The 72,089-nt window shown below is 32.4% G+C and overlaps 3 protein-coding genes across 3 annotated transcripts; 1 reads left to right on the forward strand and 2 right to left on the reverse strand.

The window, feature by feature from the left end:
* Nucleotides 1-19,863: 19,863 nt before the first annotated feature.
* LOC110661316 (ethylene-responsive transcription factor ERF098-like) lies at nucleotides 19,864-20,557 on the reverse strand. Its single transcript, XM_021819904.2, has one exon. The coding sequence runs from the start codon at nucleotides 20,500-20,502 to the stop codon at nucleotides 20,047-20,049; it is 456 nt and encodes a 151-aa protein (XP_021675596.2). The 5' UTR covers nucleotides 20,503-20,557; the 3' UTR covers nucleotides 19,864-20,046.
* A 25,250-nt stretch (nucleotides 20,558-45,807) lies between these two features.
* On the forward strand, nucleotides 45,808-46,834 carry LOC110661327 (ethylene-responsive transcription factor 1B-like). Its single transcript, XM_021819914.2, has one exon. It carries the CDS (start codon nucleotides 45,808-45,810, stop codon nucleotides 46,552-46,554), a length of 747 nt encoding a protein of 248 aa, XP_021675606.2. The 3' UTR covers nucleotides 46,555-46,834.
* Nucleotides 46,835-53,123: 6,289 nt separating this feature from the next.
* Nucleotides 53,124-53,872, reverse strand: LOC110661326 (early nodulin-75). Its single transcript, XM_021819913.2, has one exon. The coding sequence runs from the start codon at nucleotides 53,844-53,846 to the stop codon at nucleotides 53,334-53,336; it is 513 nt and encodes a 170-aa protein (XP_021675605.1). The 5' UTR covers nucleotides 53,847-53,872; the 3' UTR covers nucleotides 53,124-53,333.
* Nucleotides 53,873-72,089: the final 18,217 nt, after the last annotated feature.

The raw sequence follows: 72,089 nt of genomic DNA on the forward strand, positions 1-72,089 counted from the left end.
CTGCCAATATTGCTGAATTCTCTACTTGGCATGCTCGCTTAGGACATGCCAATAACAGAATAGTTCATCGAGTTCTTTCTCATAACAAGTTGTCATTCAATAATAGTAATAAGACCTTTTCAATTCCATGCAATGTTAGCAAAATTCATAAGCTTCCATTTGCTGACTCTCATTCTACTGTATCTCAACCATTGTCTGGGGTCCTTCTCCTCCTGTTGAGTGAGTCTATAGATGGTTTTCGATATTATGTCATCTTTTATGATCATTTCAGCAAATATAGTTGGATATATTTTTTAAAACGTAAGTATGATGTTTTAAATATTTTTATCCAATTTCATCACATTGTAGAAGAATATTTTAGCTTGCCAATAAAAAGTTTCCAAGCAGATTGGGGTGATGAATTTTAGGCTCTCACTAAACATCTAAAAGAAAATGGAATCACATAAAGAATTTCTTGTCCACATGCCCTAGAACAAAATGGTTGTGCAGAACAAAAACATTTTCATGTTATTGAAACAGGACGAGCTTTGCTTCACCATGCCTCTGTCCCATTAAAATATTAGACCTATGCCTTTGATATAGTTTTTTACACCATCAATAGATTACCCTCCATTCATCACACTAATTCCACACCTTTTGAAATTTTATTTCATCAGAAACCAAATTATGAGGTTTTAAAGGTATTTGGTTCACTTTGTTATCCATGGTTGAAACCATACACTAAGCATAAATTGGAATCTAGATCAACACCATGTATTTTTTTGGGATATAGCAAATTACACAAGGGTTATTTTTGTTTGGATTCTTTTACTGGAAAAAATTATGTATCATTGATACACTTATATTATATAGATGTTTTTAAGTACGTTTGTATAATATTTCATAGCATTTAGATAAGTAATCTCATGAATAATCATTAATTTCATGTACTTTTGTAAATTCCATTGCCAAACTCTGAATTCTATGTTTTCTATATATTTCCAGGTGTTTTGAAGAGGTTCCAAGGGATAGGAGCAGAGTAGAGAGCTTGAAAAGGCCAAAGAATTGAGAAGTGTTATTGATACACCTTACACGGGTCGTGTAATCAAAGCCACAGACTCGTGTAACTTACTGCCAGGAGAAAGACAAAGAGTCAAGGAAGAATCAAAGTACACGGGCCGTGTACCAAGCCCCGTGTAAAATATGAAGACCCGTGTAAGTCTCTGCCGGGCCAAGCTTGAAAATTTTCCTAAAGTACAAAAGTACACAGGCTGTGTAATCAGGCCCGTGTAACTACTTTAGGCCTGTATAAAGTTCTGTCTCGATACAAGATGCAATAATTCAAGCTCTAGTAAGCTACACAGCCCTGGGCCGTGTAGTGACATAAGGGTCATGTATCACGTGACAATCAGTTTCCTGAATTGGTTTCAGCTCTAGCTTTGACAGAGAGAAGAAACTTCTAATGCCTTAAGGACTCTAAAAACCTAACCCTAGATCATTCAATATAAATAGAGGAGCCACAGAAAACAGAAGGGAGTTTTTAGTTTTGAAGTTTTAGGAGAGAAATCTTAATTCCAAACCTAATCTCACCTTCACATTCACATTCTTCACAGCCGTCTTGGAGAGTAGATCATCAGTGCAAGAGGGAAGCCTCCAGCCGAAGTTCCACAAGTTCAAGGCTACAAAAAATCCTCATCAATTTTTTTGTTCTATTTCTTTAAGACCGTTCATGTTCTTTTATGTTATTTCTATTATGTTTGTTAAACTCACCATGAGCTAGTAAATTCTTGATTCTGGAATTGGGAGAGTAACGCTTATAACTATTATTATGGACGAATACTGAGTTTTATTTATTGGATTTGAGTTTTGCCATTTGATTCAATTTCTTATGATCTTAAAGCATGCTATGTGTTGGTATCTACTTAGTATTGATTACAAATATTAATTGAATGACTAAAAGATGAAGATTAATATTAGAAAATCAGAATTTTGAACCTAGGAAATCTGACCTAAAGATAGGCTGATGACCTTTGTAGAGTTCCAAAATTAATCATAGATCTTAAAGGGTTTTATTAAGACTAATCACCAACGAAAGTAGGGTTTGGCTCTAATTGGAACACACCTTAGGTGCCTTGAGAGAGGACCTAAGATATCCTAGGATTAATTTCCATCAAAGTGACGATCCTCAATCAAATGAATAGAGGAGATTAAAATCCATAATAAGATTACAGTGTGAAATCTTAATTCTGGAATTGTTTCAATAGATAGTTTTATTCAAAGTTTATTTTCAGCATCCAAAATAAGTTTAATATACTCTTCATTCATATTCGGTAGCCTTAATAGTCAGAACTGCTGTGTAGTTTGATACTTACTAACTAAATTCCTCGTGGGACGATACTTCACTCACTATTTTGTTACTTATTAGCAATCCGTGCACTTGCGGGGTTGAAAAACTAACAACCACTCACGTTATGTTGTGTTTTTTGAGCAGGTTTTTCCCTTTAATGGCAGTGATGTGAATTCTTCCTTGGATCAATGTTCTCAGTTGCATAGTGATGGCCCTATGGCTTTACCACCACTTCATCAATTATCACCACCTTCCATTGAAGCCATGAAGACCATGCAGTTTTTTTTAACTCATGTCTTACCCAATCAGAACCAACAAAGTATTTTGGGCCCTTTACCTACATATTTGTCAACTCCTAGCCAAAGTGCCTTGCCTACTACACCATGTCAACTTTCCACCCAAAGTCCACGCCACTTAGCCATCCAAACTCCATGCCACCTAACCACCCAAAGTTCAAGCCATATGTTGATGCATGCATTTCATATCATTATTTAGGTATAATTTTGCAACTAATTTACCCTTGTTTATAGCTTTTATAATAGATATTGGCCCTTATTTAGTTCATTTTGTCTTTTTACACTTCTTAGTTTAATTTATAGAATTTATTTTTTTGTAGGGTAAAATTTGGAGAATTTTGGTGATATTTAGATCAGAGCAGCCATTTGGAAGAAATCAGAGCTGAAGTACAAAATTTTAAAGAGAAAAATTTGAAGTTGAATTTTAAAGAAACAGAAAGTTGCACAATATATGACACAACTTGTGCAGCTTATGTCGCAGCCTGTGTTGGTGCACCTAATGAGTCTTGAAAATTGTCCAGAAAGTTACACAACTTGCAACACAAGCGCAACACAACCCGATCGAGCTTGTGTCGTTTTAATAAAAATGCTGACGTGCTAATTTTTCTCCTCTGACCTAATACCTCATCTTTTCTCCAAAATCTTATTTCTTTTTAACCCATTTTAGGGCAAACCCATGAGGGATATAAAATCATCTTTTTCTCTCTCTCACCTTAAGGGGAAAACAAAAGATTCTTGTTAGAAGAGAGAAGAAGCGAGAGAAGCACCTTGGATCGGGTTTGCAGCAGCCAAGAGGATGTCTTCTCCAACATTCCAGCAGCAGTTTCTTCACCATTTTTACTGTGTTTTTCTTTTCCTTAGCTTAGATTTTCATTTCTTCTTCATTTCTTTACTTGGGTTTGTCTTGAAATCATAATTTGTGAGTAGAACTTTGAGATTCTAGGAATGGGTATCTAAATATTGCCTTGTATTGTGGTTTTTGAACTGATTTAGCTATTGTAATGAGATTTGCTGCATTTTTTATTTTTTGCTTGTGAGCTTATTGTCTTGCTTGATGAAAGGGCCCTCATTAAGTTAAGTTTTAATCCTTTACAGATGGACTGAAAAGTGAATGTTTAGGATAGATAATCTTGTAGTAAACTTAGTTTTCTTAGTGTTAGAAATAAGCTAAGAAGATTAAGAGGATTTTTATAATCAATTAGAGCTTTAAATGGGTTTTATCATGTTTGAAATACTGTGAAAATAGGGTTTAATTTGATGAAAACCAACTTTAAAATGCTTGAGAGAGATTTCAAGGAGCTAAGAATTGATTTCTTTTAAAAATTGTAAATCTCATGTGTTTAGCTAAATAAACCACATGCAAGTAATATTGAAAATCCCTATCTCTAGAATCACTTTAATTTTTATTGAAGTTAGATTTAATTCCTCCCAAATTTATAATTAGTAATTTCAATTTAAATTTTAGTCATTTGATTCAATTAGTTTAATTAATTGTTTGATTTAGCTTAAATTCTTCAAGTACCAATTTTAATTTTGAATTTTATTATTAGTATCTTTAAATTTTAGCATTCTAATTAGTTTATTTCTTTATTTCTAATTCAAACACAATTCCTTATAGGAACTATATTTTTAAAACTATACTACTGTGACTCATGCACTTACAGAAACTATTTCACAGTAACATCAAATGTCCACCCAAAGTCCTCCTCAAACACCAAGACAAGTTTGTAACTCACCTTCCTCACCCAACACGTCATCTCATGATAAACTTTCCCTATCCCAAGCCAACACGACACCTCATCCAATAAACCATGCTATCCCAAATAGTCCCATCTCTCTGTTACCTCACTAACTCAATCTTATCAGAAAAAGTCCACCTACAACCACACCTTTATCCACATCCAAAGGACTACAACTTGTAGTTGATTTTACCCAATTCCCTCTCTAAACACAACTAACTAGCAACCATCTTGTCCCTCTTCCCCATCACCACCAACCACTAAAATTCATCCAATGATAATGCGTGCTCAAACTAGACATCTCAAACCCAAGACCTTCTTGGCTATTCATGATTTGCCCTGGGCACTAACTTGCTTTACAACGGCAGCAGCAAATCCTAAATGGCGTGAGGCCATGGATGATGAAGTAACAACCTTAATTCAAAATAGAACATGGGAACTTGTTCCCTGAAGTGATGCTCACAATATAATTGGTGCAAGCGGGTGTATCAAATCAAACAAAAATCTGATGGCACTATTGATCGATATAAAGCCCGTTTAGTAGCAAAAGTTTTCCATCAACGAGCTGGCTTGGATTTTTATGAGACATTCTCACCAGTTATTAAACCCAATACTATTTGAGTGATTCTTTCTTTAGCTATGTCCCAGGGTTAGACAATTAAGCAGCTTGATGTATCAAATGCATTCTTACATGGAGATATTGATGCTGCAATCTTCATGGAACAACCGCCAGGTTTCATTGACAAAGATAGGTCGATTCATGTATGTGAGTTGAAATGGTCCCTTTATGGACTCAAACAGGCTCCTTCCCAATGGTATCACAAGACTCAAGCAAGCTTTGATCAAGCTCAACTTTTGACCTTCCAATGCTGATTCCTTTCTTTTCCAATTTAAAGATGGCCCAACTCAAGCATTTTGTCTAATATATGTGGACGATATACTCCTACCAGGTAATGACATCAACTTCCTGCATCGTATTATTTCCTTGTTGCAATAAGATTTCAAATTGAAGGACTTGGGATCACTTGATTATTTTCTTGGCATAGAAGCCACTTCTACTAATAGTGGCCTACTTTTTACTCAAACCAAATATATAACTGATTTGTTGATAAGAGCTAACATGGCTATGTGCAAGCCAGTTTCCACGCCTCTGTGTACCAATGCCAAACTTTATGCTAATGATGGTCCTCAATTTGATGATCCCTAGTTGTACAGAAGTATTGTGGGTGGCATCTAAACTTGTCTTTGACTCATTCGGATCTCTCTTTTGCCATCAATAAAGTCTCTTAATATCTTCACTCACCAAGGGAATCACATTGAGCAGCAGTCAAGCATATTTTATGCTATCTCAAAGGTACCCAAAATCATGGTATCTTTATTTCAAAGCCTCCTCATCAAAATATCAATGCCTATGCAGATGCCAATTGGGCAAGCAATCTAGATAACAGGAAATCAACCACTGGGTACACTATTTTTACGGAGTACAAACTTAGTTGCATGGAACACTAAGAAGCAGAATACGGTAGCCAAATCTTCCACAGAAGCTGACTACCATGCTGTTGGATCTGCTACCACTGAAATCATTTGGTTATAGTCTTTATTGCATGATATTCATTCTATATCATCGCCCACACTAAACCTATGGTATGATAATATTGGTGCCACTTTTTTATCTGCCAATCCTGTGTTCAATGCTTACACAAACACATACAGGTTAACTTCCACTTTGTTTGTGACATGGTTACCAAGAAACAATTATAGGTACGGTACATTTCATCCAAGGATCAAATCGCTGATCGTCTTACAAAAGTAGTCTCTCGATCACGCCTTGAGCTTTTATGTCCAAAGTTAACAAGTCGAACAATCTCCAGTTTGAATTGAGGGGGTGTGATAAGAATTATCCAACTGTATCATATGTCAGCTCAAACTGATAAGGATTATACAAGGATTATCCTACGGTATCATATGTGTGAAAGTGGGGGGTGGTATTAAGGTATGAGGCGAAATATCATTCACTAGAATTTTATAAATGCACCAGGCAATGCCCAGAAAAGATAGTGGAGTCACAATGATCTCGCTTAATTACCACCTCCTTAGACAACATTTCCTAGAAATGCACTTCATACAATCCTAATAAAATCAAACAATTGGTAAGTATCGTTTTTTCATAACACTACCACGATACTAAGAATTTATGCCACGAAGGCATAGATAGACAGGTGTCACCACTTGGGTGATAATCGGGACATATTCAGTATTTCTTCTGAGGGTCGTGGATGGCAACTTACTCTTTGTAGAATTTCCACAACTATCATTATCATAGCCCAATATCTAGGTTTGAGATAGTGAGTACATAAGGGAAAGGTGTTAGGCACCCCTTGCGCCTAGTCTAACCTCATTAATTCGAGTGCCAGTCCTCTACTAATGTTTCTAGAAGTCTTTTTTATTATTCCTCTATTAGACTTTATCCTAAAAATGCAATTCTAATCTTACACACGTAAGTAATTCACAAAAAGATTATTGTTTATAAATAATTTTCATGCACAAGTAATTCCTATCTATGGGGTTGCTAATTATTTAAATGATATTTACTGGATGACTAAAATTAATTTATTATTGAGAATTTAATTTACAAACAAATTCGATTTCAAACAACCCTAAGTTTCTATTTAACCTAATTAATTAATTTTTCACCAAGTTATCCTAAGGATAATTAAACTAAATTAATTATGTACATGTCTAATTTATTCTAATATCACATAGGGCCTAAACAATCACAACCTAATAAATATTTCTAACATGTAAATTTATTTTACAATTACCAAGTATTAAATTAAATTTATTTTGCATGCCAAGGTTAGTTTAATTTACAAACAAGATTAATTTTAATTTACTAAGTATTTATTTAAATTAATTACATGAAAAAGTCAGTTAAATTAAAAATAAAGTTAATTTTAATTTACCAAATAAAAATCCTATTATTACTACATTTTCATGCAACAATTATTTTAGGAATTTAAGGCTACTTGTTGATAATTACAGTTACCATTGGGGCAAGCTACTCTTAAAAAAGAGCATTCTCTTCTAGTATGGCAATGATATACCTAGCTTACTCCCGTTTAGCTCTATATAAATGCCCTCTTTGGTACTTACCTTAGAGCTACTTACCAATTTTATTTGTAATAAAAAAATAAAGAAAACTTAAAGAAAATAAAGGAAGTAAAGAAAATAGGAAAATATTAATAACAATTCATATTGGATTCTAACTCTAGTCTCCTAAAAGGTTAATATTCCTAATTAGTTACAACTACCTAAGGGTTCAGGTCTTCTAACATATTTCAAACACTTCATAACACTTCTTGAATTAAAAAAAAAAACACAGAAAAAAAGATCAAATATCAATTGGAATCCAAGAAAATACAAGAACATGCATAAACATACAATTTTCAAATTTTGGCAGATTGATAGTAGTAAGAAATCTGATTTTTTAAAAAATAGTTAGATATGTCTAAAAATCATGAAAAATTTACAGAAGATAGCCAACACATCAGACAAGATCATAAAATTTATAAACCAAACAAAATCCTAGCTAAATAGTCTACACAAATCGTAACTTTTCTCAGTGATAGAATCGCACTACTTTTTTGTAGAATTCATAACTCATCAACTACAATAGATATGAATGTGAAACTAATTGGAAAATATTCATAAGATTCCGAAATTAATTTTAGCCACCAGATTCACACAAAAATATTAAAAAACGAGGGAGATAAGGGCTTCAAAATATTGGGTATGCTGCAAATCGGGTTTTACAAGAAACCTAATTTCAAATAGCTATAACTTACAAAAAACAAAAGCTTTTTCAGTAATTCTTGAGCCTAAAATTAATAAAATTTTGTTTATAATATGAATGTAATTTTTTTAGAATTTTTACAAATTCGTAAGATAATAGAAAGTAATAAAAACCTAGGAGACAGAAAACTGAATATGTGCAGAGTTGTGTATCTCTTCAAATTAAACATGATTATATGATTCACATGAACATGCAAGATAAATTAAAAGACAAATAACATAGATTTAAATATTACGTGGCATAGATTTTGAAAAGAAAACAATTAAAACCAACCTTCAAGAAATCTTTCATGAAAATCTTCTTAAAAAAAAGAAAGAAAATAATAAAAAACTAAAAGAGTTTTTGAATATTTCTAAATTTCCTATAGCTCTAAAATATCTCTAAATAGCTCTAATTTTTTTCCTCTTTCTTTTTTTTCCTTTTTTTTTTCCTCTTTTCTTTTTTTTTTCTTTTCCTCTTTTTCTCTTTTTCTTTCCTTTTCCTTTTTTTTTTCTTCTTCTTTCGCAGTAGGGTATTTATAGGGTTTTTGGAGAGAGGTGTGATAGGGTTTAGAGTCCTAGGGTGATAAGGTTCAGATAAAGTAAACAACTAGAGTTGCATAATTTGGGTGAGACTGGGATATGAGTATAGTGTTCCAACCAATAGGAAGAGAGGGAAAGGGGACGACACCAATAGGGAGTGAGGAAGAGGTGTGGTAAGGTTTAAAGTCCTATTGTGATAAGATTCAGATAACTTAAACAATCGGGATTGAGGAATTTGGGTAAGACTGGGGTATGGGTAAAGTGTTCCAACCAATAGGAAGAGAGGGAAAGGGGCGGCACCAATAGGAAGTGAGGAAGAGAGTGGGACCAATGGGGAGAGAGAGTTTATATAGGAGAGGGATAGAGAAAAAGATATTTTCTTATTTTAATTTTCAGAAAATGAATTAAATGAGTCCTATTTAAAATTTCTAACTAAACTTTCTTAGGCCCATGATGTCCAATTAAACTTAATTAGGTTCATTTGAAAACTACCCATATTAAATTTAAACAAAATAAAATTTTATTTAAATTTAATTAAATTAATTTCTCAAAAAAAACATATTATTTTTTTTTGAAAGATCATGCCATAGAATTAATAATTCAGCTCCATGCCTCTAATTACATCTTACAGTCATATAATTTTCCATCATCAGATTTTCCACAACCTCAATGCACATACTCATTCACAAATAAGGGTTTACAGTTTGCCTCCTACTTTGGCAAAAGTTGAAATCAATGCAAAAGCATTGCTTAAGTTTCATCAAAGTGAAACTCAATCTTCTAATAACTATGAAACATTGGCTATAAGGATCAAGTACATCTTGCTTAGTCAACATACTCTATGTTATGAGAATAGCTATGGTCTCATAACTGTGATAACTGTGTCATGTGAAAATTGAGTGCATCTTGCTCTATCGATACACTCTGCGTCATGAGACTAGCTTCGGTCTCATGACAATGACAACTGTGTGATTTGAAATGTTGTGGATTCGTATTTAGGACCGTGGTCCTAAACTACCTGCATATCCCTCTCGCTATCTTGAGGAAGAATCTTACCCACTCGTAGTTTGACACTTGAAATTGTGGTGATACATGTTCTTCTATGCCTTACACACCTACAGGTGACATGTTGATGCGTATTCTTTTACGCCTTACATAACTATTCCATATGCCATAAACAACGTCTAAGGACTTACTAAAAAATATCTATCATGAAATGTTGTGGGTTTGTATTTAGGACCGCAATCCTAAACTACCTACGTATCCCCCTTGCTATCTTGAGGAAGAATCAGACCCCCTTATAGTTCAACACTTAAAACTGTGGTAAAGCATATTCTTCTACGCCTTACACACCTACAGGTGACATGTTAATGCATGTTCTTTTATGCTTTACACAACTATGTCGTGCGCCTTAAACAATGCCTAAGAACTTACCAAAAAATATCTAATTTATTATTTGAAAAAAAAAAATTGAGATGATTGAGTCTCAAAACTCTCTCTGTGATTTTAGTGTTTCCTATATGCTGCTTCCTATCATGGGCATGCTAATTTTACTGGAGATTCTAAAAAAAAACTTAGCTCTCTGAGAGATCTCTTTTTGCAAAAACTTTTTGATAACTTCAAAATTTTTGAGGAAAACTGTTCACCAAAATGACTTCCTTAAGGTCACAATACAATTTCTCTCTGATTTTTCTTTTTCTTCTCTCCCCATGGTTCATTATTCTAAAGCTATTTCAAAATCTTGTTTTGCCTTGACTCATTTCTCTTCCATGAACTCCATTCTTTGTGCCCTAACATTTACTTGAAATGCCCTTTTAGGTTTTCATCTCAGCGGGCTTGCTCTAACTTTTGCCTAAGTGGCCCTTTCGGGTTTTCCACCTAGTGAGCTCTCTTTTTTCCTTTTTTCTCTTTTTTTTTTTTTTTTTTTTTTTTTTGAAATTAGACAATTGCCAAAGCATTCATATTAAGTACCTATTCTGTCATGCTCACAAGACAGATCAAAATAATGCAGTTCAATTACTTAATCATTTGATATATCCCTCAAGATACAAACATTTGCAATTATAATTAAATAAAACTTATTCCCAGTTAATGCAATAAAAACTTCTTTATTTATTTAGGTACACCATTACTTCCTCTTACATTTAGTTTTGTCAAATTTCTAATATTTCAAAGTTAGAAATAAGCTTTATAACCTGCCGAATAGCCTTTTCAGATTTTTCATCCAGATCTTCTCTCATCTCTCCTTTTGCCTAGATCGCCTTTTGTAAGTTTTTAATCTAGCATTTTTTCTTTTCTTTTCTTTTCTTTTCTTTTTGTTTCTTTCTCTTTTTCCTTTGACCCTTACTTTTGCCTAGATCGCCTTTTATAGGTTTTCAATCTAGCAGGCCTATCTCACACAAAGTACTATTTGAGCCTGTCTAAATTGATTGGATCTTGAAATTCATTCCCATCCAGGTCTGATATTCTACAGTGACAAGATCTGTTTGACTATGTATAGACCATCCCAGTTTGGCTTAAACTTTCCTCTCTGATCAAAAGGGATGGGCTAGGATTATTTCAAAACCACGTCTCTCTCTTTGATCTTGATTGACTTCACCTTCTAATTAAAGGCCCTGGCTATCTTCCTTTGATAAGCCTGCATATGATACAAGCCTCGCATACTCTTCTCATCAATCAAAGCTAGTTCTTCATATCTTTTCTGGGCCCACTCATTTTCCAAGATCTTAGCTTCTAGCATCACTCTCAAGGATTTTATCTCCAGCTTAATGGGTAGCACTACTTTAGTCCCATATACTAAAGAGAATGGGGTTGCCCTCATGGATGTTATTGTAGTAGTGCGATAACCTTAAATACCATAAGGGAGTTTTTTTTGGGCCAATCCCTATATGTTTCGAATATTTTTATCAAAGCACCCACTACCCTGTAGGATTTAGTCTCAACCCATTTAGTGAAGTAGTCCCCACCATTATAAATCTATGGCCATTAGAATCTGTGGAAGAAATCTTCCCAATGATGTCTATGCCTCAAACCGAAAATGTCGGCGAAGTCATACCATAAAGTTCACTTAGAGGTAGATAATTTGGATTCCCATGGATTTGACATTCATAGCATTTCTTAACAAACTTAGCACAGTAAGTCTCCATGGTAAACCAGTAGTAACCCAACCTTAAAACTTTGCCTACTAACACCCTTTCATTCATGTGAAGATCACATATTCCTGCATGTACTTCCTCCATTATCTGCTCAGATTTCTTTTTTGTCACACACAAGAGCAATAGTCCTTCAAAGAACCTTTTGTAGAGTTATCCTCTAATCAAAGTGAACTGAGTGGCTAATCTACGAATTGTAGCTCTATCCCTACTATTGGCTGACTGTGGGTATTCTCCTACCTCTAAGTATCTTCTTATGTCCTCATACCATTTCCCCTCGTCTTCTAGATTCAAATGTGCTATTATTAACCCTTCATAGCATGGTATTCTACTCCTCATCAAGATAACTGGCTGGGTCAGCTTCTGATCGCCCTTCTCCCATAAGGATGCCAGCGAGGCTAAAGAATCAGCCATCTGGTTTTGAGTTTTGGGCATGTGCTTCATAGTCACTTCCTCAAAGCTAAATAATAGTTTTTTAGCATACTCCAGGTATGGCCTCAACTTTTCTTTTTTCAATTCCCATTCACCTTTAACATGGGAAACCACTAGCATTGAGTCTCTGAACACCTCTACTTTCTTAGCTCCAATAGCTATTAATGCCTCCAGGCCACAAATGCAGGCCTCATATTCAGATATGTAAGGATCTTGTGTTGTACTATGTCTTGATCAATTTCCAACATATCTTTATAAGACCAAGCAAATGTTTCTTGGTACTTTATTAATAAGGCTGTAAGTTTATCTTTTTCTTCTTGGGTTAAATCTTCAGCTAACTTAATGTCTTTAGGATTATCTGGTGTACCCAAATTAATAAAGACTAATTTTGATGCATTAATAAAAATATATTCTAAATGATTATGAATGCCATGCATATGCCCATTAAAATAAACATCAAACAAGTAAGCAAGAAGACTAGTCATGTTATTGATTTTTGCCTCAAAATCTTCATCAAGTACATCAAAAATAAAAATATCAGTATCACTACTGTGAGCATTACAAAAGACAAACTCAAACTTAGGAGTGTAGCTTTAGGTGCTTGGCTTCCATGTAGTCTTTATACCAATGGTGCTGATTTTCTGCTCTAGCTCTTTCACATGTGGTAACCCCTAATCATATGTCTAGGTAATTGCCCCCTCTTTCAAGAACTTAGGAGGCTTTAGCTCTTCTTCCTCTTCAGTTGGCTCATAGCCCCATAGCCCAAACCATAACTCGTGATCTACCCCTTCATTTTAAGAAAAGTCACCAGGCTATCTATACTTTTTGCTAAGCTTATGCTAGGAAAAAACTTCATCTCTTTCTTCACAGTAGCCACTTTTGGATCCATCTAGTTTTCATAGATCCCAGCAACTTGAGAACCAAACATTGTTGGAGTTGAACCATCTACTTTCAATGTAACTACCTCCTCATCAGAATCAGTCTAGACATCCAAAGGACCTTTATCATAACTTGAATTATCAGAAATGTCAATAACCATTAGAGACTGAGGTTCATTGGGCTTCTGGATGGATTAGATAAAGTCAATAATTCTGTTAGGGTTATTTGGGGTGGTGGAAATCATGTAGAGACCTGGTGGAGGTGAAAATTTTTGTTAGGCATGGGGCTGGTGCAGGTGTTTGGTCGATTTTCTGGGTCAGTTATCTTTTTGGCATCAATTAGGTTTTAGATATCATGCTTAAGTTGAAAGTATCAGTCAGTGTCTTGACCATGGGTTTGGTGAAACTGGCAATATTGTTTGATATCATAGCTAGGTGGGAGTGGATTTGGTGGTGGTTTGGGTGCTAAGAGCTGTAGGATGTCTTGGGCTTCGAGACTCTCGAAAGCTTTGGATAAGGGTTGGTTAAATTGGAAAAATCTCCTTGGTGTGCTAGACACAATTTGAACCTCAATAACTTTAATGCCACTTAATTGACTTACCTTATGGCCTCTTCCCAAAATTGACTACAATTTTCTCTTCCAACTCAAATATCTTAGCATTCAAGGTTTTATCAAGTATGGCCATAGTTTCTTCCATCTTAAGTAGTGCAGTTGAAATCCTTACTAGTCTCTTCCCTTCCCTAACCCAAGTAACCTAATCGGAAGTCTCTTTAGTGTGTTTCGAAGCTATGTTTGCTCCAAAAAATTAGGATTTAAGGGTTAAACTAGACATGCTATGTACATCAATGCAATGGATGAATGGACCTTTTTCTTTTTTACCTTTACCTTTACCTTTACAAAACCAAAACCGAATCATACCAATAGAGCTAAAATTAAACCATATAAATTGAACTAAAATCGGACCAAAGACTAAGTCAAAATCAAAAAGAACATCTCCAGAACTAAATCTTCGCCCCCTTATACCTTCAACTCTCATGTGTAGGGCACGGGAAAAAAAATTCTATTTTAGGCTATGATACACTGGACACACCAACAGGGGGTGGTCCAGGACAATCCTTCTCTCACAAGCAAAGAATTTGAATCCTTAAAGTTTAACCATAAGTAAGCATCCTCTTGCTTAACACGAATTTTGAAATGGAAGGCCTATACACACATTGGGTTTATGCATATGCCTAGGTTCATCTCAACTACCACTAGAACTTATGGTTTGAATAGTAAGGTTATAAATCCGACACAACAAAAATCTACAGGATACCTAGGGCTAAAATCTGTGGCTCATGGGCTTCATCGGGTAGGAAAAGGGTCACCCATGCGAGAGCTTGTCCATTAAGCACAACGGCCGGAGCTGTGGCTCTTTTATATACTCGAAGGTACAGGCATGGGGTGCTAGCATTCACCAATTTGTCATAGCTCGAGTGGAACGATGGTCTCTTTGGCTAGTACTAGCGGGGCTAAAAAGGGTAAGGGTAATCCGCGTGATAGTGTAGTGTAATGCAAAAAGTTTAACAAAGGAATAATATTAGACTAACAGAAACATGTTAGAGTAACTATCCATTTAATCCTCAGTGGAGTCACCAAAAAGTTAGAGTGGGGGGTCATAGTAAGGCGTGAAGTGAAATATCATCCACTAGAATTATATAAAATGCACCAGGTAATGCCTAGGAAAGATGGTAGAGTCACAATGGTCTTGCTTAAGTACTACTTTCTTAGACAGCATTTCCTAAACATGCACTTCATACAATCCTAATAGAATCAAATCACTAGTAAGTACCATCTTTCTCTAACACTACCACGGTACTAAGGATTTACGCCACGAAGGCATAAATAGATATGAGTCACCACCCGGGTAAAAACCGGGACATATTCAGTATTTCTTTCGAGGGTCATGGATGGCAACTTACTCTTTGCAGAGTTTCCACAACCGTCATTACCATAACCCAATGTCTAGTTTCAGGATAGTGGGTACGTAAGGGGAAGGTGTTAGGCACCTCTTACGCCAAGTCTAACCTCGTTAATTCAAGTGTCAATCCTCTACTAATGTTTCTAGAAGTCTTGTTTATTATTTCTCTATTAAACTTTATCCTAAAAATGCAATTCTAATCCTATACACGCAAGTAATTCACAAAAGGATTGTTGTTTATAAATAATTTTTATGCAAAAGTAATTCCTATCTATGGGGTTGCTAATTATTTAAATGATATTTACCGGATGACTAAAATTAATTTATTATTGAGAATTTAATTTACAAACAAATTCAATTTCAAACAACCCTAAGTTTCTATTTAACCTAATTAATTAATTTTTCATCAAGTTACCCTAAGGATAATTAAACTAAATTAATTATGTACATATGTAATTCATTCTAATATCACATAGGGCCCAAACAATCACAACCTAATAAAGATTTATAACATGCAAATTTATTTTACAATTATCAAGTATTAAATTAAATTTATTTTACATGCTAAGGTTAATTTAATTTACAAACAAGATTAATTTTAATTTGTCAAGTATTTATTTAAATTAATTACATGCAAAAGTCAGTTAAATTAAAAACAAAGTTAACTTTAATTTACTAAATAAAAATCCTATTATTACTTCATTTTCATGCCAATAATTATTTTAGGAATTTAGGGCTACTTACTTATTGATAATTGCAGTTGTCATTGGGGTAAGCTACCTTTAAAAAAGGGTTTTCTCTTCTAATATAACAATAATATCTTTGGCTTACTCCCGTTTAGCTCCACATAAATGCCATCTTTGGTACTTACCTTAAGGCTACTTATCAATTTTATTTGTAATAAAAAAAAAATAAAGAAAACTTAAAGAAAATAAAGGAAGTAAATAAAATAAGAAAATACTAATAACAATTCATATTGGATTCTAACTCTAGTCTCCTAAAGGGTTAAGATTTCTAATTAGTTACAATTACCTAAGGGTCCAAGTCTTCTAACATATTTCAAACACTTCATAACACTTCTTGAATTAAAAAAAAATAGGAAAAATAGATCAAATATCAATTGAAACCCAAGAAAATACAAAAAACATACATAAACATACAATTTCTAAATTTTGGCAGATTGACAGTAGTAAGAAATCCGATTTTTTAAAAAATAGTTATACATGCCTAAAAATCATGAAAAAGTTATAGAAGACAGCCAACACATCATTCAAGATTATAAAATTTATAAACCAAACAAAACCCTACCTGAATGGTCTACACAAATCGTAACTTTTCTAAGTGACAGAATCACACTACTTTTTTGTAAAGTTCATAACTCATCAACTATATATGAATGTAAAACCAATTGAAAAAGATTCATAAGATTCTAAAATTAATTTTTGCCACCAGATTCACACAAAAATATTAAGAAACAAGGGAGATATGAGCTTCAAAAGTCAAGTATGCTGCAAATAAGGTTTTGTAGGAACCCTAACTTCAAATAGCCATAACTTTCAAAATACAAAAGCTTTTTCAGTGATTCTTGAGCTTTAAATTAATAAAATTTCGTGAACAATATGAATGTAATTTTTTTAGAATTTTTACAAATTTGTAAGATAACAAAAAGTAATAAAAACCTAGGAGATAGAAAACTGAATATGTACAGAGTTGTGTATCCCCTCAAATTAAATATGATTACATGATTCATATGAACATGCAAGATAAATTAAAAGACAAAGAATATAGAATTAAATATTACGTAGTATAAATCTTGAAAAGAAAACAATAAAAACCAACCTTCAAGAAATCTTGCATGAAAATCTTCTTGAAGAAAAGAAAAAAAAAAAAGAAAGAACTAAAAGAGTTTTTGAATATCTCTAAATTTCCTATAGCTCTAAAATATCTCTAAATAGCTCTGAATTTTTTCTTAATCTTTCTTTTTTTTTCCTTTTTTTTTCTTCCTCTTTTCTTTTTTCTTTTTTTTTCTTTTTCTTTCCTTTTCTTTTTTTTTTTTCTTCTTCTTCCCCAGTAGGGTATTTATAGGGTTTTGGGAGAAAGATGTGATAGGGTTTAGAGTCCTAGGATGATAACGTTCAGATAACTTAAATAACTGGGGTTACAGAATTTAGATGAGACTGGGATATGGGTGTGGTGTTCCAACCAATAGGAAGAGAGAGAAAGGGGACGGCACCAATAGGGAGTGAGGAAGAGGTGTGGTAGGGTTTGGAGTCTTAATGTGATAAGGTTCAAATAACTTAAACAACTGTGATTGAGGAATTTGGGTGATACTGGGATATGGGTGAGGTGTTCCAATCAATAAGAAGAGAGGAAAAGGGGTAGCATCAATAGGGAGCTAGAAAAAGAGTGGCGCTAAGGGGGAGAGAGAGTTTGTATGGGAGAGAGATAGAGAAAAAGATATTTTTTTATTTTAATTTTCAAAAAATAAATTGAATATGTCCTATTTAAAATTCATAACTAAGTTTTCTTAGGCTCATGGGACCCAATTAAACTTAATTAGGTCTATTTGAAAATTGCTCATATTAAATTTAAACAAAACAAAATTTTATTTAAATTTAATTAAATTAATTTCCCAAAAAAATATATTATTATTTTTTTTAAGATCATGTCACAGAATTAATAATTCAGCTTCATGTCTTCAATTACATCTTACAGTCATATAATTTTTCATCATCGGATTTCCCACAATCTCAATACACATGCTTATTTACAAAATAAGCGTCTACAATATGTGAGGTTAAACTCTATCTATATCATGTACCCAATAGCTAAAGTAGTTGTTGTATATTGCACCACTGCTTACCATGTTGTACCTGTATATATATGTACTAATTTCTCAATACAATTAATCAAGTCAGTTTGAAAAGATGTCAAAGTTAGCATCATCAAAGATTAGGCAGAGAAATCTGCACTAGAGTTATATCACCATTGAGTATGAAATTGTTGAATTAACTAGATTTTGTCTTCTTAAAAAAAAAAAAAAAACACTAGATTTTGTCTTCTGTTATTTTATTTTACATTATACCAGATGGTGCAATTTAAACCCTTTTTCTGTTGCTCTTCTCTATCTGTGCAATGTATCATAGCTGCATTGCTACCTATATATGATTGTTCTCATTTAAGTATTAATTTCTGTTTGCCCTGTACCCCAAACACGTTATCACAAAGTTTAGCACCGGATCGGAGTAAAAGAATATCATATCCCCACTAAATTGTGGAGAAGACAAATAGCGAATATAATCTATTACGTGCACATCTGCAGATGATACATATTGCAAATCATCCACTATTTTGTTTGCACAGAAGGGTAGCCTCAGTTTTACGCATGGCGCCATAAGCATTAGAGAAAATGTTCTTCTCTGGAGATGGCATATTGATGCAATCATGCAGGCAGCAACCAAATAGAGATTAAAATATCAACCCTAGAACTTTTAGAAGATCTTAATTTGAGAGAAGAAGCTCACCTGAGGATAGACCCAGAAATTTAAAGTTTGCTACCGTAGATAAGTAATTATAATTATCTGCATTTTTATGAATTTTTCATTCACTTGAAGATCCTAATTCCTTGTTATTTTACTTTCTATCGGATTTTACTAATACCACAAAGGAATTTGGCATCCTTCAATAGTATGCATTATCATTGTACTAGAATTTCATCACATCCTGAGATTGGCACCCCTATTAAATAATACTAACTAATTTGACATCTTCAACCTTTTTCCGAAGAGCTAGAATGTTAGAAGATTTTCTATAGAAACATAACAAATGCAGAAGATTCAGAATATTGGAACAAAGACTTTACTTTGATTCCATAGTTTATTAAGTAGTTTATATTTATGAGCCACTAATATTGCATGCAATCTGGATCAGTATATATATTTGTCATAAACCCTTTATTAGACGGTACTGCAATAAAAGCAAATCATAATTGTACAACTTAATTGGTATCAAATCAACATTTTATCTAAACCTTTATTCCTTCCTATCTTATGATTCTAGATGATTTGTTCCTTCACATTTGGTTGAAACAAGAAGATCATTTGCTTTATTCAGATGCTGCTTTAATTTTCCGTCAATCGCTTTAGTTCACATCAAATTATGAGTTTCCAATACCATATATCATTTCATTACTCCAAAATTTTCAATTTATTTCAACAAATTAAAGAATCAAGATGATTATCAGAAAGATTTTACTGCTAGTTTCGCAATGAAGGTTAGTAAGAACTCAAACATTGACCCAAAAAAAAATCATAAGGCATATAATCAAAAGCATATGATATATATTATATAGATACACAAAATGAAACAAAACATTTTCGTTTATCTTTTCTTTTTAGGCAAATCATAATGGGAAAAAGAACAGACCTTTTTGCAGTAGGTATCCACACCAGAGCCAAATATAAAATCTTTTGGAGCCATGAGATTATATATTTTAATTATTTGATTCCGCAGTATGGATGTAAACAACTTAATTTTGATTTTGTTTCATTCATAAGATTAACAAGCCAAAAATCTGTCTACATTGGATCAGAATTAATTAAATTATGTTGTAAAATAAGAAAGGTAGCTTTACCGTAAACTAAAAAATTAGAAATGACTATAGCAATATGAATTCCAAAAATTCGCAGAATACTGAATTACCAAGTTGTGTGGCAAACAAACCATAAATTGCTAACAATCTTATTATTGCAAACAAATCTTATTCATATCATATCAACTCCTATAATTAATGTGAAAATTGATGATGAGGGATTAATTAAGCTCAAGAAAATCAAGAACAATACCAAAGTGAAACCCATAATTAAAACCAGAAATTATATAATAGTGATCAATCTTGTTGTCGTTTCTTCTTCTCTTCTTCTGATTCAAGAAGCTCTTCCAACACCTTGTCATCCAAATACTCAAATTCAAAAACTTGCTTTTCTTGCCCACTGGACGAAGTTCCCCTCTCGAAACTCTGGCTTGCACTAAATGTTGAAGAAGAAGAAGAAGAAGAGTGATGAGGAGGACGAGGAGAGGATCCCACGACTTGAGGGTAATACTCATTTGGAAAATTAAGGATTGCAAGATGACCTCTCAAGTTAAATGCTGCTTTATCATAAGCACGAGCAGCTTCCTCTGCAGTATCAAATGTTCCAAGCCACAACCTTGCTCCCTGTCTTGAAGGGTCTCGAATCTCCGCCGCGAATTTTCCCCAAGGCCTTCTTCTCACGCCCCGGTAACGCACTTCTTCTCTTCCTTTCTCTTCCTTGTCCTTTCCTCGGCTGCTGCTGGGGCCTTCCATACGCTAGCTAGAGAAGATAAAATAATAGTACTTTAACGTATATAATGTTTCAAACTTGCTGCTCTAAAAGTTGATATATATTACAATATGTGGGGTATATATATACATGTGTATGCGCGGATGTGGATGATAGGTTGATTATTTCATGGCTATGAATATGAATTCTCCAGAACGTGGATTTGACTTAAATCAATTGAGATTGAACCAAAAAACCCCATGAAACATATCTCTATTTCTAGGAAGGTTCTTCGTAGCACAATGTGATTTCGATTGTTCCTACCATTCTTATTAGAGATATATAACTTTTTGTAATATGGTGCTGATTCTGTCTTTTCTTTTCAGGTTTAAGAATATTATATAAATATGCATAAGTAATAGTGTATGTCACTAGCAAATGGGAAGACCAATGTGCCAATTAATTCATGGGTATTCACTATTCAGATATATTACTTAATCAAGATCATGATTTCTTTCTTTTAATATGATACCCAAATCAAACGGATATTAGGAGTGGTTATATTTGGACCCACCATGTGTTATTGACTTGGTAAGAATTTTCCATGGAATTTGTAATGTTAATTATAGTTTGTTTATGGTGTTCAAAAAGTCATATCCAAGATACAAGAAAAACGCGAGACCTCTCTCTCTATTCAATAAAATAATAAAACAGAAGCTACATTCCCACCTGTCACCCAATATTTTATTCACATGAATGAAATATATAGTTCTTAGATATTTTCATGTAACTATTTCTAGTCTTTACATATTCCCATGGTGATCTGAAATTTATCCTCGAAGAGTTCAAATTCTTGTTTTCTCCTCTTCCATCTCCGGTATTTAATTAAGGATCAAGATTATTTTATATAAAAAAATTAAGACTTTAAGGTGTGGAAGCAATAATTACATATTTAGGAATTGAATACCTAAAAAAAAATGTTCATGCATGTCCCTGATTACGAGCTACTTAGTATTCATGGCGGAATTGGCAATCTCAGAACAGCAGGCCTAGAGATCAATATTCCTGCTGATGCATTAAGGTGCATGCATGTAAACCTACTTGAATTCAATTTGATTTTAATTAAGTTTAAGTTCAAATAACAAATCAAGCAGAATTTGAATGCTAACAAAGTCGATTTCAATGGTTAGTGAATTTAATCAAATAGTTAAATTTTATAAATATATTTTATAATTTGATAATGGTAAATAGATATTGTTTTAAGGATTTGAATTGAACGTAGTATAAAACCCATAAGTGTATTCTTTCTTAGCTTCCTAAAAGAAAAACTTTTCTTAGAAATTTTGAACTCATTAAATGGTATACAAACTTTATCTCTATACGTGGATAGTAAAACATGCAGGCTCCCAATAAGCTGATGATCCATAAAAAATGATTTTCACTAAGCATTTTAAGTTTCCTCGAATCTTTAACATTAATTTTAATGTAAAATTATTTCACCGAACTAAATTCAAGTATAGAAAAATAAAATGGCTAAGATCAAACATGAATAGAGTCAAAATTTTTAAGTTGATGCTGTGAGCAATCAACGAGCCTAATAAATATCATTCATTAATTATGCTGATTTGATTGGACTTGATTATAATCTTAGAAACACCTTTTGAAAATGGATTGGAGAGACGATCACAAAATTATACTCTTTGCCTATAGAACAAAAATCTCTACATTTTTCAAAAAAGAAGCGTTGCTTTCAGTGGCGAAGGCAGGCCCAACAAGGATTGCACTGCTATAGGATCGAGTCTAGGTCTCATGCTTGATGGATTTCCAATTTTCCATGTAAGACAAAGCCAAGCCCACTCTGCCCTTGCAACTTTCAATTGTAAATATGCAAACTCGAACCATAATATCATTTTTTTTTTATATAAAAAAGCTAATATTAAATAAATATATATATATATATATATAATAAAAATTAGGGGATAATAAAATTTTATTAACTTTATAATTAGTATATATAATAAAAATATATTTGATTCAGTGATTATCAGTTATTTGAGATTAATTACTAATGACTAAGGATGAAAATCTCAATTTTTAGTGATATAATTATAATTTTAATAAGATGATGGTAAAAATTTAAAAATTTAATCACAATTATAAATAAACAAGTCATTAATTGAAGATTAAAGTAAAATTAATTTTTAATTGTTAAATTAATTTGGCAAAAGAGAAATGAAAGTTTAATTTGTAGATGAAAGCCATAAGAAAGGCAAAATTCAAACAAAATGATGAGGTCGGAAGGCATTCAAAGTAGGGGTCTGGCCAATTTTTGCATTTTTTCTAATAACAATAATAATAATAAATTATTAGTGGATGAAAATTGATGCCTTGGAGACCAAGGCCTTGAATATTTTATTTTTTAGACTAGTTCTTGAAATTCTGCCATTGACCTGACCATTACAATGTAAGAATTAAGTTCCGTGTCCCAAATTACGACTATGCCATCATTACATTTTCAGAAGAAAAAAAAAATCATTACTTCAATTGGTTTTCTTCAATGAGATATCGGATTTGAATTTTTTTATTTATTAAATATTTATAAATTAAAGAAATATAAATAATTCGTTACAATGGAGTTTTTAACCTTATTTAATTTTTTTAAAATAAAATAATTATGTATGAGAACTAACTGATTTATCATTTTTTTTAAAAAGCAAAATTTTTAATTATTTTAAGAATGACAAAACACAAGACGTCACCTACTCGATGTCGGTTCAAATCAGTCTGAAACTGAAATTGTAAATCCTCAAAGCTTCAATCTTGATTCGGGTTTTCAGTTTCATATGTTCTAATTCTAATAGTTTAAATTTTATTTTTAAAATTTTTTAAATAAAAATTGATAATTTATTTCAAATCATTTGGTTCAATTTGAATATGATTCTTTTATAATTTCCATAATAAAATAAATTAATTAGTTTTAATTATGAGCTGGCCATTGATCAAGTCTAATAAGACAATCTCTAAATAACAATATTAAAACAAAAAAAACCCACTTTGAGAGAAGAAATTAAGAGTGTAAATGAGTGAAATTATTCATGAATTATTTAATTTTAATTTCAATAGTATTTAATTTTTTTAATTTTAATTAATTTAAGTTAAAATTTGAATATAGTTTGAATGCTTTAATATTCAATTCGAGCGGTTAATAAACTTAATTAATTTTATTTAAAATTGCATAACAATAAAAATATTAATTAATAATTAATTTGAGCTTAATTGAGTTTATTTAAACTTATATTTGATATTTTAAACGTTTAATTATAAATATTAAATATTAACTTTAAAAAATTAAACACAATTAAGACGAATCAAATTTCCAATTGAAATCAAAGTTTGTGGCAATTTTGACTGTATTTAACTAGATTAATGCAACCTTAGGGAACCTGATATGGCCCAACAGCAAGTACACGATTTATTTAAATAGTATAGAAAAGATATTATTTTCTCGAAGAGTTGTGTTATAAATTGAATTTTTAATATAATAATTACTATCTATACTAAAATTTGACTTACAATTAATTAAATGAAGAGATTGAGAATTAAATGGTATATTTATAAATTCAATAAAGAAAATGCTTGAATAGAAAATTTCACTAAAATTATAAGAAATATATTGAGCTAAATACAATATGACAATAATAAAAGTAACGCGTAATTAAAAATCAATTAACAATCAATAATAGTAAAAAGGTGATTAGGGGGTTATGGGGTTCATATTTAAGCTATTTTTGAATTTTGATTGGTTAGTCAAACATATGAAAATTATGTATTTCAAGGAAATTAATTCTCAAATCCTTTAAAAACTCTTTCGAGTGAGATAAAGGGTGCCTTAATTAATTTAATCTTATTTTCATAAAGTTAAAATTAATCAAGACTCTTTAATTTCTTTAATCAATTTATTTATCCTCTTAACTTTTAGTCTATTTTTAGATCTAAGTTAATTAAGTTCAATTTCTTAATTATCTATCACTTGGTTTTCTCTTTTTGGAGCTTCAACTGAGGATTAAAAACATAATTTAATGGAATCCTGCACTAGGCATGTCATTAAACACACAAAAAATGAATAAAACTTCATAGTAACCATAAAATATGGACTAACCAGCTCAAATCAACAAAAATATTTTAAATATTACATATTCAACACCAGAATCTTTAAAGAGCTACTCACTATCCATGTTTAATACAATAGATTCTTAGCAAAAGAGGAAATAAATTATGAAAATAAACTAAACTGAAGAAACCTGGTAGAAGAAGTGCAAAAAATGGAAAGAAAGAAGAAGAAAAATCCAATTTCGGTACAGAAATGGTAAGTGACGAATCCAATTTCGATCCAGAAAAGGTAAGTGACGGCTCCTTTTCCTCATTTCCTTCTTTTTCCAATTTTCTCCTTACAGCAAAAATGAGGTAAGAGTAGTTTTTATATTGTAACACTCTCTTACCCGATCTACAGTGTAGCCGAGCAAAATAATGCCACATCCTGTGCCAAAACACTCAATCTTATCCTATTCAATTGATGATCAACCTAATTTCATCATAATTTAAATCAAGGAAATTTTAAATGGAAACTACAAGAATTTTTTCGTATTTTTAACATTTGACCTGTTAAAGAATTGACCTGTTTAAAAATATCCATATGGAAAAATCTCAAATATACAACAATTTCAAATCACATCCATTTCTATACATAAATTCCCATCATATCATTCATTTACAAAATGTGTACATTTATCATACATTTCAAAATTTAATTATAAGTTTTGTATTTAATTACAATACATATAATAAAGTACTATTGTAGACTAATAATCTATACCAAAATGATGTGCTGAGGTGATAAAGACTACTACTGCAAATCCAACTAAAATCCCTGTCCAACATCTGTTGGGTCTTATCACCTGGACTTGCATGAGGAGAAACCATTGTGCTAAGCGTTTCTGCTTAATGGTACACTAGCACAATGAAAATACCATATACAAACAAAAATAACTTCATGCTTATATGAAATAAGAGAATGCACATTTAAATATTCATAGATCATTTTAAGGAGAATGTAAAGTTTATAACATCAAAATTTTTGTAATCATCTTGTCGCAAGGTATTTTGCGGTCGCCTGGACGAACACTTACCGAAGTGGAAAAGAGTGAGGAGTCGCCACTTTAATTTTAAGGGAAATTAAAGAAAACCATTTGTGAAAATAAATTAAAATGAAACCACTTCAAAAACAGAGATTCTAGGTTCGGGGTCCATAAACGGGTGGGGAAGGTGCTAGGCACCCCACCTCGTCCCTCAATGAGGGTGAGCAGATTTAACCTTACGCTCTTTATAAATTAAAATCGATGGTTAGGGGGGTTAGAATGAAGATGTTAATCCCTTTGATAAAAGGGAATATTTGATTTTTCACTAATTCGGGTTACCCAGATACATAAATAAATGAGACGACCCTTAGTGAGTTGGTGTTGCGTATCAGTTTTATTTAGGGGGTTACTTTGCGTATTGTGCTGTCTTAGTTTGAATTTGAGAAAATCCGGGTAAAAGCTTTTCCGATCTCTGGGGATACTCTATTTAAAGTTTGAATGATGGATCTCGGATAAGAACTCTCCTCCGATCTCCACATATTTATTAAAATTTTGGTTGAGAATCGGATAAGAACTCTCCTCCGATCTCTTTAAATGATTATTAAAAGTTTTGATTGAAGATCGGATAAGAACTCTCCTCCGATCTCTTTAATATTTATTAAAACTTTTAATTGAGAATCGGATAAGAACTCTCCTCCGATCTCTTTAAATAATTATTAAAACTTTTAATTGAGAATCGGATAAGAACTCTCCTCCGATCTCTTTAAATATTTATTAAAATTTTGGTTGAGAATCGGATAAGAACTCTCCTCCGATCTCTTTTAATATGCAATTTTAGAGTTTTGATAAAGGATCTCGGATAAGAACTCTCCTCCGATCTCCTATTTGGTTTGGATGAGGATCAGGTAAGAACTCTCCCCCGACCTCTTGAACTTTAATTATGTTCGTATCGCGCAAGGACCTTAGGCTAAGGGTTCTGGCATCCGAAGACACTGGGAACCCGGATTAAGCTTCTTTTAACTCATCGGTATCTTGTGACTAGATAGGGAAAACCAGACTTAATTTTTACCAATCTCCTATGTGGTCGCCTTACCAGTACCTTTCGGCAAGCCATATTTGCTCTATTCGATTTTACTCCGACTCCCCACCTTACCCAGTCACTTTCTTGAGCTAGTCTAGTGGCTCGTCTTTATAATTTTCTCTGATTTATTATCCGAACTTTTATTTAAAGAAACTCTTATGTTAAGATACAGTTACCAACATTTTATCAAACTACCTATACGCTACTCGTAACCAGAACACCTACATTAAGAAATAATAAAAGATTAGGAACAAATAAATAACATGAACTGGTGTATCAAAAGATAAACTCAAGAAAATAACCACCTACGTGGGACCTTCTAACATAAGACAAACTTTAACGAAAATTACGAGCATAAAAAAAAAAAAGAAAATAAAGACAAACATTGAATAGGGCAACGGTTCAGACACCCACCTGTAGGAAGTTGAACCTATTAAACTAACTATGGAGTCACGAATGTTGTAGAGTTGCGTGCTAATAATCTGGGGACTAATGTTCGCCTTGGAATGAAGAATACCAAGTTAGAATGTAATCGAACTGGAATGACAATGAATGAGATTGAGCTCGGAAAATGAAAGTGGATATAAAAGTGATGAAAACAGAACTGGAACTAAGAAAGGGTATCACAAAGTAATGAACGAACTGAAAATGGAGAATTTCAGTATTCAATACTTCTTCCAATAAAATACTTTAGAAAACTAGTTTCTGAAGTTTTTCCTATTTTTGAAAGCTTAAAAATAGCAGAGTAGCAAAACTGAATTAAGTTTTAAAGCCTTTCCACTATAGTCACCACCCTTTTCTTCCATTTTTTAACAGTTTTCATGCAGGTATTTATAGGGATCGGGTGCTCCCGATGAAGGGTCAGGATTTTCTTTGAGGGAGACGGAAGGTTAGGATTTTAAAGGACATGATCTGATGCTTGGGAATTAAAGAGAATCAGAATGAACGGCTGAGATCCTTTTCAGAATATTTGTCCTTTCTCTTTTCTAATCTGACGGCTCAAAATTTTCTTAGCAAGGGCGATCCGAGGGCTGAGAATAAAAAGCGCTGGTCTTGTCGCCTTCTTCTTTGATCCAAGGGCTCCGAGCTTGTCCTTACAAGTAAGATCAACGGTGGAGATTGAGATGTACAGGACTGTCATGACATACTCTGGCACCTGTCAGTAAGTGGGCGATTCTGCAGATGAGGCGTGCGGTAGAGATTTGATCTCGTCTGCAACGCCTTAACTACCTCGACCCTGATTATGACGACAGTTATTGGAAGTTGTCTTATTCTCTTTGCTTTCTGATCTCCCCTCCCCTCCGATCTTTCTAATATGATCCTGTTCCGATCTCTCATGCCGGGCCTTAGCGAACTCACTGACTTATTCTTTGTGCAGGCATGGCAGGCAGCGAGGCTTCTAAAGAGAGCCGAAAGTGGAAGAGAGAGGTCTCCAGAAAGGTGCGGGAGATGAAACGCGCCGAGGCTTCTTAGATGCCCAGGCATGACTCAGTAGAGATGCAGGGAAGCTCATTCTGGCCCTCGGAACTGCCGATCCCTGAAGTAGAAGTGGTTCGGTCTCCTCCTCATCAAGAAGAGCCGCCACCACCCCCTCCAGTTGCTTCAAGTGCGGAAGGGGGTCCTTCCCAACCTACCTCGAGGACCCTCTCCCGTGGCGCTCAAGTGCTAATCCATTCCCTGGAGAAGAACCGAACTGTTCGGGAGAATTTGGGTTTGGCTAAGGTTTTGGGGGCCTCCATCTGGGATAGGCTTACCCCGAATAGTCTTGATGATATCCTAACCCAGACTATGAGCCTGAGTGTGGAGAGCTTAGTGAACCAACACATTGTCCGGGAGAAGGCTCACCGCTTGAGGCAGGAGATCGAGAAGGTGGGTCAGGAAGCCGCTTCCCTCCGATCCCAACTTTCATCCGCCCAAAACTACATAGCTGAAATTGAGGGGCGGATGAAATTCTATGAGGATAAGCTGGCCGAGCAAGCTCATGTTATTGAAGAGGTTCGGGCGCTCCGAGCCACTGATGTCGCTCGCCTCACTAAGAAACTCAAAGCAAAAGAAGAAGAGGCAGTGACAAGGGAGGCCGGCGCTTATGTGAACGCCCATGGGGATCTCTTGGCCGAGCTCAAGAAATGTTATCCTGAGGAGGACTTTTCCTGGATGGTGGACCTGGCTCCCCAAGACGAAGAGGATAGCGAGGAGGAGGTTGAAGGTGAGAGAGGGGATGAACAAAATGTAGAACAGGCTGGGGGTGATCCTCCAGCCGAATGACTTGTATATATTTTCAATTTGAAATGAAATGAAGTTCCTTTTTTGTTCAATGACTGGATGAGATTGGAAAGTATCTAAGTTGCATAAGCACCTGATTGTCTGAATATGTTAGAATAACTTAAAAGTAATTATTAATCTATGTACGAGAGATCGGCAAGACATTGTAAACATGATATCGGCCTAAACTGAGAACAAACACTGAACGGAACTTTAGATTATTAAAATTGGAAACCTGATCTGAACACTTAAGATCGGAAGCACCATTAAGCCGGATTAAAACCTTAATTTTATTGAAAAACTCTCTACAATATTTATGAAAAAGGGGGATCGGATGGCATGAAGATCAGATGTTGGTTCAATTTCGTTTGACAAGAGATCGGATGTGTGATTGACTAGCTAGGGAACTTGGTAATTGATTTGAGAGATCGGTAAGGAAGGATATCTGGTACTGGTTTTGATTTATTATAAGAAGTGATCGAAAATGTGATTAGTTGGCAAAGAGACTTGACTTTGGTTTGATCCCAAGGAAGAGAGATCGGAAATGAATTGAATGTCAAGGAGGCTCGGTGCTGGGGGTCGATTTCAAGGTCTATTGATTTCGGGAATTAGCCAAAATATGGTGTCGACACATCTCATGTGCTTAACTACATACCTAATTTGGATACCTTTCACAATAATTTTTCTCTTGTTTTCTCATATTTCCATATTTTTATGATCTTTGGAAATAGTTATTTTCATAGGATCTTTCTTTTTCCTTATTTCAATATTCAACTTTCTTCGTTGAGTTTGGTGCCCAAAGTAACCTTTAATAGAATTATCTAGACTGGATATGCAGGTTTTACTAGCGCTAGACACTTGGTGCTTCGGGCCATCATACCATCAGAGACATCAGTGCTTGCTGGGTATACAACATAGTTGGGCATAAAAGCCATGAGAATAATCATATCAGACACTCAGTGCATGCCAATGATTATTCAAAGCAATCATAAATAAGGGATAACCATATCAGACACTCGGTGCCTGCCGATGGTGTCCGGGCATAAAAGCCATGTGCAGTATTACTAATCTCATCCCTTCTTGGCATGTCAATCTATCCAACCCATGCACTACTGTCTAGGCATACTTGGGCTAATTTATTATCATTAGGAATTCAAGTTCTCATTATTTCATCATCATCTCATTCACCATGGGAACATAGGTCCCAAACACAATTTCATAAATTTTAGATTTGGCACCTTAAATTCATTTATAAATTTGGCCAAGGTACAGCAGGAATTAGGCCATACCTTCGTCATGAGAATTGTATATCTATGTCTTATGTTTATTTTGGTTTTAGAATAATTCAATTTGCATTTATATAGGTTGAGTTATGGTCATTTTACCAAAACTGTTCAGGTGATCAATTTTTAGTTTTCAGATCACTTTCAGAATCCAGGCAAATTTCTGGACTTATTTTATTAAGTAAATTTAAATAGTTTACAGTCATAATTTAGTATCATGGTCTTCATATGAGTTGTTCCCCTGTATCTCAGAATTACACAGGATTAAGAATCACTCAATTTAAAGTTTTGTAGAGTGAGTTATGCTCAATTTAGTGTGTACTATTTATTTGATCATTTTTCAGGGTTCTAGATTTGTATTTTTGGATTCCAGCCCTAGTTTAGGTATCTTCTAGTCAGTTTCAAGTCAAGTGTTCTTCATGAAAATTGTTCCTCTGTGTCTTAGCTTTCGAAAAAGGTAAAATTTACCTCATTTGGAATTATATACAATGAGTTATTTCCAGGTGAACATGTTCAAATGCATTCTTTACTAATTGCAGGATAGGGTCTGGGCGATTTTTGGAGCCTAAATTTGAACAAGTTGCACTTTGAATTTGTCATTTTGTCCTTCAGGAAAGTTGTTCCTTTATGTCTTAGCTTTTTAACAAATTAAGAATTACCTAATTCGGAGTTTCTTATAGTGAGTTATACTCATTTTAATCCTGACTATCCAGGGTGCCCTGCTCCTAGGTTTAGGTGTTGTAACTCAACTTCTAGTAATTATTTCAAGTATTTACATACAAAATTAGGGCAACTTGTCTTCATAAAAATTTTAGTATAATGTCTTATATTTAATTTGTCATTAGTGTCACATCAATTGGAATTATGTAACTCAACTTATGAGCATTTAATCCCACAAGACTTAAGCTGTCCATAATTTCCACTTAATGCACAATTCCAATTCATTTGGTTTCTTCACCATGTCTTTAATGTATCTCAATAAATACACATCCAATAGTCATAATATAAACATAATAGCATTAAATAGGCTTCATGAAATAAAAACCCTAATTGTATAAAATCCTAACTTAAGGAGCAAAAACTTTGAAAATTCAAGGAGTTTCTTAGCGCTAACCTTGATTTCAAGCCTTAATCACCCTCAATCAACCTTCAATTCCACCAAAACTTTGATTCTCCTTCTTGGTCAACAAGTCTTCTTAACTAATCTCCCAAATTCCTTAGAATTCTTGCTTACTTTCTTCAAATCAAAGCTCAATTCAAGGTTTTCTCTTGATTTCCTAGAAAAATTATGGAGAAATTTAGGTGTTTGAAGCTTGGCAATTGAAGCTTTAATGGAGGGCTAATAAGAGAATGGTGGACGGCAAGGTGAGGGAAGAAGATGAAGATGATGAATGATATTTGTCTTCTTTCACTTGATATTTATATTAATTAAATCTCTAATGGCAAACTTGTAATTATTGGGAAATAGCAAACTTGTAATTATTTAGAAATTCTTAATCATTACATTTGACTTTTAATTTTAATTATGTTTAATTGTCCTAATCATAATTAATTAAGCTAATCCAACTTCATTAATTTAATTAGTTTCGTTTTTTGTCAATATTTGACTTTTAAATCTAATTGACTAATTTTACTCTTATCGAGTTTTTGTTTGTCTTTTCCATAATACCCGATAAATCATTTACTTTGTTCTTCACTTAGGTTTTTAATCTGCTTATTTTAACTTATTTCTCTTCATTTCTTTAACTTATTAATTCATAGTAATACTCCAATTAAGCCTTAATTAAGAATCTTATAAGGTCCTACATGAATTGGAGTAACAACCAAACCTATTATCACTTCCCAGTGGTATTACCCATCGTCGGGACTTGTGCACATTTAACTAGTTTTTACTCTACTTCTTTTATTTTTTCTTCAATCTTATTTGATATTTATTAATTTAAATTATGACTCCTTACTTAAGTTTAAGGGTAGTTCCAGACATCCCAATCGTCCGTACAGATGTTAGTCATCGAAACAATAGAATGTACGAACTACCTAAAGTGGGGGTGTTACATATATCCCCTAACAAAAGCCCTAGGATGGTATAAAAAAGGTGTGTATGAGGTCACTAAACGTGTGAAAATATTCCTCCTTTAGCCAATTAATGCGGAAGTGCAATGCCTGTGCAGAATCTTGTGCACATTTCGGCAAGCTCCAGAGATTTTCTGTGAAGGTGCATGTGGCTGTGTAGTTTTTGGCATGTTTTTGTAATTTTTTGTGAAGGTGCACAAGCGAATTGCATAGGTTGTGCAAGTTTCGACAGGTCCAAAGATCTTCCATGAAGGTACACAGGTGACCTGTATAGGTTGTGCGACATCCTGTTCAAGTCTTAGTAAGTTTAAGCTTTCTCCTGTGAAGATGCACAGGTTGTGCAACTTTTGGCAAGTCTTAGTAATTCTTTCAAGTTCTGGCATAAGCATGTGCATAGGTTATGCAGTACTCTATGCAAGTTTCGACAAGTCTAAAATTTCTTCTAATTTTTGTACAAAAGCAGCACAGGCTGTACAGCATCTTGTGCAGATTTCGACAATCTTCAAATCCTTTAATTTTTAAGTTTAATTTTGGCACTTTTGGACCTAGAAATTACTCATCACTTGCACAATTATCTTTTAGTTCCTGAAAAATACCATTTTATCTACAAAATAAAAATAAAATTATAAATTAATCCAAAAATTGACAATTATAAAAAATTAACTAAATACTAATGAAATTAACTAAAAATGACTATGAAATTCAATTTATATAACTATATAAAATGCATGTATCAGAACCTCTAAATACATGTAATTTTTAAACCTGAAACAGAACATTTGAATCAAACTTTGAGTATAATTTCAATGGTCATAGGTTCTAGCAAGTTCAAAATCAAAAGAGCATGAGTAATCATTCATAGCTCAAATTGATATAAACAATTTAATATTAACCAAGGACAAGGAGGGTGATAATTTTCACAATAATTAAATTTAAAGAGGTTTTGGAGTGGTACTGGCGAAGGTAACCTTGTATCTAGTCATTCTATTCAGAGTTTTCTTAATTATATAAAATTTTTGAATGTCCCACACAGGGATATTAATTATTTTATACATTATTCTTAATCAAATCATAATATGATTGACATATAATTAGATCGTGTTTTTCTCTTAGAATCCTGTGTTTCTCTCTTAGTATTCTCATCCTATGTTTCTTCAATGGATTGTTGTGGTAGTTTTTGGGACTGTTTTGAGCGTCAGCCGCCATAATTTTGGCATCTAGTAAGTAGTAAGCTGCTAAAAATTTGGGATTCAAGGATTTTTTTTTTTTTAAACAAACCTTTAAGGTCAATTGGTTAATGATTAATTATTTTCATAATAAACTTTAATTATATTATTTAAATTAAATTTTAATTTTTAAAATTTCATATATATATATGTAAAGAAATGGACCTTGAACTCTTGTGTAGACTTGAGTAGAATTTAGTCTGAATTAATAAACTGAATCAAATCGAGTCATTTCTATTTAATCAGTTTTATTTTTTGGTGTCATCGGTGCGATTCAATTATAAATTTTTTAAAATATCAGTTATTCGATTTGGTTCGATTATTTTTATCAAAAATCGACAAAAATTGAATCTATCGACGTTCAATATTACATTATTTTGGTATATATATATAAACCTAACCTCTCATGTCAATCTCACTTCCTTATTGTCCATCATGCACCATCTTACATGCATTATCAACCATCCATTAGACCACCTAAACACCAGTGTAAGATTTGAACACCAAGATCTAAAGCACTTTAGTCTCACATAGCTTTTGATCGGCCTTAAAGGCACTTTTGCCGGTGAACTCCTTAACTTTCCTACTCTCCCTTTAAGCCAACACACATCATGCACAAGCTCACATCCAAGACAAGTTTAACAGAAGCTCTCATTCAGAAAACGCCTAACCCGAGAAAATAACACATAAACATATGTACACCCAACCTAGGTGGGGAAGAGCAACCTCAAGCCAAGCCAGAAGCCACCATCCTAACTCCCTTCCCTGCTCAAAAGATCTAAAAAAACAAAGGGAAGACACTCGACGGATCTAAGAAGACCAAAGAAAAATTGAACAAATTGAGAGAAACTTTTCTCTCAATATGGTAGTGGGTAAATTTTACACGCGACCACTTAATTTTATGAGTGTTTTTATAAAAGTCACTAAATATTAATTTCTTTCATAAAAATTATTGAATTTTAATTTAATTTTATAAAAACCACTATGATTGGAAATTTAAAAGTTTTCAAGTTAATTTATTGACTTATCAATTATTTTATAAATAAAATTACATTGTTTTATTAGTTTATTTTTAAAAAAAGATAAATAAAATACATTCCGCTACCTCCCTCGCAGTTAAATCTCTGCCTTTTTTCTGTTTCTTTCCTATCAGTAATCAGTAGTTAGGTAATTTTTTTTTGTAAAATGGTTGACAAATCAATAAATTAACCTAAAAATTTTTAATTTTCAATTACAATAACTTTTATGAAATCAAATTAAAATTAAATGATTTTTATGAAATAAATTAAAGTTTAATAATTTTTATGAAAAATTCATAAAATTGAGTAGTTGCGTATGATAATTACTCATATGTAGTTAATATGTTTATTATGAGCCAAATTATTGTCATGAGGTTCCAATCCCACGCACTCGGTGTTTTATCAAATCAAATTTAAGATTACCTATACTACATAGGTTAATCCATGGAGGATGAACCAACCCGTGTCCTCGTGCACATAGCAGAATAACTCCCGTATCTTCCACATTGATACAGCGGATCATTATTTAAAATTAAAAATTCCCTTAATCTCCTTAGATTAATGATTAATCAGTGCATTAACTTATGTATAATTCTTATTGGTAATTAAAAATAGCCACTGCTGGATATTTACATAATAATAAATAAATAAATAGCTATGAGAGTCTATGAGTAGGTTCATTGAACCCACCCATATTAATCACAAGTGCTTCATCCCTTCATCCGTATAATTCCTGAAGCATCTTTTCTTCAGGAAACGACACCTTTCTGGTGTGAACAATGCAAGAGGTTCAGGGTCTCTCAAAATAGAAAGTTTCAGGTTTAATTAATTTTTTTTTTTACTTAAAATAGAAGGTAAGTAGATTTCACTAATTCAACAAACTTTACATTTCAGATATTTAATTTTTTGTCTTCTTTTCTTAAGTATAAAACATCTTATTAATTTTATACATTTTATTAATAGGTTTAACAAGGGTTCATGCACCAATTACATCCTGAAAATAGTGTAAATTTGAACCTTTGATGTTATGATTATGTAAATTTGGTGTCACTTTCTTTTCTTGTAATTCTTTGCTGGTTTATTTAATCAATTTTTGCAACATTATGTGCGGAAAGGAAAATTTCGGTTGGAGCTATTCTTTGGAGGGGTAAGGCTTGTTAGTGACCTTATCCGAATGGGGAACATGAATGAACCAAATCCCACAACAGAGAGGGAGAAAAAAGTGATGGAATATATAAGTAACAAGCCTTCTAATCTGGATAGCATATTTTTGGACTTCAAAAAAAGGGAGCTAAAGCGAACAATACTATTCATTAGGTTAAGAAAGAGCGTCATAATTTTTTATTTTTTAACATGTTAATGCCAAGAATGTTTGATGTCACTATTAATCATGAAAGATGGCATAATTATTTAATTTCTAGTCTTAATTACAAGACCGAAGCATAATTAAACTTGTTTCTAATTGATGCTTACCTAATTACCTTCAAGATAGGAAATTGATGTCGATTTCTTTAACCGTAAAATTAATGAAAATCACATCATGAATGGAACTTCGCATTTGCAAAGTGCATGCATTTAATTAATTATATTAATTGTTAACAATTAATATTATTTTATAGGCCAATCGTGTCTTTGTTGGCCAGATCATTCCTATGACTTTTATATATTATTTGATCATTATGCTAATAGTAATTCTTTTGGTAACCTCATCGGTGATCTAAGGATAATATAATAATTATAGTTGTGGAATTATATATTTATCATTCGGTTTTAATTCAAAAATAGTTTGAAAATAAATTTTATTAGTATTCATATAAGACTAAAATAGAATCATAATTAAGTCATTTTCAAAATTTTGAAATTCCAAATTCAAGTTTTGGTTAGAATGAATAAATTAAAAAAAAATTAATTGTACAACCCCATTATTTCTAAAAAATTTTAAAAAAATTAAAAGAAAATATAGTTGTTAATGAATTTTAATTTAGTAGTATTAAAGTCGTCTTCAAAATTATGAAATATTACTTTTAAATTATAATAGAAGCCTAGAAAAAAATTTAGCTGAATTTTACGATCTCTTAAAATTAAATAGGCATAAAATTTTGCAGAAATATTTTTATTAAAATTATTATGTAATTTTCATTTGGTTGTTATCAATAGAGGTGTGATGTGAAGACTAAAAATGAAATTTGCAAAAGTTCAAATTGGCCAAAGTGAATTTGGACCCTTATGTCGATTAGTGTCACTCAAAGCACAATCAAGTGAATCTTGTGCATCCTGAGCTGTGAAAATGAACAAAAGAGAAGAGGGGGACTTAACTTAATCGTGACCGGAGGGTGTGAGTCCGGCGGCGGCTTGAATAAGAGCACCGATAAATGGTTGGCGGAAAAGAGTGGGAATCACCGAAAGTTAAAATGAGAAAATTCTATGAATGGACTATGTACCATGAATCTGTAGGCATCATTCCTTGCCTAACCGATTGGTCAATTTTATATTTATTATTATTATTATTATTATTATTTGGCTATAAATGTTATCTTGTTAAAGGAATATATATATATAAAAAATAAAGAGGTATTTTCAGAAAATAACACATTGTACTTTTTTTGAAAAATTTACAACGTGTCACCTTTCATTAATATTCTTCTCTATATTAATTATTATTTAATTTTTTTATTTCTCTTTTAATTATCATTATTATTTATAATACGATATTAATATTTATAATTTAAATTATTATTTTTTTAAAATGTAATTTCTAAAAATGAAAACTTTTTGTAATTAAATACAATATTTAAAAATTATTTATATTATTTTATAAATATTAATTATTATTTAATTTGTTATTTTTCTTTTAATTATCATTATTATTTATAATACTACCTTAATTATTTAAATTATTATTTTCTTTAAAATTTAATTTTTAAAAATTAGGACTTTTATGATTAAATATAAAATTTAAAAATTATTTATATTATTTTTTTAATAAGTTGATTTATGCAAAAATATTATCTGCCACATGTTACCCTTAATAATAATAATAATAATAATAATAATAATAATAATAATAAAAGTCATTGATGGCCACTAATTTAAAGAAAATTAATTATTCAATTACCACTAATTTAAAAAAAATTGAGCATTAAGTTGTAATATCATAATTAAGTATAAATATTCTTCTTTATGCTAATTATTATTTAATTTTTTTATTTCTCTTTTAATTATCATTTTTATTTACAATACTATCTTAACATTTATGATTTAACTATCTTAACATTTATAATTTAAATTATTATTTTCTTTAAAATTTAATTTTTAAAATTTAAGACATTTTCTAATTAAATATAATATTTAAAAATTATTTATATTATTTTATAGATACTAATTATTATTAAATTTTTTTATTTCTCTTTTAATTATCATTATTATTTATAATACTACCTTAACATTTATAATTTAAATTATTATTTTCTTTAAAATTTAATTTTTAAAAAATTAAAACCTTTTATAATTAAATATAATATTTAAAATCATTTATATTATTTTTTTTATAAATTTATATATGCAAAAATATTATTTACCACATGTTACCCTTAATAATAATAATAATAATAATAATAATAATAATAATAATAATAATAATAATAATAATAATAATAATAATAGATCATTCATGGCCATTATTTTAAAGAAGATTGACAATTAATTTATGATCTCATAATCCACTATCATATAATTTAATCAACCATAAATTATTTCATATCTTTAATAAATATTTGTATTACATTATTATATTTTTTATTTTTTTTATTATGAAATCTTTATTAAAAAATTTAAGAGATAAAAAGTCTAGTTTACATAAAAAGTTATAAAAATAAAATATAGAGATTTAACTTATTTATAATTAATATATATTATTTTTTTATATTAATAATTTAATATTCTTTTTATTACTCTTTTCTAAGATTAATTAATGCATATTATTATTATCATTATGGCCAATTTATAATGATTTAATTAAAATAGTAAAGTAAATATGAAATATTTTACCGTTATAAAAATTAAATTTTAATGTTTGTTACCATTTCATTTGTTTGTCTATATATAGTATGTCATATGAGACATTTAATACACATCAAGCACTCTCTTCTCACTAAATATTTTCATATTTCCTAAATGCTCTTAAATCTTTTTTTTTTAATTTGTACTATTTTTTTTACTATTTTTTTTATTATTTCTTTCAAAAGCTATTGGTTATTATTCTCAAATTTTATTTATTTAAATATATTTATTTAATTATTTATTTTTTATAAATTTTTTATTTCATATTTCTTAAACTTTTGAATATTTTATTTCATTATAATTATATATCAAATACAATGATAACTAATATTTTGATTATCCATATTTAATTATCATTAATTTTTAATAGAATTATTTTTAAATTTTAATTAAATATTTATATTTTTTATGCATAAATTATTTCTCAACTATATTTTTATATAGAAGTCAAATTTCAAAGATAAATTGTAAATATGATTGCATCGAAAATTTAATTACAAATAAAGATGATTAAAAATAAATAAAGTTACAATATTAAAATTATAGAACCTGTTTTGTAAAAAATAATATGTATATTTTTAATATTTATCATATTAATAGAAAATGAGGATATTTTAAAATTTTAATTTTTATGAAATGTATTTATTTTATATTATAAATTTATGTAAAGTAATAGTCATTGATGTTAAAGTATTATTTTATTAAAAAAATATATCAAATTATGAAAAAAAAAATTTATACTTTGATATAGTATTTTTAAAAAATAATATAATATAATATTATTTTTAATTAATAATAATGTTATATATTTTTTTATTATTAAAATTAAATAATTCAATTCATTATTAGTAAGTTAATTTTTATTATATTAATAACCAAAAAAATTATATTTATATATTTTAAAAATAATATTATTTTCTCATTAATTTAATATATTTTCTATAATTTATAAAAAATAAATATTGATTTACATAAATCATGAGATAAAATAAAAAATTTTTATAAAATTTAATTATTTTTTAAATAAAATATTTTTATTATAAAAATTACTATTAATACATGTATAAAAAAATTAAATAAATATTTTAATTAATTATATCATAAATTAATTAAAAATTTATTATTATAACAAGAAAAATTTATTAAGTTAAATTAAATAAAAGAGAATTTTTAATTTAAAATTAATTTAATAATAATAATAATAATTTATTTTATTTAAAATTTAGTTAAAAATTAAATTAAAAAATAAAAAATATAAATTAATTATGCATGACATAAATATTATGCTAATTAATTATAAATAAATTTGAAGGGAAAGGGACTGCCATTAAATTACACAACATCAACAGTGCAACTATCTCTATCTCATCACGTGAGGGAAACCAAACGGAGACAAGTGAACATTAACACTTCATTCTCAAGTGACACAAGGAAACTCTGCTTTTTTTTTTTTTTTTTTTAAATCCTTTTGAGTAGAATTGATGTAGCCCAAACACAAGTATACGGGTCGTATAAGTAATATAAAAAAAGATATCGTTCCCATGAAGAGTTGTGTTAATGATTAAATTTTTGATATAAAAATTGACTAATTTGAACTAATTTTGAAATTCAAGCAATATATTGATAGAAATTGAGTTGTAAAATCTATATATGTAAAATTAATAATCTAATTACTAGTATGAAGATTTAACTAAATTTACGGTAAATTAAATTATGGCAAGAATTAAAATGATAAGCAATTAAATTCGATTAAAAATTAACAATGATAAAAGGACGATTCCGGAGTTTGAGAATTCATATTTAAGTTATTTTGGGATTTTTATATTGATTATCTAATCTTATGGAAATTTTGGGTTTTAAGAAGATTAATTCTCAAATCTTTTGAATACTCTTTCGAGTGAGATAAAGAGTGCCTTAATTAACCTAATCCTACTTTCGTGGAGTTAAAATTAATCAAGACCCATTAGGTTCCTTAATTAATCTATAAATCCTCTTAATTCTTAGTCTATTTCTAGATCTAAGTTAATTAAGTCCAATTTCTTGATTATCTATCACAGAGTTTTCTCCTTTCGGTGCTTCAACCATGGATTAAGAATAATACTCAATGGGATCCTACATTAAGCATGTCGTTAAACATACAAGAAATGTATAAAATCTAATTAAAACCACAAAATATTAATTACCCAATCAAAATCCATAAAATATTTCAAATATTACATCCTAACTCCAGAATCTATAAAAACTACTCACTATCCATAATATTTACAAGAAATTCTGAGTAAATGTGGAAATAAAACTTAAATCTATGCTAAGAACTAAGAATCCCAATTCAAAAAATGTAGAAAATAAAGAAGAAAAGAAGAAAGCTCCAAATCTAGTTCAGAAATAGACAAGTGACACCTATGCTCTGTTTTTCTGACTCTTCATCTGCTGTTGCTCTTTCCTTCTTTTTCTCCCCCCTATGCTCTGAAATGAGGTAAGGACATATTTATATCTTTCTGACAAGTAGCCCTAAAATAGTGTATTTGAGGTGAAGTTCATATGAGAGAATCTTTCTGCTAGCTCATTATGAAGAGTTGCACAAGTTGTGCAAATTTCTTATGCAGTTTCCATGCAAAATTAGTGGCTCCAGGTGCTTCTCGCGATGCTGTATAAGCTATGCAGGTTGATTGTGTAGTTTTTTCAAGTTTTGGAGCATTCTATGAAACTACGTAAGTGGACTGCATAAGTTATGCAATAGCTTCTGCAGTTTTCGGCAGATTTAGGGGCTCGCTCAGTGAAGTTGCATAAGCAAGGAATGGATATGTATAAGTTATGCAGTAGTTTATGCAAGTTTCGGCCAAGGTGATTGTCTCCTCCGTAAAGTTGCATAAGAAGAATGCGAGACTGTACAAGTTATGTAGTTTTCCGTGAAGCTGCATAAGCAAGGCATGAACTTGCATAAGTCATGCAGGTAAGTCATGCAAATTTCGGCAAGTTTGAGAATTTGCTTCTTCTTCCTATGCAAAATTGCACAATTTGTATAGCAGATTATGCACATTTCGGTCATTCTGCATTATTCAACTTTCAAGATTTGTTTTTGATATCTTTGGTTATAGGAATCGCTCCTCATTGGCATAATTTCTTTTTAGTTCCTCAAAACACCATTTTACCTACAAAACAAAGTAAAATTATAAATTAACAAAAAAATTGACAATTATGGAAAACTATCTAAATGACTAATAAAATTAATTAAAAGTGACTAACAAATAAATGAAATAGGTATGAAATTTAACCTGGATAAATTTTGACAACCGTCCCTGAACTTATCTAGTATAACATTATAGTCCATCAACTTAAAAATGTAACATAAAACTCTTTTAACTTTTAAATTTTATACAGTAAAATCCCTTTAACTTTCAATTATCAGTTTTTTCAGTTAGACACTGACCTGAACCGTTATAGCGTGGAGCTTAGTCAATATTTCTCTTTTCTCTCTCAAATTATGTGTAAATTAAATCATTTTTTTCACTATAAACAGAATAATTTTTTAGATGTAGAGAGAATAATTTTACAATTTGAATAAGAGGAGAGAGAGAAATATTGACTAAGAGCCATGCGGGAGCTGTTCACATCAGTTTTCAACTGAAAAATCTGTAATTGAAAGTTTATACGGTTAGAGGAATTTTACTGTGTAAAATTTGAAAGTTTATGGGGCTTTATGTTACGTTTTAAAGTTTAAAGACTGTAGTGTTATAACCGTATAAATTTAGGGATAGTTATTAAAATTTATCCAATTTAATCTAAATAACTATACAAAATACATATATCAATAATTTAGTACATAATTTTGTGTTATAATTACACATTAATTGTATTAAATTTCTAAAAATTGTATTGTATATAAATTATATTATAGTTACATAATTTTGTATTATGAATTTAAAATATAATTTTTCAAGTAATTAAAAACTTTCTAAAAAAAAAAAAAGCTGTTATATCAATGTGAGTTAACTTGCGACAAAACAACTTTTTTACATGCACGAGGTTGCTGCTTGCATCTCTTTTTTAACTTTTCCAATTCTTTTTATTTTTCTTTTTACTGCAATTTTTTTAATCATTATAGCAAAAGCCGTGCTACTGTCATACGCTCCGCTTTACATATTGGCTTTTATAAAAATAAGGAAAATATATATTATTTAAAAAATACAAGATAATAGCAATTAAAAATAAGTTAATTTACATAACTTTATCTTGTTTTGAAGTGAGGGGAGATAAGTGATGGTGTAGTATTTGCATTGAAGGCCAAACCTTCATGACTTGTCAACTTTATGTCGGAAATTTATCTCTAAATTTAATTTATTATAAATTTAAAATATAAATATGTAATATATATATATTTAATAAATAAATTTTATTATATATTTTATATTTTAAATTCACTGTAAATTAAATTTAAAAAAAAAATCAATTTAAATTTAATTTATTATAAATTTAATATATAAATATATAAAATTTATATATTTTAATAAATAAATATGATCATATATCTTATATTTTATATCGTTACGTGGGTATAAAAAAAAAATTATATTGGATGAGAAATCCATTTTGAGCATTTATATCACATAATTACCTTTCTTGGCTTACTAAACCCACAGTGTGAAGATTAATCCATTGAAATTTGTAAAAATTGTCAAATTTCAGCGGCTTGTTTTGTCTCTATGCCAAAGGGAAGACTGAAGAAGACAAGTATCCCAAAATGGGGCTTCCAAGAAGCTACATAATAAGAATATGAATGTCTTTTCAAACTATGGCCAAAATTGGGAGAAGTCACTGTCCAGAAACAGTATCCATTATTTTTGGAGTACTTTCAAGTTTCAGTCCTTCAGGCTTCAGCAATTTTATAATATCTCCCAGTTTTGGAGACTTTGAAATATTTTCCTCAGCTTCAGAGGAGAATGCATCCAGACCCTTTCATTCAAGATCATCACTTTCATATTTCAATTTTGTGGCGCATTTATAGGCTCTATGTTTAGGATAATGATGCAAAATTTTTAAATCACCATCAATTAGATGTGGCCACGATGCAATTTATTCGCTTCCAGAGGCCAAGGGCGGGGCAAGGCCCCCTTGGTTTATATTTAAAAAAATTTAATTCTATATGTGTAAAATTAAATTAGCCTCTAGATTTGTAAAATAAAATTAATATTAAAAATTAAATTAACACTTAAATTTAAAAATTTTAATATTTTATTAAACTATTTATCCATTTGAATTTGTAGTATCTTTATCCAAATATCCAAAATATAATTTGAGTCAAATAAAAAATTATTCGTAGTATAGTTTATAATGTTTCTAAAATAATTCATTTAAAATGTATTTTCTTATTTTAATTTTAAAATTAAAAGTTTTTAGAAGAAGTAAAAAGTCTATTATCCCTAACATTAAATATCAACTTTAATATAAATATTTTTAAATTTCTAATACTAAAATCTTATTTCAATACAAATAAATAATAGTTATCTAAAATTCTTTTACTATATCTTTTAAGAATTTTAAAACTTTCAAGTTTATAATTCCATACATTATAAAACTATACTTACCATATCTTTAAAAATTATTTTTTATTAAAATTTCTGTTAAATTAGAAAATGGGTAAATTATATATTTTTTTTAAAATTATATTAATATATATTGAAATAATTATTCACTAAAAAAAATCATTTATAAAATTTAAACATTTCTTTTTTAAAAACATGTCTTATATTTAAATACAAGAATTTTAATAATAATATTTCAAAAATGGTCACATGACATGTTTTTTTTATTAATATATGTTAAGTAATTTAAGAAACAATATAAAATAATCTATTAATCAATTTATTTACTAATTAACATTTGAAATAAAATTACAATTAATTAAAAAAAATTATCATTAACAAAATTTTATAATATGAAAATATAAAATATAAAAATATATATAAAATTATATTGTTAAAATAAAATAACAAATAATTTACATTATCCGCGAGTAAAACGAAATATTACTCCAGCACCTTAAAACTAAGTTCTGGCTCACCATTGCCTGCTTCTATTGTGAACTTTGTTGTTTCGGTTTATTGGAGACCACCAGATCGATGTGGGCTAGATTAAAATTAATTCTAATGAAGCCAATAAAGGTAACCCAACCTGTGAAGGAAGAGGAGGTGTTCTTAGGGATTATATATAGGTAGGTGGGTAGCTTGGGCAATTGCACTTTTATGCAGTTGAGTTTCAAGGCCTCATACATGGTTTGAATTTGGCTTGGGACGTAGGTTATAGGAATGTGGTAGTTGAATTGGAATCCAATGTTGTTCTTGGTTTAATATCTGGAGATAACAAGCAGAATTTGACGTTTGTAAATTTGATTGCTCAATGCCAAGGACTTACTTAATTGTCCATGGCAAGTTTAGATGAACCAGTAATTCAGGAAGGCTGACAAAGTTGCTAATAAGTCAGCTAATCTGGCGGCAGGTGCTGGTTTGAAAAGTCAATTACTTCAGACTCCTCCTCGTGAGATTGTTGACGATCTTCTTTGCCAAGATATGCAGGGAGTGACTTCGCCTGGAGTTGTGCAAAATTACCCCGTTTTTGAGTTTTATTTCCTATATGTATCTGAAAAAAAAAAATTAAATTAAATAAGGTGATTTTTATAAATATTTTATTCGATATCATCTCTAATTTCATAGAAAAAAAGGCGCAAATTAAACAATGCACCTGCAAAGCTGATCTGTCGTGATCATGGAAGGAAAGAAAAATCAACATCATCCACGAGGGCTTAAGCCAAGTGGACAGGTCCCAATCCATTCGATTAAGTAAAATGTTTAGCTGTTATATAATCATCCAATTAATAAACAAAAAAACTGAGATTTATTATAATTTTAATTAAAATAATTAATTAAGTGTATACATAATTAAAAACTATTCTCCTATTAAACTTCACTTGAAGACAATTGAGATCATATGCTGACGTCACTCCACATTTTTGCCTTGTGAGATCTGACCCGGCGGCCTTGCACCGATTGACGAATGCGTATTTGCGCCCATTGGCATCCTAGTTATGGGCCCCACTTCAGCTTAATAGGGAATTAAAAAATGCCACCACTCCATTCTTTTACCCGCTTTTTAGTTTTTACTTTTTACCACCGTTTTATTCACTGTCCTTTTTGCTGCGTATATAAGGACACCTTATGCTTCAAATTCCGTGTACCCGAGTTTGCACCTCTAGAGTAGCAGAGCACATTCATACTAGCTCAGAAAAACCAAACCAATTTCACATGGATTTCTCCATCTTTCACTCTGCAAATTCCGATTTCTCACCCGATTCTTCCTTCGGATCGCCGGAATCTTTCTACAGCCAATCCCTAAACCAAGTTCCTCTCCCTTTCAATGAAAATGACTCTGAGGAAATGCTTCTCTATGGGCTAATCTCAGAGGCTACCCAAGAAACGTCAAAAAGAGATTACTCTGACAGAAATATCAAGGAAGAAGAGGTTAGTTCTGTAATCAAAGAGAATCCCAAGAAGGAGATGAAGTCTTACAGAGGTGTTAGGAGGCGTCCATGGGGGAAATTCGCGGCGGAGATAAGGGATTCAACCAGGCATGGGATAAGGGTATGGTTAGGGACATTTGATAGTGCAGAGGCAGCTGCTCTGGCTTATGACCAAGCTGCTTTTTCAATGAGAGGAGCTGGAGCTATACTCAATTTCCCAGTTGAAAGAGTGAAGGAATCACTCAAGGACATGAAGTATAGTCAAGAAGATGGGTGTTCACCTGTAGTAGCACTTAAGAGGAAGCACTCCATGAGAAGGAAAATGATGAGCAGAAGCAAGAGAGAAAGGGATGTGAGGATAAAGAATGTGGTGGTTTTGGAAGACTTGGGTGCTGATTACTTGGAGGAACTTCTCACTTCATCTGAGAATGCTCGACCTTGGTGAACCATTAATTAATATTTTGCTTAATTATCTTCATCTAATCTTTTTGTAATTTTTTACCCCTTTCTTTCTTTTTCTCCTCTTTTCAGTGGTAGGAATGATTATATCTAGAATATGGTTGTGTATGATCTTGATATCTTTCTTTTTTCATTTCATCCTTTTATTTCTCCTGTAATCAAAGTTTATAGGGATTAAAGAGTGTAGCTACTAGCTAGCTAGCTGGCAATTATCTTGTGGGTCTCAACCACATATCAAACATCAATGAAATGATACGTCTACTATAGATCTTTCCTAGTACTAATTCACATGCAACAAGAACGCCCAAATCATCAACTTATTGGGTATGTTTATATATATAACACTCTCAAGCCAGGACACAGGATAATTTTTTTGACAAAATTGCAACAGGAACTTGGCACTCAAATTTATTCAGCAACTTAAAACTGTTCACTTTATCCAACACTTGGTAGCATTCTGAGCAGTGCATGTCCATGAAAAGTTAGTTTTTTCCCTTTGCAATCTCATGCATGTTTTGTATCACGGAGCTCCATAAAAATGCTTGTCATTACTAAAAAAAAAAAATGTTTTATATTAATATTAACCCGCAAAAAACCAGTATCAGGATAATTTTATCTCCCAAGTACAAATTATATTTTAATAATAATTTTATTATTTAATAAAATACCTTTATCACTAATGATGAAATATGATATACAAAAGTAGCATTTCCTTTTTAACAATTTTGGAGCTGAGTTTTAGGATCTGATTGATATTATTGTTAGAACTACAGTTAAGAAAAATATCTTTATATATATAAATAATTAAACAATTTTTAAATTTTTTTTAATAACATTTAAAATCTATTTAATATTATTATTGAAATTATTTAAATTTTTTTTTAAATATGTTTGTTAAAGGGGATTAAAAATTATTTTAAAATTAAATTTGATATATTTTAGCAATAAAAACTCCAAAGCAACTAAATAATTTTTTCAAATAGCAAATAAAATAATTAGGGACTTGGGGTTTTAGCGCATTAAAGTATATTAAGAAATTAGTAGAATATTCTAAGTTTGCTAATTGTGCTATTAATTAGATTGTCGGTCTCGTTTCATTTTGGTTTTATATTTGTCGCTAATTATTTTTACTTAACTTTGCAAGCCTTCGATTGATTGTAGGGAATTTGATCTAATGATAAAGAACTGGTATGGCTTACTTTCTTTCAAGGTTGATGAGCTAAAATCAATGTAAGAGTAACATTTTCCTTTTAGAGAAACTTTTGATAATCTCAGAAAGATAGACTTCGAGTTTGACAAGTAAGTAGAAACTTGCCATTCCTTGTGTATTTATTTATTACTACTTGAACTTGAAAAGTTATTTTTTTTTAATTTTTTTTATATTTTCAAGTAAAATACACTTATTAAAATACTAATATTTTATGAATCAAAATCCAATGTGCCACCAACTCCATAAATTTCAAAGTATGTATTAGTAAGAAACCTTTGAAAAATCAATGTGCACATGCTAAATTCAATAGGATAAAGTAGAAAATTCTTGGCTTCAAAGAAACAAACAGTGCATTTTTTTTTTAATTTTAAAAAACCCAAAAGAAAATGATTAAAAAAGTTGCATAGATAACTAAACTAAAGAAATAAAAAGAAAGAATTAATAATTAAGAAGCAAAAAATCTGAAATTGGCAAGTGTAACCTTGATATGATCATAAGAGCAATAAAAAAAAAACATTTTAGAATTGGTCTTCGGCTCGTTGCTTCATTGAGTTTGAAAATACTATTTGGGTCCAATTTCAGTTTACAGTTTGCAATTAGGTCCCTCTATAATGGTTGGATTTGTACATTAACTACTGACATTTTTCAGCTGAGACCCGTCTATCATATAATGAATTTAATAACAGAAGAATTCCTTATCTTAAAAAAAAAAAAATTATGCCCATCTTTGAGAACGTAAACAATTGAAATTCAAATTAAAATTTTCATATTAAATTTTAAATTTAATAGAGACTAATGGATTGAGCAATAACTGATAAATCACACAATGAAAAGTAACAATCTCTTTTCTCACCACACGAAATTAATTTTCCACTTTCAGTAAAAACAGAAAAAAAAAAAAATCCACTAAAACGGCGTGGCTTTGAACTCGGAATGCGTGGCAAGAACCTTCCAAAGTCATAGCTGGACCGTCAATGAAGTTAGTTAATGATAGATCGTCAATTTAAGAAATATTAGAAAATTAAAATGATAAATTTTAAAATTGAACAAATTATAATAAGAAAATAGGAAATATCACGTGGTGGCAAATGCAAGATTAAAAGTGTAGATGGTCAATGTTTTGTTCAGTCAATTCAAAGGCATAATCCTTATTAGAAAGTGTAATATTTTGTGGCAAATCACGATTTTCTTTTGATTGATAAAAAGAAAAAGGTATCATTTTCAGTCCTAAGTGGTTAATTGAACTTGGTCACACACAAACACATATGTTTTGGACTCAGGCATTTTATTTAATCATCAAAATTAAGACTAATTAATTCTGCCAACTAATTCCACCACCTTATCAATATAATACCCATAATTACCTTTTCCCAATTTCTTTTACCTGCCTAACATAACATGTAGTACTTGGATTCTTCCGTATCATTTAAGTATTATTTTTGTTCTTTGACACAGAATGAATATCATTGCATTACCCACATAGTTAGCTCTTAATTATCAATAATAATTATTTCAATTAAATTTAAAATACATAACTAATAATTAATTTTGAAAAGAAGAAGAAATACTCCTTATCAACTCATAATAGGACAAATGAAGCATGGCAATATGTCACCATTTGATTTAAATGTGATTGATATTTGGGTAGTGAAGTCAATATACTACGGAGCAGTGGCAGTGAACAGTAGAAAATGATGGGTTGATATCATATGATATCATATGTGATGCATTCGGGAACATAAGCCCAACATATCATTATTAATGGGCCTATTTGTTCAGACAATCGCACGAACTTTCATACCTACCAATTAGACCGACCGTTTAAAAGGCCCCAAAATTACCCAAATCGAATCAAACACTGGGCTTTTACTGCCAAGGCCAGAGCGGGAAGGCGAAGATCACTGCGAGGGCGTTGCTTCCCCGTGAGATAGGTGAGTTGAAAGATGAGGACCGAGGAAAGGGGAAAGGGTACAATGAGGTGTCAGAGATTGTGTTCTGGTATCTTAAAAACTCGTCTGGCTAAGCAGAGTGGTGTCGCTTTTGTCAATGAGTTCTCAAGGAATATCTTGAATCTACTCTTCGACGAGGTGGAATTATAAACCCGGAGGAGGTGATGAGGTTAGCCATTGCTGGTGAAGACTGAAGAGTGCAAGAATTCAAGAAACTTGTTGCTTATGACACACCATGAATAATTTTATTATTTTTGTTTCTCATTTTTGGGATACTCTGCTTTTCGTAAAAAAAATATAAATATGTATTCATGGGATTCTAGTTCATACGTCGAAAAGGCTATATTTATGTAGATAGAAAATCCGGTGCCTTTTCAATGTACTCATGGGGTTCTAGTTTATATGTTTAACTGTTGTTATTTCAAATCTTTACCCTTTTTAAGTTTTCATATTTATATTGAATTTAATTGAAAGCTAATTCAAGGTATTTAATTCAAAATATAAATATCCATGGACTCAAATCTATGAATCCAAACACAACATTAAGATTTTGATACAAATTTCACACCATTTGAATACATATGATTCTCTATCATTTGAAAGAAGAGGAAGAAGAAAAGAAAGCACCTGCTGTAAACAGAAATGAGCAATAAATAATTGATCAAATAAGAATAATACATCGAAATTTAGTGTGTTATTTTCATAGAAAAAAGAATAATACATAGAAATTTTATATGAACTGGAAGGACAATACACACATATATATATAAGTGAGTTAAAAAAATTATAATTATTTTATTTAAATGGCATATTTATAATTTAGCACATAAAAACTTTATATGATACAGTAGGGGAAACTAGATTAATTGAGCTAAAGGCAATCCTATAAAAATAATATGTATTAGAAAAATTATAAGGAGAGGGTGGAAACCTTAGGCAATTGCCTCCACCATTAATCTGCCACCGACTTGTGTAATCAACTGTGGAGGGAGAGGAGAGAGCTACCACACCCATGAGCAACATTTTAGGTACATATTAGCTCTGATGGAGTAGAAATAGGAGATTCCAGATATTATTTAATACTCTTGGAGTATATATTTTTTCTCTATAAATATACGAGTTTCACTCTTCTATAAAAAAGGAAAAATTGAAATTTTGTGTAAAATAATACTATTTTTTAATACTCCTTGTAATTTTTCAATGCCAATTGGCATCAAATTTGTCAAAATCCTTTAAATTTGGCTTCATACAAAGAATGAAAGTAAAAAAAAAAAAAAAAGCTGATTTCAGATTAAGAATGGGCTGAATTTTAGCCATTGCAGTTGGAAAATTGGACAAGATATTATGTCCATCGCAGAAAAGAAGTTTTATACTCTGTTTGGGAAATTTTCTAAGAGAAAGAAAAATAAAGAGTGGAAAATAAATAATTTTTTTTTGTTATTTTTTTTGCTTTTGTTTGAATAGAAAATGAGAAAAATAAAGAGAGAAAAGAAAAGTATGATAAATTTATAATTTTATCCTATATATTTTAAAAAAAAAACTTTAAAAAAAGGATAATATTATAATTTTAATGTATAATCTCACACTTTTATTATTTTTTCTTCAAATTATAAAGAAAATAATAAGAAAAAAATAAATGTTATTTTTTCTTTTTTCCTTATTTTTTCTTAATTTTTAAACAAGAAAAAAAATGTTAATCCTAATTTATTATCCCTGTTTATTTTATTTCCTCCTTTTTTTCCCAAGCAGAGTGTTAAGAAGGAAGGCTTTATGACCTTTATGTTTAAAAGTTTAACTGCTACCTTAGCAAAGGTCAACTTTAACATGGATCCAACAATCGGATATTTTATATTATTTCCCTCTCTTATTTGACAATTCATCACAAGATTTTGTCTTTTCTGCAGCTTTTTTTTTTCCCTCGCATACTTGAATGTTTGATCCTTTAAGCGTCCATTTCTTGATCTCTCGCATAGATTGCATATAATAGTAGATAACAGGCATATGGATAAATGTGACTTTCTACATGCTTACCTCAGTAAACTAAAGTTCTATGGAGTAAAGTCCGGCGCAAAGATTTCATCATTTTCATTGAATTCAAATGTCTAACAATTTGCATTTGGTGAGCGTCTCTCCCCCAACTGTCGCTTACTGATTGAGGCGTAGTTTAAGTGAGGTAACGCGTCTATGGTAATTAAGGATTGGTATATTGTTGAATTTTTAAAATAGTAAAAATTTTATTAAACTATAAAATACGAGGGTTTATGTAATTTTTACAATTCTAAGTTAATTAGGATTCATAACACTTTGTGTAATTCACTGGAATTGACAGACTATTACATGGCCCGGCGGTGTAGACGTTTCAATTCACACAGCATGGTCGTGTGGTTTCTTGCTTGATCGATCCTTCCTTTGATGCCCGCATCACTCGCCCACACTCGCAAAGAACCTAACCTCGAGTTTATGATCTGAATCCAAAAATAACGTACTAATGTCTCTCACATCATTCTGCAAACTGTCTCATAGCGAAAATACCATGCAAGTCCAAAATTTCCTTACTCTTTCTTTAAATCTTTGAACACCAAATATAATAACATCTCAGTTAGCTGTACTTTTCTGGGGATTTAAATCAGATATGCCTTTAGTTTATGAACATACTTTCATTTGCTTAAACCTTAAAGAAAATAATATAGAACATCTTTTAAGTGATCATCGAAGTGTTAGGTTCGATTTGCAAATTAAACAGAAATAAATTCTGACATATTGCCTATATATATATAAAAAAAAAAAAAATCTAACATATTGTTCGTAACTGTAACATCTTTGGCGCGTGATTTTACTAATAACTCATCATTCTATTACCCTGGAAAATGTTAATTTTGCTTATTAATCCTGTTAAAAACGTGCTGATTTCCTGGAGCTATTCTGTAAATGATAAGTTAATTCTATATAGCTGGGAAGATGAAGCCACAAACGAATAATTTCTGTTGCCCGTAACATATATAACTGATATCCCATTTGGTTCCAGAATAAAAAATGAGGCATTTGTGTAAATTCTCGAGGTAAATGCAGCCACCACGGCCACACCATCTTGATCTAGTAGTTCTTATGGATAGTAATCTTGTTTCTCGAGTCTCGATCACAACTTTCCATATGGTCATTCATTTATAAGTATATTTCTGAAGGTCATATATATTATTGCACTTGATTTCCTTTCGACATATATTTGATGAATCTCATATCATAACGTGCGGGATACATACCGAACCACGTAAATTGGTGGGAAAATCAGGTTAACTTTAAGATGCTCATCTTCTGTATCAAGCATGCATTTCCATGCCAACCAACCAGAATTTCCATAACTCATCATTTATATCAAATTTGAAAGAGCAGAAACACTTAGATAGAAAGTAATGTATATTCCAAAATATGTAAATGACTACAAGTAGCACTCAGTGCTTTCACAAGGATAAGTATAAGGATATGCCCATTGGCTACCACTGTAGGGCAACCACTGCAATAATAACATGAGTTCTATAGATAAAAAGCATATGTGACTACTTATGAGCTCTTATTTCTAACCAGCAATCTCTCAGCATCAGTACTAATTCAGTAGGCATGGGTTGGTGGAGGTGCTTTGTGGTGTGGACTAGGTGGCTTCTTTTGTGGAATGGGGGGAGGCGTCGTCTTCCGTGGTGGCTTATGAGGAGCTTCACCACTCTCCGTTGGAGGGTGTGCTGGAAAGTGACCATAAGGCGGAAATGGCTTATGGATTGGTGGCAAAAATGCTGGTTTGGGAGATAGAGTTGGTGGCTTGTGTTCTGGTACTGGTTTCTCTACTTTAGGAGGTTCAGCTGGGGTAAATGGCTCATGCTTTGGTCCTGGCTTCTCTTTTCTAGGAGGTTTATGGGCAGGGATTGGTGGCTTAGGAAAGTGAGTTGGTGGCTTGTGCTCAGGGGCAGGTTTGGGGCTAAAAGCAGGTGGAATGTGCTCAGGGGCAGGATTGGGGCTAAAAGCAGGTGGAATGTGCTCATAGTGAGGTGGTTTGTGGTGATCAGCCAAGGAAGGAGTGGTGAGAGCAACCACACCAATAAGCAACACTAGGAGATATGTGCTAGACATCTTTGAGCTTCGATGGTCTAGAACTGGAAGAATCAATGCCCTTTTATAACGGTTTGGCGCCTACATTAGCAGAAGACGCGTCCAAATTCTATTCATTTGGTTTCATACATAGAATTCTGAAATCAAAACAAAAATCTGCTGATTTTAGGTAATAATGGGCTCCACTGTTACTATGTTAGCGGGAAAATTGGAAAAATTAGGCGAGATGCTGCTGACTGTAAAACAGAGAGAAGGTTTGAGAAGCAAGGGTTCTTCTATCTTTCTCTGGTATCTTGGCAAATGTCAACTTTCACATGAAATTCAGGTAGTTATAGATTATTTTCCCTTCGTAGTATATGAAATGAAGAAATTATCAACTATATACACATTGCAGTAACAATCATAGAAAATAACTTTTGACTTCTTTACATGTTCGTTTTAAGTAATGTGCATATAAAATTAATTTACAGGATAGATTGAATAAATTTCTTGATAATGCATCTTTTTCTTGTTCCATAATCCGTTTCTTTTCCGTAAAGATTGCTCTATAGGCATATAGAAACATGTGACATTTCCACTCTCATACCGGAAAAACTGAAATTTTAAGGAGTGGTACCGAACGAAGAGTCAAAGTGTCTTTCCCAATTGAAAGAGACATTTCACATGCTCATTTGAAATTGAAACTCGATCAGAGCCAATTATTAACAACAGAGTTTCTTATGAGGACTTTCTCAACCTAGCAAGAGTTTCTATGCTGCCCAACCTAATAAATGTGCAACTAAGGGGCTACTATCTTTGGGTCATGTGACCCGCCACCTTGCTAGTTTCATTGTGTTATGACCTCTGGGCCTTGTATTGGACTTTGGATGGCTGGATTCTGATCAAGTAATTTTGGATCTTCTTTGCTAGGTCTGGGGCCTTGAATTCTCATTCCTATCAATGAAGTCTCAAATTCAATTACCTAGCAAAGCAAGTGTTCATTTGGTAATGAAACAGTTATACATATGATAAGATATAGTAATCAAATTAATAATATTTGCTGAGTAATAGACAAAGTCAGGAATCCATTCATCCAAGAGTCACCACCTTAAAGTTCCCAAATGTTTTAAGTTGGTAGTGAAAGAATTTTATTGGCAAAAATAGCTAGGTTGATGATCTGAAGTTTACCCCTTTTATTTGTAATCTTTTGGAGTTCATTCCCATCCATTGAGGGATCAGCTATATTGTGCTCTTTATTTAAGACCCACATGTTGCTTTTTTTTTTTTTAAAAAAAAGGATGAATATTGGAATTTGAATCATTGCTCAAATTGAAAAATCTACTATTTATTATCCAATGAAGCCTATTTACACTAAAAAAATATTGGATATATTAACCAAAGACAGCAGCTTCATTCTTCTTATTCTCCTTCCTCTTCAAAATTATATTCAACATTTTTATTCTTTTCAAGTTACTATTCGAAGTTTTCGTTTATAACAAATTCAGCATTGGCTAATTTTCAGGCTTATATTTAATCTAATTTTTATTACAAGTTTTTGTTTCCAAATTGATAATGTGGAGTGAATAATAAGATCAACAAATTCTCCTACAGTAATTCACTATGAAAACACAAACAAATGTTAATTTAGATGGAGCCGCCAGGTGATAGTATGTTAAGAGCAAATGAAGATGGAAAATTAATGTGCAGAATAGAAAAGGATTGGGAATTAACCCAACAAGCCAAATGTGCTTTCTATATATATATAAAGCAGTACAATCCACTCAAATTCGATAAATATAGCACCAGTACTGGTCCTTATTCATTTTTCTAGTTCTGACCTTGTTTTACCACCCGAACTATAGCAGTACATGGCTGATAATTATTCATCAACATTTCCACAGAATATAGTATATAAAGGATACATAGAATCATGCATATTCTGAGCATATGATGGATCCATCAGGCCATACCCAAGTTAATGATGGAAGCCTGTTTTTTGGCCTCTTGTAGTTGATTAGGAACTCGAATAGCTTTTAGCTTGTGGCCTGGGAATAACTTTGGTAATGCTACGTTGGGAGATTTAACAGCGCCTAAAGCTATTAATTTTCTTTCTGAATTAGGGGGCCTCCTCCCGCGTGGTGGCTGCCTACTGGGTGGCCTCTGAGCGTCAAATGAAGGAGATATGGAAAGAATTAATATTACAATAAGAAACAACAGCAGCAAGTGTTTGAGAGCCATTTTTTCGAGAGGTGTGGTGGTGCAAAAACCATAGGACTGGAAGGGAGCCATTTATAGTGAATTGGAGGCCTTTTAGTCAATCACGTGCTATTGGGTATTTGGTTTTCTGGGTTACTGTAATTTGTTCTTGGAAGGTAGGTTGTATTCGGTGTGACCTTTTGGTAGCGGATAGCGCCCGTCGTTGATATTTCCCTCCCTTTCTTGTCACATTTGCTGCTTATAGAAAAATTGTAGTATGAAATTATCTACTCCGAACCAAAACAATAGAGAGTGCCATCATTCAGCAATCAACGCCACCATTTTTTATGCCAATTTATTAAATCAAAATCCTATAGAGTATTAATGCAATGAATAATGTCTTAACTAATATAGAAAGTTAATGAATAAATATATAAAGTGAATAATTAAATATTATATTGCAAATTGGATAATAATTTATTGTATTGAAGTTCAAGGATTTTTTTTTTAAATTTATTTAAAATAAATGTAATGAATTTTGAATTTTATTTAATTTGTATTAATTATATTTTATATGGCAAAAATTTTAATAAAATTTAAATTATTTGGAGATTACTATATTTGGTAAATTTACATTTTGGAAGAATAATTTAATAAATTCCATGTTAGCTGAGTTGATCTGATTACTTTTTATTTAACATTAATTCATGAATTTAAGTTCTTCAATTTGCAATATTTATTTTTTAAAAAAGCAAATTTTTTGACCATAAATTGCGGCATCTGCTTCCATATAACAACTTCTGGGTTGCTTTTCAGTGTCCTTGATCTGATAGCAAGGCGTGCCTTGTTCCTTTGTGCTCCTTCGGGTTTTGCAGCATCCTCCGTGCTTGATGTCTCAATCTGCTGTCATTTTTTCATATGCTGCTCCTGCTATCCTGCTTCAGCTTGTTTGCATCTGCTTATGGGCCTGCTTTGATCTCGTTTAATTGGTTTTGAATTGCGTTTTGGTGCTAAGGGCTTGGTCATCCTCCGGATGGACTCTCTAGGCTTCCCTGCTGGCATTGGGGTATTCCCTGGTGCATTGGTTCAGAGCTCCGGGACCCTTCTTTTCGGCTGGAGATCTCATGATCTTGTCATTTGGTTCTTTATGGTTCTGTTTTGATCTTGTTTTGCCTGGTCTTCGACGACTGTCTGTTTTAGCTTTTGGCGTGGTCCACTGGTATTTGTGGTCTTGTGTCTTTTGTTATCCTCTGTTTTCGCATATTGTTCTTGGCCTTTGAGTTGTTTGGTTGCTTTGTACCTCAGTCCCAGGCTTCTCTTAGCATATCCTTTTCGAGGATGGGCGACCTATTAATCCATGTTTATTAGCTGGAGGTAATATGCTACGTTTTCGTAATTTTATTAAAAAAAAAAATAATGCTTATAAAAAAAATATAATTATTTTAATAGAAGGACTAGCAATTTAAACTTTTTAAGTACTAAATAGTAAACAACATTAAGCTACAAGAATGTCATTATTCAAGGGTCAAAATGTCATTTCATGTCCATTTAATAGCTATAATTAAATGGTGCTTATAGAAAAATGGTACGTGAAGTCAAACTACATGAATGCTATAGTTCAATTTTAAAACAATAAGGGCTCATTAGTAATTGTGGTCAAACCTCAAGATTATAAAATATTAAACAAAAAACTTTTAATTAAAAATAATTCACAACGATAGATACTTTTCGCTGTATTAATTTACTATGCCTTGGCGAAACTCTTCATAAAATGAATGTGCTCTTAATTTTTTTTATTCAATTTGTAATTGCAACTCTGAATATTTTTTACAATGATGTAGTTGCCAATATATATATGGGTGAATGCTAAGTAGGGAGATAAGATCACCGGAAGCCAATTGCCATGCATTGATCTTTCCTTTTCCACTAAAAACTTTTTGAGTATTTAGGCGTATTAAATACATCCTTTGGCTTTGAATTCTTTACAAGCAGAAGCTATGAGCTTTCGGGAAACTTTGAATTGGTTAAAGGAAAAGGGGTGGAGAGATGTTGATTTTGAATCAGATGCTATACTCCTTGTTCAGTTGTCATGTCTAGTGTTAGCATAATTGCAGCAATTAGCATGATTATATGAGATTTGTGTGCCATAATTAAAGCAATTAGGATGATTATGGGAGATTTATTTAGCATAATTATAATAATTAGCATGATTATAGGAGATTTATGTAGCATAATTACAACAATTATTATTCTTGTCTAAATTAGCTCATATTCTCATGTATAAATAGATGTAATATCTCTGTAAATAAGATATAGACAAATACACAATTCTTTCTTTCATTACTTGTATTCTTTCTTCTAACATAGTATCAGAGCCGTAAAGCTTTTATTTCTAGTTTATGGAGTCTCTCTTCTCTCTCTACAACCTGTTCTGGTTTATTCTTTCATTCTTGTTAGTATACCATTTTTTTTTCTCCTCATCTTGTTATCAATGGAGAAATCTGATATTTCAAAACCTATTGCAACAGTTCTGACTCGTTCCAACTATAATCTTTGGGTCCAAGGAATGAAAAGTTTTTTGATAAGTCGCAAGCTTTGGAGTATTGTTACCGGAGATATCACTACGCCGATAAGAGAGAATGATGAAACTGATATAAAATTTGCTAACCGTCTTGAGGATTGGGATAGTAAAAATCATCAGATCATCACCTAGTTTCGCAATACCTCTGTCTCGTCCATCCATATCCAATTTGCTAATTATGACTCTGCAAAAGAGATCTGGGATTTTTTAGCTAATTGATATCAGACCACTGGACTTGCCCACTATTATCAGTTGTGGACTACTCTTCATAATCTGAAACAAGAAGCAGGTCAATATGTGAATGATTTTCTTGCCCAGGTCCAACCCATTTGGAATCAAATATCTCAGGCCAAAATCAGTGAAGATCATCTTCATCTCATTCAAGTTCTAATGGCTCTTCGATCAGAATATGAGGCTGTTCGAGCATCCCTGCTACATCAAAATCCACTCCCATCATTGGATACTGCTATTCAAGAGATTATTTTTGAAGAGACTCGTCTCAGTTTGGATAAAACTCCTCAATTTGAAATTGCTCTTGCAACTACTCCATCCTCACATCAGAAATCTGACAATCAACTCTGTAAGAATTGTAATCAAATTGGTCATGCTTTTGCATATTGTCCTACTATAGAATGTAGATATTGTCATGGTTACGTTCATATTTTTGAACATTGTCCCACACATCCTCCAAGACCAAAAGAAGGGCATTCTAAATTCAAGAATGTCTCAAAACCTGGATCTTCTTCTGTCACTGTTGTTGCTGCTATTGAGGGTTCTACTGCCATCACCATGAGTGATCTTGAGGCACTATTCAAACAGGTTATCTCTTCTAATTCTCCTGCTGCCATGTCTGGCACTCCGGGTAATTCTTATTGCCTTTTTGACTCTGCATGTTGTAATCATATGACCATTAATCTTAAATTCTTATTTTCTGCAAAACCTGTATCTTCCTTACCACCAATCCATACTGCAAATGGTATTAAAATGAACATCACACATACTGGTCATGTGTCTACCTCAAATCTTCATCTCCCTGACACTTATTATATCCCTAATTTGGCACTCAATCTTATTTCTGTTGGTCAGTTGTGTGCAAAAAGACTAAATGTCATTTTTTCTCCCCATGGTGTCCAGGTACAGGATCTACAAACGGGATAAATTCTTGGGGAGGGCCGCAGAGTGGGTTGATTATTTGAGCTTGCATCTTTAAATCTTCCTCAGAGATTTGTGTCTGCAGCTACAATCCCTAATTCCTCCATTCACCAATGGCATCTTCGTCTTGGTCATGCTTCTGCCAGTAAAATTCAACCTTTAATTTCTCATATATTATTAGGATTTACTAAGTTTGAGTCATTTAATTATTTAAATTGTTAGCTTGCAAAACAACCTACATTATCTTTTTCTCATAATAATATTACTTCAGACAATCCTTTTGGTTTAATTCATTCTGACATTTGGGGTCCTTCTCCTATTTCTTCAATAAATGGTTTTCGTTATTTTGTGATATATATTGATGATTATTCTCAGTTTATTTGGATCTATTTTTTGAAACATCAATCTGAGTTATCACAAATTTACATCACATTTGAAAAAATGATTAAAACTCAGTTCTCTTGTGACATTAAAATTCTCCGAATAGACAATGCCATGGAATATCGAGATTCTTCTTTACTTCAGTTTCTTAGTCAACAAGGCACCGTTGTTCAACGTTCTTGTCCTCACACCTCTCAACAGAATGGGCGAGCCGAACGCAAGCATCACCATATTCTTGATTCTGTATGTACTCTTCTTCTTTCTGCCTCATGTCCAAAAAAATTTTGGGGAGAAGTAGCTCTTTATGCTGTTTATATTATTAACCATCTTGATGTGGCCCAACTGCAAGTGCACGGGTCGTACAAGTAATATAGAAAAGATATCGTTCCCACGAGGAGTTGTGTTAATGATTGAATTTTTGATATAAAAAGTTGACTAAATTGAACTATTTCTGAAATTAAAGCAATAAATTGATGGGTATTGGAGTATGAAATCTATATGTGCAAAATTAATAATCTATTCAACTATGTAATGATTTAACTAAAATTGCATCAATTTGAAATAAGCAAGTGAAATATGGCAAAATTTAAAATGGCAAGCAATTAAATTTGATTAGAAATTGACAATGATAAAAAGGCGATTCCGGAGTTCAGGATTTCATATTCGAGCTATTTTGGGATTTTTAATTTGGTTATCCAATCTTGTGGAACTTACGGGTTTTAAGGAGATTAATTCTTAAATCCTTTGAATACCCTTTCGAGTGAGACAAAGAGTGCCTTAATCAATCTAATCCTACTTTTGTGGAGTTAGAGTTAATTAAGACCCATTAGGTTCTTTAATTAATCTGTGAATCCTCTTAATCCTTAGTCTATTTCTAGATCTAAGTTAATTAAGTCCAATTTCTTGATTATCTATCACAAGGCCTTCTCCTTTCGGTGCCTCAACCATGGATTAAGAACATTACTTAATGGGATCCTACACTAAGCATGTCATTAAGCACACAAGAAATGAATAAAACTCATTAAGACCACAAAATATGGATTACCCAATCAAAATCCACAAAATATCTCAAATATTACAACCCTTACTTTAGAATCAAGATAAAACTACTCACTACCCATAATATTTACAAGATATTCTGAGTTTGAATGGAAATAAAGCTTTAATCTAAGCTAAGAAATAAAAAGCTCAACACTAGAAATGTAGGAAAAATATAAGAAAAGAAAGAAATCTCCAAATCTGGTTGGAAATGGTGTGGAAAATGATTGTGTCTCTTCAGCTGCTCCTCTTTCTCCTCTTCCTTTCCTTTTCTACTCTCCTTCTAAAATGGGAAATGAGGCTATTTATAGCATTTTCTGACATGGAGCCCTAAAAATGGTGTGTTTTAGGAGAGATTTTCTGAGGGAATCTTCTGCCAGCTCATTAATGAAATCTTTATGGGACTGCATAAGTGGACTGCATAAGTTATGCAATCCCTTATGCAGTTTTCGGCTGTTTCTGGTTCACTTATGCGAAACTGCATGACTTGGCGCATAGGTTATGCACAATTCCATGAGATTGCATAAGGGAGGCGTGAATCTACATAAGCCATGCACTCTCCTTATGCACAATTCGGCAGGTATTGGAACAGTGTTTCTTCTCCTTATGCAGATCTGCATAGCTTATGCGGTAAGTTATGCGCAATTTGGTCAATGCATATTTCAACTTGAAAACTTGTTTTTGACATCTTTGGCTGTAGAAGTCACTCCTCAATGGCAAAATTTCTTTTCAGACCTTCAAAAGCACCATTTTTCCTACAAAACAAAGTAAAAATTACAAGTTAATCCAAAATTGATAATTATGAAAAACTAACAAAATAACTAACGAAATTAGCTAAAAGTGACTAATAATCAAATAAAATGGCTATGAAATTAAACCTAAATGATTATGCAAAAAGTATGCATCAAATACCCCCAAACTCAAGCTTTTGCTTGTCCTTAAGCAAACTTTAGAATGTGATGCAAAATTTTTTTAGGGGTGCCTTATCCAAAGAGCTATGAAAATTACCTATTAAAGTAACTTAACACACCTTCAGCCATACCAGCAATCCATATACCCTTCCTTCAAAATGCAAAGAATTTAATGCTTATCCAAGCTTTCACTGCTTAGCCATCAAGTCAATTATCATTCAAAATTCCCAAACCAACCAATCAAAAGAGAGAGTCATGCTCAAAAGGAATTCTAGGACAATAAATAACCAAAGTGTCTCTATATAGAATGATGGAATTAAATGAATGAATGGATAATTTTCCAATCCCATAGGCAAATTTCCTACTCCTATCTCCACTAATGTAGCAAGTACTATCAAGAGATCAAAGGTCTTTTTAGGGATGTAATGGGGCCATAGGGTTCAAAAAGAGGCTAAGAAGAAAGATGGGTAAAAAGGATTCAAAACATGAGAATATTTTCAATCTTGACAACATAAGGTACATTTCTTATTTTATTATATTTTTTTTCTTTTTTTTTCTCTTTTTTTTATATTTATATGGGAGAGAGAAATATACAATGAGGATTGTCAAGTGCTAGCATAATTTACAAAACACATAAAAATGGAGGGACATTTTGATTCTTTAAACTTGTATCTTGCATTTCCTTTTGATGATTGTCCCTAAAATTGCCACCCCCAAACTCATTTCTTTTAATGCTTTGGGTGGATTTCTTTCATTTTGAATGACAATAGTGAAAAGCATATATACTAGCACTTTTACAAGGTGACAAGCATTTCTTCTCCCTTTTATTGTATTTTTTTTCTTTTTTTTTTATGTACCTAATGTTATAAATAATTATTCTCATGAAAAGGGTTGGAGTGTTTGGTTCATTGGCTAGGTAACAATAAGGATTTCAAGAAAAATTAGGGATAAAAAGGCTCAAAGGGGTTTGCAAGGGTCAATTTTAATTAGGAAAAGGGCCAAAGGTTTAAAATGAGAAGGTTTAAATCAAAGAATGCCTAATCATCTCTCTTTTCAAGTACAAGCTGATATTTTTCCTTGAAAGGTTTAGAAAATTTGTTCTAGGATTGGTGAGACATCATTTGACTACCTTATATCCAATAACTCTCTCTAAACATTCCAATCTCTAAAGGATTAGTTGGGTGGCTTTTTGGCTAAGAAGATATAGGCAAGGGATAGACACTTCAAAACACTTCAAAACCTTGCACCTCTTAGGAAACTTTCAATCCACAAACCCAACTAAAGGTAAGTCAAATCACTCTCATAGGCAACTTTTCAATACTCAAGGGATTTGGCAAAAAATTTTAATGCATGATGCATGATTCCTAAAAATGAACAATGTATTAACTAAATGGAGGAAGTCTATTTGTGTGCAATGTGTACAATTTCTAAGTGATGTAAAATGTGTGTGTAAATGTGTTATGTATATGTATGTAAGGATGTATATGTAAAATATTTACAATATATGTAAATGGAATGGGATGAGATGCTCCTATACTCAAAATGTGAAAAATGAAGCAAAAATCAAAATGTGCACCCCCAAACTCAAAATTAGACATTGTCCTCAATGTCTCAAGCAGTGTATTATAAAAACTCAAAGTTACTAGGAATTGTGAGATTTAAGAGCAAAAAGAAGGAGTTACGTGGTATAGAGCAGATGAGAATTCAAGATATAATGGGGATGCATAAGAAGCTGCACAGGTTATGCAGAGTAAAGTGCTGTCCAGAACAGGTGCATAAGGAAGGTGCATAAGCTGTGCAGTTCTGCATAAGTGGCAATAAGGACTGCACAGGCTATGCAAAATATTTACATGAGGGGATTCACAACCTATGCAGTTCTGCATGAGTGGCATAGAGGACTGCACAGGCTATGCAAAATATTTGCATGAGGGGATTCACAACCTATGCAGTATATTCAAAAGCTGCTGCATGATGATGAGCAAGGGAAAATGTGCAACCACCAGTAGAAGCATGCAAATATATACAGAGTATGGACAAATATGAACAAAAGGGCAGTAAAGGCAATGAAAATCAAAGAAAACAATGAAAAACTAATGTAATAGTCATTCAATAGAACTTCAAGAAAAACAGAATTCAAAACAAACTAAAATTGTTTCAACATATTTGCAAAGAAAAACTCCTACAAGTTTGAACAAAAGTAAAGCAGAAACTAATCTAATTCTATTGTTTTGCCTTTGTCCAAAGAAGTTGCTAAGGGGCTGGTTGCTGCTGGTTGATGTCGAAATGATGGTGCTGGAGGAGGTGATGGAGGTGGAGGAGGCATTCCCAGAAAAACCATGAGTTGCTTCATCATCTCCTTTAATTCTTTCTGCTTGTCTCTGGTTTCCATGACAAAGTCAAATAGTTGATCATGACGATCCTTGAGGGTATCAAGACCAGTGTCAAGCTTCCTATCCACAAAATATATATCATCACTAAGCTTTTCAAGATAGGTGAATAAGGCTTTAGTGTTGAAGGCAGGAGGGGCTGTGGATGAAGAGGGTTCAGCTATAGAAGGTGTGGGTCGTGCGAGTTCTTTGGGGTGTCTGTGCGGTGAGGGGGTGGGGTAGGTTCGTGAGAATCTTTGTGGGGACCGTGTGACAGGTTGGGCTTCTGGTTGTGCAGTGGGGTCAGTTTCTGCTGCTGGTTGTGCATTGTCAGAATGTGGCAAACTAAATCTAGTTTTGGAGAGATGTGTGGCATCAAAGTATAAGGTGTCTACAAGTGCTGGTATTGGATGCTCTTCAGGATTAAAACCAAAATGCTTGGCTATGACAGTTATGAGCCCACCCAAGACAATGTCACCTATGGATTTGGTGGCAATATGCAACACATGCTCACAAAAGAAGTAACTAGGAGAAACCTTGACCTTGTGAAAGGCACACCATAACATGAATAATTCAGATTTCCCAACAGCATTAGAACTAGTCCCTCTGCCCAAAATAGTGCTAGCAATAAGCCTATGGATAAACCTAAGTACAGGGTCTAGTATTTGAGAGGTTTTGGATCTGCCAGCAGAAAAAGTCTGAGGTTGGTTTGTGATAATTCTCCAAAATTGAGCAGCATTCCAAATACCTTTGTTTGCTACCTCTACCCCTGTATATGGTACTCTAAATAGCCCATCAATTGCAAACCCAAGAATGCTATGAAATTGGTCCAATGATAATTCTCTATTTTGCCCCAAACATCTAAATTTCATAGTTGGCTTAAAATCTACATCATGCAATTTCAGGGTGGCAGAAAATGAGGAAATAAACTCCAAAACTAAAGCTGGATAAACTATCTCTTGCTTATGCACAAATTCCATCCAACCCATACCATCAAGATAGGCAACCACATTGTCAAATAAACCAAGTGATTGGAGAGAGTCTGTAGAAATATACCTAGTGGGTTGCACCCTCCTTTCCTTAAGTCTCTTAAAGGTTGCCTTGTGATTTGCATCATGAAGGGGCCAAGGTAATTTTGATACCTGGGATGCTACTGATGTTTGCTTTTTGCTGGAAGAAGGTGATTTGGCTTGTGTGGACGCTGAAGTTTTTGGATTTTTGGGTGGAGGCTCTGATATTGGGGTGGTGGGTGGTTCTTTGCATTTTGAGAGAGGAGGTACAGAAGCTATAGGTCGGGTGGATTTCGACCTAATTTTCTGCTTGTAAGTGGCTGTGGGAGGTGGTGGAGGTGTTTCTTGTGGAGGGGAATCGGGGTTGGGAGGTCACATGGACAATGGCGAAACTTGGAGAGGGGAGGTTGGAGGGGAATGGGGAGGCAATTCCATGGGTTCCCGATAGTGTGGATGGAGGAGATGAGGGAGAAAATGAAAAATGCAGGGAGAAATTAGGGTTTATGCGGCGAAATAGGAGTGAAGAAGAAAGGAAAGAGATAATGCCGGAATAAATGGAAGTGAACGGACGGTCATGAACAGAAAAGACGGGAGGCGGAGGTGGGAAAAAGGGGTGCCGAAGAAAATTTTGGATGTGATTGTGTAAAACTGCATAAGAGGAAAAATGGGTGTGCATAACTTATGCACTCTCTTATGCAGGTTTCGGTGAGTTTTAATTTTTGGAGAGTGTGGTCATGCGGAAGTGCATAAGTTATGCACCCTGCTTATGCACCTCTCAACAGGTTTTGATTTTTGAAGGGTTAGGTCATGCAGAAGTGCATAAGTCACGCACTCCCCTTATGCACCTGTCGGCAGGTTTTGAAATTCAGAGTTGGTGGTTATGCAGAAGTGCATAAGTCATGCACTCTGCTTATGCAGGTCTCGGCAAGTTTTGAAATTCAGGGTTGGTGGTCATGCAGTTGTGCATAAGCTATGCGCTCTCCTTATGCAGGTCTTGATAAGTTTTGAATTTTGAAGGGTTCAGTCATGCAGAAGTGCATAAGTTATGCACTTTGCTTATGCACCTGTCGGCAGGTTTTGAAATTCAGAGTTGGTGGTTATGCAGAAGTGCATAAGTCATGCACTTTGCTTATGCAGGTCTCGGCAAGTTTTGAAATTCAGGGTTGGTGGTCATGCAGTTGTGCATAAGCTATGGGCTCTCCTTATGCAGGTCTCGGCAAGTTTTGAATTTTGAATTTTTGGTCATGCGGAAGTGCATAAGCTATGCGCTCTCCTTATGCAGATTTCGGCAGAGAGAGAAAATGCAGGATTTGAAGTCATGCAGAAGTGCATAAGTTATGCACCCTGCTTATGCAAGTTTCGGCAGATATGAAATTTGACAAAGATGTGGCTATGCAGAATTGCATAAGCTATGCACTCTCCTTATGCAATTTGCAACAGAGATGAAAATGGCAAGAATTGTGGTTATGCAGGATTGCATAAGCTATGCAGTTACGTATGCACAATTCAACAAGATTGAGAGAACAATTGAAAATGATTTGCAAGTGTGAAAAATACCCTAGAATGAAGAAATATAATTCTATGAAGCATAAATCATGAGAAATTGTCATAAAAAACACATCAATATATACAAAGTCCATCAAAATTGCATCACACAAACTTGTAGAAGTGAATCCTGCATAAAAGCCTTTGTGAACCATGCCATTTTGACTCAAATTCTGCAAATCAACATTTAACACATAAAACTCAATAAAATCTGCATAAAGTTGCATTTTTCCACAAATTAGAAATGAACTCTCCAAGTTATGCCAATAAAATGCAATATGTCCACCTTGAATCTCACAACCCAAATAGGCTCAAAACTACAAAAATGACCCACTTACCACCATATTAACATTAAAGCACAAATACTTAAAAGTTACACATCCAACCTCACCAAGAAACATAAGTCATCTGCTGCAGACCCCTCCTTTGCTGCAGAATTTCATTTTTTTTTCTCTGCATAAACCAGATAGCAACCCTGCACAGGTTATGCAGTAAAAATTAATCAATTTTGGGAGAGTTGAAGGACAAAATTTCAGGTTAAGAATCACTCCCCAGTAGTTCACCAACCTTCCTCTATTGAAATACATCTACAAGGGACAATATTCATTAATGTCAAAAATTGAATTTGGGGAGCTTTTAGATAAAAACAAAAGCAATGTAAATAAAAGTAAATCAACAAAAAGGAAAATAAAAGAACTTGGGATGCCTCCCAAGAGGGCTAATTTATAGTCCTTAGCTGGACTTTTCATGCACTTCACTGCAAAAAAGGTGAGGGATTGGAGAGCTTGTAACAGCTTGCTCCTTTTATTGGGTCTCCAGTTATGTAACGTTTCAATCTATGCCCATTGACCTTAAAATTCACAGATTTTTCACTCCAAATTTCAATTGCTCCATAAGGGAAAACCTTAAAAACTTTATATGGACTAGTCCACCTTGATTTAAGTTTTCCAGGGAACAATTTCAATCTTGAGTTGAACAACAAAACTGAATCACCCTCTTTGAATTCCTTTTTCTTAAGATGCTTATCATGCCAAACTTTAGTTCTTTCTTTGTAAATACGGGCACTTTCATAAGCATCCATCCTCAATTCTTCAAGCTCATTAAGTTGCAATAACCTTTTCTCACCAGCTTGCTTAAGATCAAAATTCAAGGTCTGAATGGCCCAATATGCTCTATGTTCTAGCTCCACAGGTAAATGACAAGACTTACCATACACCAACCTAAAGGGAGTAGTTCCTATAGGGGTTTTGTAAGCAGTTCTATATGCCCATAAAGCATCACCAAGTTTGATAGACCAATCTTTTCGAGAATTGCTCACTATTTTCTCCAAAATATGCTTGAGTTCTCTGTTAGAAATTTCAACTTGTCCTGAAGTTTGAGGATGGTATGGGGTAGTTATCTTGTGCACTACACCATACTTCCTCATTAAGCTCTCAAATTGCTTATTATAAAAATGGAAACCCCCATCACTAATTACAGCCCTAGGAGCTCCAAATCTACTCAAGACAAATTTCTTCAAGAATTTCACTACCACTCTAGCATCATTAGTTGGAGTTGCAATAGCTTCCACCCACTTTGACACATAGTCAACCCCCAACTAGGATGTATCTATTACCATATGAAGGAGGGAATGGCCCCATAAAATCTATTCCCCAAACATCAAATAATTCTACTTCAAGAATATCATTTAGGGGCATTTGATCTCTTTTTGACAAATTTCCACTCCTTTGACATTTATCACATTCCAACACAAATTTCTTCACATCCTTAAAAAGATTTGGCCAAAAGAAACTAGCTTGCAAAATTTTACTAGCTGTTTTAGAGATTCCAAAATGTCCTCCATAATCAGAAGCATGGCAATGATGCATAACACTCTGTGTCTCCTCATCAGGAATACATCTTCTTATTAAACCATCACAGCATCTCCTAAAGAGTAAAGGATCATCCCATCTATAAAATTTTACCTCATGTAAAAACTTTTTCTTTTGTTGCCATGTCATTCCTAGAGGTAAGACTCCACAAGATAGATAATTCACAAAGTCTGCATACCAAGGTAATTTAGTAACAAGAGAGAAAAGTTGTTCATCCAAGAAAAACTCATCAATAGGGATGTCATCCATTTCTTCATCATCAAATTTCAGCCTACTAAGATTATCTGCAACTACATTTTCAGCTCCCTTCTTATCTCTAATCTCCAAATCAAACTCTTGTAGCATCAGAATCCACCTAATGAGCCTAGGTTTAGCTTCCTTTTTACGGAGTAAATACCTGATGGCTGCATGATCTGAAAATATAACCACCTTTGAGTCAATAATATAAGGTCTGAACTTTTCCAATGCAAAGACAATTGCTAAGAATTCCTTTTCAATTGTTGCATAATTTGTTTGGGCCTCATCCAGTGTTCTACTAGCATAATAAATAGCATAAGTCTTTTTGTCCTTTCTTTGACCAAGAACAGCTCCAATTGCATAGTTGCTAGCATCACACATGATTTCAAAAGGTAGGTTCTAATCAGGTGGTTGCATGATTGGTGCAGTGATAAGAGCTTGCTTCAACCTGCAGAAGGCATCCAAACACTCTTGGTCAAATACAAATGGTATGTCATGACTTAACAAATTAGACAAAGGTTTGGTTATTTTAGAAAAATCCTTGATAAAGTGTCTATAGAACCAGGCATGTCCTAGAAAACTTCAAATTCCCTTGACATTGGTAGGAGGAGCCATCTTCTCTATCACTTCAACCTTGGTTTTATCAACTTCTATTCCTCTCTTAGACACCAGATGTCCAAGCACTATCCCTTCCTGAACCATGAAATGACTTTTCCCAGTTTAACACAAGGTCAGTATCTGCACATTGCTGCAAAACTTTAGAAAGGTTAGCCAAGCATATGTCAAATGAAGATCCATAAACAGAAAAATCGTCCATAAAAACCTCCATTATATCTTCAATGAAATCTGAGAAGATTGCCATCATGCACCTTTGAAAAGTGGCTGGTGCATTACACAACCCAAATGGCATCCTCCTATAAGCAAAGGTTCTATATGGACAAGTAAAAATGGTTTTCTCTTGATCATTTGGATGGATAGGGATTTGAAAAAAACCTGAATATCCATCTAGATAGCAAAAATAAGAATGCCTGGCCAATCTTTCTAACATTTGATCAATGACGGGAAGTGGAAAATGATCTTTTATAGTGGCTATATTTAATTTTCTGTAATCTATGCACATTCGCCAACTAGTCACTGTTCTGGTGGGAATTAATTCATTATTTTCATTTTTGACCACTGTCATTCCACCCTTTTTTGGGACAACATGTACTGGGCTCACCCAAGTACTGTCTGAGATAGGGTATATGATCCCTGCATCTAGCAACTTCAAAATTTCCTTTTTAACAACTTCTTTCATATTTGGGTTCAACCTCCTCTGATGTTCAATAGATGGCTTACAATTTTCTTCCAAAATAATTCTGTGCATGCAAAAGTGTGGGCTTATTCCCTTAATGTCATCTATGGTATATCCTAAAACTTTCCTAAATTGCCTCAACACTCTTAACAACTTATCAGCCTCTAAGATACTCAAGTTTGCATTTACAATTACTGGATAAGTGTTATTAGTGCCAAGAAATTCATACCTGAGCTGAGAAGGAAGTTGCTTAAGTTCTACCTTAGGTGCATCTTCTTCCTTGAATGATGGTTGCTTGATTCGACTTTTTCCTTTTGTGTGAGTTGAAAAACTGGAGCAGAAATGAATGGTGGACTACCCTCTAGATGTTGAGCATATGCAGCCATATGAGGGTTGTCATAGTCTATGCCTCCTCCATGAACTAAACAATTTTCAAGTGGATCTTCTGGATATTTCTTTCTGAAGTGTTCTTCAACCAGCTCATCAATGATATCAATTCTCAAGCAAGTATCAGCTTCAGAATGATGCTTCTTCATAGTGTTATTAATATTGAAAACCAATTGATCTTCACCAACTCTAAGAGTCAATTTTTCTCCCTTAACATCAATCAATGCTCCTGCTGTAGCTAGAAAGGGTCTTCCCAAGATGATTGGGATATTAGAATCTTCCTCCATGTCCAAAATGACAAAGTCAATAGGTATATAGAACTTTTCAACCTTTAGAAGCACATTCTCCAAAATCCCTTCAGGATACTTAATTGATCTGTCAGCTAACTGAAGCGAAATGTGGGTTGGCTTAAGATCTCCCATATTGAGCTTCTCATAAATGGAGAGGGGCATGAGGCTAACACTAGCCCCTAAATCACATAAAACTTTTGTAGAACATGATTCTCCAATGTGACATGGAATTGAAAAACTCCTTGGATCCTTGAGCTTTGGAGGAAGTTTCCTTTGGAGGATAGCACTACATTCTTTTGTCAAAGCTACAGTTTCATGGTCTTCAAGTCTCCTCTTGTTTGAGAGAATTTCTTTTAAAAATTTTTCATAAGAGGGCATTTGTGAAAGAGCATCAATAAAAGGCACATTTATGTATAGCTTCTTCAAAACCTCTAAGAACTTCCCAAATTGCTTATCAAGCTTGGCTTTTTGAAATCTTTGTGGAAAGGGAAGCTGTGGTTTGTAGGGTTCTGGAAGTATATACTTCTCTTCCTTCTCTTCAATTTTCTCTTTACATTTTTCTGCACTCTCTTTTTTTTCATCTCCCTCGACATCTTTCTCATTTTCTCTCTTCTCACTATTTTCACTTTTCTCATTTTTTTCGCTCTTCTCATTATTTACAACTTTCCCACTTCTTAAAGTAATAGCTTGACACTGCTCTCTTGGGTTTTCTGGTTGACTTGGAAGCTTTCCAAAAGACTTGGTACTTGAGGAAGATGCTTGTTGTGCAATCTGATTTTCCAACATTCTGTTATGTGTTTGCATCTGTTCTAACCTTGCTTTCATCTCTCTCATCTCCTCATCATGCTTATTTTGGTTAGCAAGAATCTGTTGTAATAAAGCTTATGTGGTGGAACTTTGTTCTTGCTGTTTTGGTGGAGGATTCATATTTTTCTGCTGAAAATTAGGCAATGGTTGCTTATTTTGCTGATATGGAATTCCTTGTTGCCGTTGTGGTTGAAAATTCTGATTTGGAACTTGACTTTG

This window comes from Hevea brasiliensis, chromosome 4, assembly GCF_030052815.1.
Source record: "Hevea brasiliensis isolate MT/VB/25A 57/8 chromosome 4, ASM3005281v1, whole genome shotgun sequence".
NCBI lineage: Eukaryota > Viridiplantae > Streptophyta > Magnoliopsida > Malpighiales > Euphorbiaceae > Hevea > Hevea brasiliensis.

What these genes read in the sequence shown, in the direction of transcription:
- LOC110661316 (XM_021819904.2), bottom strand. Translation starts at nt 20,502, where the DNA reads ATGGAAGGCCCCAGCAGCAGCCGAGGAAAGGACAAGGAAGAGAAAGGA.
- LOC110661327 (XM_021819914.2), top strand. Translation starts at nt 45,808, where the DNA reads ATGCTTCAAATTCCGTGTACCCGAGTTTGCACCTCTAGAGTAGCAGAG.
- LOC110661326 (XM_021819913.2), bottom strand. Translation starts at nt 53,846, where the DNA reads ATGTCTAGCACATATCTCCTAGTGTTGCTTATTGGTGTGGTTGCTCTC.